At 40.2% G+C, this 51,698-nt stretch overlaps 2 protein-coding genes and 1 long non-coding RNA gene across 3 annotated transcripts; 2 read left to right on the top strand and 1 right to left on the bottom strand.

Moving 5' to 3' along the window:
• The first annotated feature begins 9,329 nt into the window (after positions 1-9,329).
• Positions 9,330-12,815, top strand: LOC311431875 (fatty acid-binding protein, adipocyte). The gene is made up of 4 exons (XM_084509838.1): positions 9,330-9,547; positions 10,829-11,001; positions 11,223-11,324; positions 12,586-12,815. The coding sequence occupies exons 1-4, from the start codon at positions 9,475-9,477 to the stop codon at positions 12,634-12,636; spliced, it is 399 nt and encodes a 132-aa protein (XP_084365964.1). The 5' UTR covers positions 9,330-9,474; the 3' UTR covers positions 12,637-12,815.
• A 4,245-nt stretch (positions 12,816-17,060) lies between these two features.
• LOC311431877 lies at positions 17,061-41,669 on the bottom strand. The gene is made up of 2 exons (XR_014689688.1): positions 41,522-41,669; positions 17,061-18,619 (listed from the first exon to the last, which is right to left on the bottom strand). It is a non-coding gene; the product is annotated as an uncharacterized lncRNA (long non-coding RNA).
• LOC311431876 (myelin P2 protein) lies at positions 19,117-23,368 on the top strand. Its single transcript, XM_084509839.1, has 4 exons — positions 19,117-19,265; positions 20,991-21,163; positions 21,426-21,527; positions 23,113-23,368. Exons 1-4 carry the CDS (start codon positions 19,193-19,195, stop codon positions 23,161-23,163), a joined length of 399 nt encoding a protein of 132 aa, XP_084365965.1. The 5' UTR covers positions 19,117-19,192; the 3' UTR covers positions 23,164-23,368.
• Positions 41,670-51,698: the final 10,029 nt, after the last annotated feature.

Below are 51,698 nucleotides of genomic sequence, written 5' to 3'. Positions count from 1 at the left end.
TTTCCTTGGCTGTAAATTCAGCAAATTAATTACATTTGATGTTTATAAATTTTCATAAGCAAAATAACTGGAAGTTTAATTACAAGAATGCTTGCAAGACACTTCTAAGACCTTTGCTGATGTTTTTTATAAAAATGTGATAGTATATCACAGGTATAATCAAACCAGTTCACATGAACTCCAGAAGGATCTTGATCTTCTTAACAATCACATGGCCCCTTGGGTTAGAGCTCTGTGGTAGTCTAGTGCTTTTGTAGTTTCTTAATTAAAAGAGGCAGTGAGCATTAAAAAAATTTTCTGCATTATGTATCATATTAATAGCACATGTTTAATTCATCAATATCAACATTCTACTACCATTTCAGGAAACAGGTATGGATTTAAAATACCTCTCACCACAGTGATACTCCTTTCCATGAGCTTCTTATTATTGCAGCATCTGCATCTGACCATCATAGGTGCTCACACCAGATCACTCACTGCTGCAGTGCATGGAATCTGCCAAGAAATGCAAGCAACTCATTCAAGCATGTTGGTCCATGAACACATCAAGTACTTCGTTGCTTGACAATGTCACTTACCCCATACATAGAGTACCTTACAGATGTCTTGCCTGATGCAGTCAGATTTTTATATTTTCCCATGACAATGTTTGAAAAGATCCTCATGACCTCTATACAACTCTTAAAATCCATCTAAAATGGAATTATGTGCATCAAGGTGATCACCTGAGCCCTTCCCTCTACTCATCCTACAAAAAGAAAGCCAAGAGAACAGTAAGTGGGGATGTGAACCAGGACTAATTCCTGCTCCTTCTTCTTGTAATGGCATTAATTACCATGGTAGTTAATGAAGGTGGGTTCAATGGTCTCTGACCGCCCATGATTTTCTATTTCACAAGCCCATCTTCCTGTACAGAGGAATATGAATGGAATGTTAGTTTTCCCTTGATGATCATCTGTCTAATATTCAAGCTGAAGTCTGGGAGTTAGAAATCTCAGTGCCAACGTAAATAGCAAACTCTCTTTATTCAATGTATGAAGGAGTGTAGGCCCTAAAGAGAAGGGTATCCACTACTTAGCGTGCTAGGAGAAATGCCCATGCCAGCCAAGAAGGAGAGAAAGAGCATCATTCTGAAGCCTTCTCTGTGGTGGGAACCGCTGTGAAGCTTTACCAGCCACAAACATGCTCTTGCTTCATGCCGACCTACACTACCAACTCACTACTAAAAAAAAAAGGTGAACAAAAAAGCTGAAAGAAACTTCCCTCTCTCACACTGTCTAAGTACCAGGAGACCTAGCTTCAGTAGCCTCTTCAGCCTGAGGCACTTCAAATCTGTGTACTCCACTTCCCACCAGCATGCCCAAATTGTCAGCTGATATGGGCAGGAGGTGCTACTCCTACCATAGAATATGGGCTGTGTACAGCCTGGTGTGCAAACTGAATATATAAATACTAGACTTATTCCAGGAAAAATAGAGATATTTTTGTTTTCTTTCCTAGCTTAACCAGTGGTCTGCTAAGCAACCAGGTCCTAGTTTTCCAACAATAAAACAACACATAAAGCACCAGTCATCTCTGTCAAAATTTTTCATATTTTGGCCTCAAAGTTATTAACAAATAATTTGATGCCATATTTTCTGAGTATCTTTATGCCTTGATATTAAAATCAAGTGCATTTCAGGCTCTTGAGAATATTTAAGGCCAAACAGTAGAAGTTATCCTTTCACCTGTTTGAAAAGCCTTAGCTGACTTAACATTATTTCTCAGAACAGGGAAAAAAAAAAAAAAAAAAAAGTAGTACTTCTGCAATAGGTTTGCAGAAGGCTGAGGTAAGGAGAAGTCAGATTTCAGGCTTATGTTCTTAAGGACAGGAAACTGAAGTGGGCTGGAAAGAGGCATAGGTTTTTCTGTGTATACAGCAAACACAACTCAGTCATCTCAGAGAGTGCAGCAACACCTTAGCATGCATTTAGTTACAATAAAATGTTTATAGGCTAAACACATCATAGTCTCTAATTGGAAACTATGAATCATAGAATCACAGAATGGTTTAGGCTGGAAGGGACCTTAAATATCATCTAATTCCAAACCCTCTGCCTCGGGCAGGTACACCTCCCACTAGACCAGGTTGTCTCATGATATGAACAGGTTGTATGTACAACAGTACAACACAAACCCTATGAAGTGTTTTCTTCTACCAAGACCAGTTCTGTACAACAAGACTGTGCTAGACGTTTGTGAAACAAACAGAATATCTGACTTAGACTTTGACCTCAAGGAGTCATTCTTAACAGTCAGAAGTGACATTTCTGCCTTTCCCATCTTCTGCTCTTGATGCTGATGATCATATTCAAGCCATCTTTATAAGCAGGGGAAGAACTGGAGGTGTTACAAATGCGGGGGCCTTTTTCACAGAAGAGAGTCATGCCTCAATGCTGGCAAGTGGTTTGAAGCAGCAATAAGCCAGGCACTAACTTGTAAATGAGAGAAGGGATTTTCAACTATTTTGATATAATTTCAGAAACTTAGTATTGGTTTACTAGCAGTTCACATTAAAAAAAAAAAAAAATAGCACAGAAGGTGCTATTAGAGCAGGGCTATGTACAACCAAAGCCATATCAGATCATAAAAGCAATTAAGTTATGTTCAGCTTGGATAATTTGGCAACAAGACTAAAACGATACAAGAGAATGAGGAAATCGTACCTGCAGGGGCTGAGGAAGAAACTGTCTGTTAAAAAAGAGCATGTGTTTAGCCTCATGCCATGCTTCTTTCAGTTCTCGTGTGCCACAGTCCTCTCAGGTACACTGCATTGGCAGTTCCACCAGGCACCAGCAGGTGCAGGTCCCTGGTTAAGGCAGCATGAGCTGCTGTACCATCATCATGGAGCAAATGCTCCACCAAGCATTTGCAAAAACCCTCACTAAGAGGAATTGTAGAACTTGGTGTAGTTTAAAGGAATATCAGAGCTCTGGAAAGAATGAAGGAGGCCAAGGTAGTGAACCCTTGCTATAGGGAAAACCAGGCAACAACACTTCTGCAATCGGCATCGTGTGCTTTGGGTCTTCAGTGAGCAGCTCACAGGGACACTACAGCTCTAACTACAAAAGGCTCTGAAAGCTGGCATCTACTATTACTAGATAATGGTAACAGGCAACCCCTGCACTGTGCTTCCATGAAGCAATGCCACACCACTGTTACAATACCTGGTAACAGAGGTACAAATAGATGATGGAGGACAAGGCTTCCAGGTCAGTTTTCTTCTTGATGACTTCCTAATAGCTCAGAAGCAATAGTAGTTACTATTTTAGTAGTAGTAGTAGTTTTAGTAGTTACAACCTGAAGCAGCACTTTGGTCTATAGCAGCTTGAGGAGTTTGGGAAGGTGCTGTACTAAGTAGGACTCTAATTCGCAGGGAAGGTAAATCAGTGAAACAGCTGCCAGAAGATGGCCATTTCTTCCTGAAAGGTCATGTTGTCTCCACTAGAAATCCCCAATTTCCATGTCTCTCAGCTGTGATGAGATCCTCTGTGGGGAAAAGACAGAGAGGATTTTAAAGTTATTTTTGGTTTGCAGGATTCATTCCAGGGATCAGCTAGGATCCCTGGTCACCAGCAGCTTTAGAGACACTGTTTATGCCCAAACTAAAGCTCAGCTCCAGTTAAGGAGGGCTAGGGACAAGAAGTACAGGAACGAACCCTGTCTACACCTGCTAAAGATGTGGTGGCACAGCTCCAGCTTCCCTGTGTGTGCTGCCCTGCACCTCCAGCACCTCTGTGAGCTGTGAGGAGCTGGTTCACTGCCTGAGATTAAGCAATTCATTTTATAGACATTCCCTAATACAGTGAGTTTTTACATATCAAAACTTAGCACTGTTGAGATCATAACTTACGTTATTGAGTAGGAGATCAAACTAGATGGTTGTGACAGTGAAATTCAGTGGCGATGCTGCAGGAAGAGTTCACCAGTCCAGGTCAGGCAGCAGTTGGTGGCTCCTGCAAACCATCTTTTTCTCCCTCCCTCCAGCTCCCATCACCCGGGGGCAGCAGTCAGCTGCAGAGAGATCCAGGGAGCAGGGAATAGCTGCCAGCTTTCACAGCCACCCTCCACCCCGCCTCGTGTAGAGGGCTGTCTTCAGTACGGCTTGGTCTCTGAAGTCGTGGCATCTGACTCTTTTCCTTTATGTGGAGTACTAAGTATTTGGAAGCACTCCAAATGTGTCTGTAGTAGTGGAGAGCTTTCTGATAAATACCGCAAGGGATTTCAGAAAGGTTTCAGAGCAAACTGTTAGGCTAAAACATTGCTAGCAAGAAAATGTGATATGCAGAGTGAAGAGATGCAGAAACAAGGACAGAAAAATAGGTACGTTTACTCAAACTGCAGGTCCAGCAAAAGTTAAATGTTTTGTAGAAGGTCCATTTAGTTTTGTTAAAGTATCATTTATTATACCTCACTCTTTCTTTAACTTTATTACAAGAAGCAAAATTCTGGGAAGCTTCTTCCTTTGGAAGAGGTCAGCCATTACAAAAGAAGGCCAGCCACTGAGAAGAGTATTTCAAACTTACAAGATATGAAAAGCCACCAAAATGCATTAGTCCTTCATCTTTATTTGAAGAGTCTTCCTCAGCTTGCTCAGACATACCAAGCAAGGAAAAAAAATTAAAAATAAAAATAAAAATAAAAATAAAAATAAAAATAAAAATAAAAATAAAAATAAAGCAGTGGAAGGATTCTAAATGGATGCATTCCACTTTATCATAGCATTGAAAGACATCCACAGTAGCTATATTCATTGTGAAGACTAGCCAGTAATCAGGGAAAGAGCAGTGTTCACTAGGGTTCATGTAAGCAGCAAGTGGAACACACGCTACCTACAGCAAGTAAAAGTGATTCAGGCTAACATGTAAATTTTAAGATTTTAATTCCATGCTATTAAAAATGAGCTTCTTAGCTAGCCAGTAAAGACTTTGGGTTTGGCACTGTCAAAATGCTTCTTCTCACTTACATTCTAACAACCATCTGTTAAAGGTTTTTTGTACTTTGTGTATTCGATGTTATTATTGACTTAAAGCACAAAGAGAGGCTCTAGTTATCCTGAAGAACTTCCTGAGATACTCTCAAACTTTAAAACAGCAGATACACTTTATTCTCTGTATGTCTTCTAGTGGGACTGTTAGCACTTGTGGAAAGAAAAATGGTCTGAGGGAATTCTCTTCCAGGAGCCAAAAAGCTCATGTTATTCTCTCAGTTCTCCATCAGCCTGTAGGAAAAGAATGGGTGCCTGCCTGATTTCCAGGAGGTGGGAGCCATTTAATAAGATGACAGCTGAAGTCACTTTAGTTTTACCTATCTATCTTGAGCCAGAACCTTTGCAGAGTTGAGATCTGATATGACTAACTGGGAGCTAAGTCCAGGGAAATGAAGTTCACAGACAAAACCAAAGTGGGAGTCAGAGAAAGGCTGACTTTCATCATAGACTCTCAAGAGGAAATACCTCATTGCCAGATGCAAAATTGCGACTGTATAAGAAAAAAAGTTAGACAGGTTTAAGCATAAGAAACTTTAGACACCTTTAAACTTGTCCTTCAGATAAAGACAGTTGGTAAGAAGTTAGAAACATGAAAAATCTGTATTGTCTACATAATAGCCAGCAAAACAAGATCTCATACAAACCTTCAGAAGCCATGGAGTTATGTTATCATTAGTCTGAGTATTAGTATCAGTATGTATTAGTATGAGAAGTCAGTATTTTCCTTAGGAACAGCAGTCTGAGAACTCGGTTAAGGCAAGGATCCATTCCCTCCAATGGTATCTGCTTTCTTCTTCTTTAAAACAAGTTCAGAAATGTAAGCATGTATATTTTAAAAGCAAGTTAATGGCCTTAACTACCAGATTTGTTTTGGGCTTGATCTTACTATGTCTTGGAATTACAAGATTTCATTTTTGCTTTTAGCATTACCACAAACTTAGTTCAGTGTTTCAGAAACACCTTTTAGATGTTTCAGTTTTTGCAGTCCTACCTTCAGATACTGGAAACCTTTTCAAACATGTTGAGTACCTACAGGTTGATGCAGGAAGAAATACAAGAACCCAGCATCATTAAAAGTAAAAATCTAGTCACCAGTCTGAGGTCTCCAAATCTCCTAGCCCAGCAATGTAACCAGGAAGATATGTGCTAGTAGATACTCAAGGAAATAATAGTGTTAATGTTGCTGCTGGTAGAATATGACTTCTTCAGCACAGTGACCATTTGCAATAGTGCCCAGGTCCTGAGTGATGTAGGAGGGAACAGCCATGTGTGCATGGGGAGCATCAGTTTGCTGCTGGGGACTGTTCTGCAGAGCAGAGGAGAAGGAAGCAGCTCATGTCTCCTGTTAGTACTGTGGTTTGTTACTTCATGTTTCCACATTGGAGAGTAAGCTGTATTTTTACTTTGTTAAACCCATGCATATTGGAAACACAAAGAAGGTTTTGTCACAGCCCTCTTTCAAAAGCTGCCCAAAGTGACTTCTACTGAAATAAGCACACTCTTTCCCACATGGAAAGTAACTTTGCTTCTCCTGTACTTCTGATAGAGACAGAAGGAGGTCACTATAGTGCTCATTTCTGAAAAAAAAAAAAAATCTTTATCTTGAACCTGATGTGGTTTCTCCAAAATTTCCTCCTATTTTGAAGGTTTCTACACTTTTAAAGATGACCTTGCTTTTGATGGTATTTGATCCCATCACTGCTGATGACCACAGAGTTGTTCAGCCAAGCTTCCCAGCTCTTGCTGGCAAGAGACTTCTACAAAAGACACAAATCCCAGGTTTTCCCAAGTTTCCAGGCTCAAAAGCTGCACTGATTTCTTCGTGACCATTAGGTGCTGCAGTCGTCACCAGCACAGTTGTATTACGTGAGGCCTTTGCCCCAGACAGCAGGCAGGATCTGTATTAGATGACATCAATGCCTCAAGCTTTTATCTCTTGTCGCTGAAGTCTCTCTCAAGAGAGAGGAGGACCGTGGGTAGGATAATTCCCAAGTGAGAGTCCATGAGCCTGCTCCAGATAGCTGCCTGCTTTGAAGTGAACAAGCAGGGCAACCCACAAGCTGTTTTTCTTCTGCTTGCATTTTTGAGTCATCATGTTTGCAAGATGTCTACAAATAGCTCAGATTCACTTTAAACAGGTGAAAGTAATTGACTGCCTAGGGAGGGTGAGCTTGTATGCTCTGAACTGATTTGCATGGAGCAGGTGCTTCACCTCTTTCCCAAAAAAAACCCTTTCCAGCAGCATAAGTTTTGCAGGCAGCTGTTAACACCAAAGCAATGCCAATCCCCGCTTTCAGGCTATAGTTTTGAATATAAAAGCCCTATTTCCCCTCCAAAGAAATGAATGCTAATTGCAGTAAGCCACACACAGAACAGTTCCCAAAAGGCAAGAAAAGTAAGTGCAGGAACTGAGTTCAGCAAGTTCACATCCTTTCTATAAGAGCCACTGAAGCATACCTCACCTAGCTCTTTCAAGTACTTGTATTTTTACTAGATTTGAGTTTTCAGGTTTCTACAGACTTCTCACAAATGGTGTAGCATTAACCCTAAGGGGAAAAAAAAAAAAAAAAAAAAAAAAAAGATAATGACACAATCTTCAGGGTCCTTCAGAATTTCCTCCTAAAGAGAACCTGAGCATGTGATACTCTGAGAAAACCAATCAGGAAAGGAATCAGTGACCTCAATAATTAGACTATTATTTTATTTGTTTTGGAGTTAACCCAAAGTCAGTAAATATGCAAATACTCAAAAAGAATGGGCCAAACCTAAGATTTAACTATTCTCAGAGAAAAAATAGGATTAAGAAGGAGTTAAAAATATATTTCTCCCACAAAGGGCCTGCAGACCTCTTGTCTTAAAGGGACAAGAGAACTACTAATTATACATGTACAAACACATTCAAATGGCTTTGGGGGTGCTTACAACAGCCTCCAACACCTGTGGAGTGTGGCCAAGGGGCTGGAGCCAGGCTCTTCACAGTGTTACGTGGTGGGGGAACAAGAGATGATGGGTAGGATTTGAAAGAAGAAAGGTTCAGACTGGAGGTGAGGAGACCCTTTCCACTGGGACTGGATAGGGTGCAAGTTTCCAGTGAGGCTGTGCAACACCATCCTTGGAGGCTTCCAGGCCCCCACAGGACACAGTTCTGAGCAGCCTGGTCTGAGCTCAAAGCTGGCTCTGCCTGAGCAGGAGGCTGCACCAGAGACCTTCCTTCCTGCCTGAATTTTCCTATGGTCATACAATCCTATGTAAATAATCTTTATATAAAACATTTACTTACAAAGTCAGCAAATACCAAAATATGTGGACCAACATATTTGTTGCCTAATCACCAGCAGAGTATTTCCACTGAGGAAATCCACGTAACGAGAAATGCTGGGGCTGGAATGTGTGGGTTTTTACAACTGAAATAGCATGTTACAGCCAGTAGGAAAGCCTAAGAAATTGCTTGACTGTTTTCTGATGCTTTTTTTTTTTTTTTTTTTTTTTTTTTTTTTTTTTGTGATCCAAGCTACAACAGGACTTAGAGGATCAGTCACGCTGGGACCTCATTATGCTGGTGCTGTACACACCTTACCTCAAACTGATTATTAACTGAACAGTACAAACAGAAAGCAAATTACATATCCAGAGACCTTCAGTAGGCTGATACCAGAGCCTAGATTTTTGCTTTAACTAGTCATGATGCTAGTCATTGGGATATAGGTCACCAGAAGGCACACAAGCAAATGGGAGAGAAATCACCTGTTCTGTTGCTTTGCTTTTCATAGACCTCTATGTCCCCTCTCCATCACAGGAAAGCTGAATACAGACCCGGCGGTCAATTGGTTAGCGTGGTGCAACCTTATGGAGATCTAAGTCGAGGAAGAAGCTTTATTGCTTTACCCTTCTACAGCCACCAGCACTCCCTCTTTCTGCCCCCACATCAACTTCTTCATGTAGTTCTGTGCCTCTTTGGAGAAAATCTCAGACTGTAGTTGTGCAAAAAGCAAATTTAATTATCTCAACAAGCACTTTAGATCTTGCAGTGTAGGAATTTTCATTTGATACGGAAGACTGAAATGTAAGAAAAGAATATCGGAGAGAACATACTCTCTGTGGGTTGAACCTAACTTTTTTCTTCTCATAGACAATGTGACTTAAATATTTGTCTTTAAGGTGGAGGGTTCTTGAATTATAAAAATAATTAAATAAAAACATGACAGTGATCTTTGTACCAGTAAGGGCATATGAATAATAGCACTATGACCTACTGGCAAAGGAGGGGCAGGGGAGGAAGGAAAACTCTGGGCACTGGGACTCCCTCTTCATTGGTCATCCTAGAGCATCATGTGGCCAAGGCTCCTTTTTAAAGATAACTCCTCATCTCCTGGAGCTCATACTATCTTCCCGTCTTGCATTTCTGCTTGATCCTGTGGAAGACTCCTGTCCAGCCTGACAAAATGTGTGACCACTTTGTGGGTACCTGGAAGCTTCTTTCTAGTGAAAACTTTGAGGACTATATGAAAGAGCTGGGTGAGAATTGTTATTTGGAGTTGTTATATCTGGGAAAGGGAAGGAATGCTGAATTTGAACTTTATTCTTTACTCTTTTTTTTTTTTTTTTTTTTTTTTTTTTTTTTTTTTCTGGCTATGCTGTTTATCAAGGGGTTTTTAGTCCAACTACTTTGATTAGACAGTGTTATACTGGAGAACTTTGCTGTTTGGATTAGTGTTGTCACATTCCTGTTATTTAAGAAAAACCTTAATTGCAAGGAATAGTTTCAGGTAAGCCAAGTCTATGCATGCCTACTTAGTAGTGCTATAAATGGAAGTAAAACCCCTTACTGCAGCGTTTTATGTGGATTTGCTTTTATCCTTTGGAGATACAAAGTGGTATAATGCTAGAATGCAGCAAGCTTCTCCATGTCTAAGAGCAACACACCTAAATTTCATTATATTGCTCTTGGACTAGGACACTGACTAATTGTCATGCCTGTTTAGAGTGAATGAAGCTCCGTGGCTGCCTCTGGTGAATATTAACAAATAAAATTGCATGGATTCATGCAGATACTTGCAAAAGATTTGAGGAATAACACTCGCCTCTAAAGGTGTAAACTTCACGGTTAGAATTAAAATAGGGTTTAAAAGGTGTCCATATTCTTGTAGAGTAGGAGATGTATGACGTAACTTGCACTGACTGGATCCATACATGCTAAAAATCTGGGGGTGTTATCTGGAGATTATGAGTAAAATACTCACTGAGACTTCTGCAGCACTCGGACAGCTTTCAGTGAGACTCTAGCACTCTTAATCTTTAGCCCAGATTTTAATCAGGACAACTGTTGCCAGCTATTTCTTAATCATTTCCTTTTATTCAGCACAGCCACTGACAAATATATCTGTGATTTAAGTGTTTTTTGTTTGGTTGGTTTTGTGGCTTAGAAACTCATATATTTCTGCTTATTTGTTTTTAGCTATAGTTAGCATACAAATTAGTGCATAAACCATTGTGGTAATATGGAGCAAGTACATATGTGAATATTTAGCATTAAATTTTTGTGTCAGTCTTCAAAATGTTGTTTTTGCTACTCTGTCAATGACAGAAGACAATTTCCTTATGTCATCCCACTTGGCTTGGTCTATAAACATTACAGCTAGTTGGATGTTACAAAAGAACTTCTGCAACATAGGATTAATAAATAATTCAGAAAATGAAAAGTAACACTGAAGTCTTTTTTTTTTTTTTTTTTTTTCCGTATAAGATAAGAACACTAACTAGAGATAAAACTTTCATGGTGTCCTTTCTTTTTTGTAGGTGTGGGATTTGCTACCAGGAAAATGGCTGGTGTGGCCAAGCCCAATGTAACCATCAGCATAAATGGTGATGTGATAACCATCAAATCAGAAAGCACCTTCAAAAATACAGAGATCTCTTTCAAGTTGGGTGAAGAGTTTGATGAGACCACAGCAGATGACAGAAAAACAAAGGTGAGTCTAAAAACAGCATTTTCCAACTACATCTCTCAAAGAGGATGTCAGAGCAGGAGGAGAGAGTCATGGTTTTGACATCCACAGTTGAAATGATGCCTTCAGAGGTAAGCATGCAAAGAATCCTTTTTACTTTACTACTGCTTGGACATGGAAACAGTCTTCTCTTCAGTCCATAGCACCCCGATAAAAAGGCCACACTTACCTTTTTTCTTCAACAGAATGTCATAACCTTAGAAAATGGCTCACTGAAGCAGGTGCAGAAGTGGGATGGCAAAGAGACTATCATAAAGAGGAAAGTGGTGGATGGGAACCTGGTGGTGGTGAGTTCTTTTTTGTTGTCTAATCACAGAATTCCTTGTGCAGAATTCTTGTCTGGTGGATGTATTACATTGGACTCAAATATGGGGAATGAAAACATCTGAATAGTCTGTACACTGAGTGAGAAGTCTCTCTGAATAAGTCTGGAGCATGTGGTGTTAAACTTATGGTATAGAGGTGCTTGCTTTCCATTCAGAGCAAGAGATGGTTAGGGAAGAGTAGGGCAAATAAATCATCCCCATTAGGGAAACTTTTATATATCTTAGTTTTAAAGTCCTGTACAGAATAGAGGATGCGTTAGCGAAGCTTATATTATGTGCACTTGCTCTATGCTGACACAAAATGCTCCTACTGTTCCACTCCAGAAGAGAGAGGAAGAGAGAGAGAGAAGGGAAGAAAGAAAAAGAAAGGAAGAAAGAAAGGAAGAAAGAAAGCTAGATCTCCTTTAGTTGGCATTGTCTGGGCAGATGTGCTTGGTGCCTGTGAGGCTCAGCTGCAGTTTGGGGTTTCCCAGAACTGCTCTCCACTTTTAGAAAAGATGCTTTGAAATATCTGGGAGGGGACTAAAAATGTGTTCATGAAAGGCAGCTATGATTCCTACATGTTACAAAACTATAAATGAACATGAAATTCCTGAAGAGTTCTCCCTCCTGTAAAGAAAAAGATGTGTCCACAAATTTAGTATTTAAATTTCTTTGGATAAAGAGCAAAGGAGAATAAATAGAAATAGTTGTTAATAATAACTTTAGGAAAGATTAGGAAAGATTGAAGAAAACAGTTTGATCTAGTGGAAAAAAAAAGATGAGGACAGAGCCTGACACGCAGAGGCTGACACAAGCAGCGGCAAGTCATGTAGGACTCTGTGTGTGTGTTGTGCACGTGTGTGAAGAACATAAGCCACAGCTACGAAAGGTGAGAGGAAAAGAGACTACTGCCCAAGTCCAGAGTCCACTCACCCTCCATGAAAGTCCCAAGAGCCTTCTTTGGGGGCCATAAAATGGGGGGATTAGAAATCTGGAGGAAGCTGAAACAGATAGTCTTTCAGTTCTATACTTCTAAGAAATATTTTAGATTTTTCTTTCTGAAGCACTCAAACTTGAGTTTCACTGTTTTGGCAATTGTTTTTGAAGGAGGAGAAATGCAAATTCATTTTTACACTGGCTTTCAGTGGATAAGCATTTCTCTGCCTTCTGACTAACAGATATGCAGTGAGACTTAAAAGCTGATTAAATTTACTATTATTATTATTTTATTTTTTTTCAGGAATGCACCATGAATAATGTTACCAGCAAAAGAGTTTATGAAAAGGCATGAAGAAGCCATCTTCAGACAGGACAAATGCTTAAAGCTGAGGAAAAACTTCACTGAAGGAGAAAAACTCCACAAATACATTTTGAAGAGAACTGCACTTTTTACAGATATATCCCGAAGCAATTATATGCAGCTAGTTTAATTTGTTATGGCTATTCAATAAAATGTTCTGCTTTCTACAACCTGGGCTTGTGCTGGAGTTTGTCAGAAAGGGCCTTTGGGGGGGATGAACCATGGGGACAGAGCTGTACAGGCAGTATTGTATGAAATCCCATGCCACACTTGGTAACTGTGACCCATCTCACCATAGAATGGGGGTCAGAGATGATCCAGTGAGTGGTATTTGTTGTGTAATGGAGACAGACGTAGACCTAGATACAAACCATCATCTGATGAATGCTGTGTATGGGCTACTGACTGCAAGGAGCTTGTGGCTGACGTGCCCACAAACCCAGCATCGGCTTTGAATGTGAACAGGCAACCTGGCACCTCACACAGGGCTATGGTTTTGGAGACCATACAAATGCTGAAAATTTAAAACCTGGGGGTGATCTGAAGTGGTTTAATCTTGTCCAGATCCACCTGAAGTGAAATCAAAGCTCTCAGCTTTGTTTATATTGCTAATCTGCCTTACCTTCATATCTCTCTTGTCCTGGAGTAGACAAAAACCATTAACTAAAAAATCTTAACTTAGAAAGTGCTCTCAGGCCTAATAAAATGCCTAAAGGTTTTATAGTGATGCAACCTACTTTATTTCCCATATTCGTTTTCTACTAGGTCATTAGGTTAAACCAGTCTTTGTGTTTTACACCTGTTAGAGAAAACTTCCATGGGAACACAAACCCCTCTAGATGCAAAGCCGCTTAGACACCAGATTTTTCAACTCCTTTTATTCTTGAATTACCCTTTTCTTTTGCCACCAATTTCAAAACTTCATGTCCACAGAAGCCCTGGATTCTTAACTCAAACAGAAGACAAAAAAATTAGGAAGTCTAGGTTTCCCTAGACCTGAACAAGGAGAATCTGAAAAGGTGTGCAGTAATCACAACATGGGCAAAATAGTGTATCTCAAGCTGTATGATTAAGTTAACCTCTTGTGAACCAAATTCCATATATTCCTGACATTACTGAGGTCGGTTGTCAGAGGCGACAGTGCTGGGACCTTACTGCCAGCAGCACAGACCTCATACACTTGGACTTCCTTCTGTATGAGTCAGACTGTTCCCAAGTTTCTGCTCTATTAATACTGCTGGAGAAAGGAAAAGAAAAGGAAGAGTTTCTGCCCTCCAGATGAACTAAAGAGTCATTTAAAAGAAGTTCTAAAAGACCATCCGCAAATTCTGCAAAAAATTAAAAATGTTAAAAGAGTCATGTACAGTCCCCTGATTTTAATATGGTTTCACTGGTTTTGAAATGTCATCTGCTTTAAGAACAGCTGTTGCGTAGGAGAAGGAATTATGCTTTAGGAATTATGCCCCATATATATAGTACTCAATCTACCTAGCACAAAATTACTTTTGAAAAATGGGATAAAAATACAGTGTAGTAGCAGAAAACCTGCCACTGGGAGATGATAAATAAACTAAATAAATCTTGAGTATCAGCCCATGCTCTCTACAACTACCTGAAGGGAAGTGGTGGGGAGCTGGGGGTCAGCCTCTTCTCACAGGTGATAGGTGATAATGATAGGACTAGAGAGAATGGCCTCAAGTTGTGCTAGGGAAGGTTTAGGTTGGAAATGAGGAGATATTTCTTCTCAGAAAGAGCAGTCAGGCATTGGAATGGGTTGCCCTGGGAAGTGGTGCAGTCACCATCCCTGGGGGTGTTTAAGGAGAGGTTGGACATGGTGCTTAGGGACATGGTTTAGTGGGTGATATTGGAGGTAGGGGTATGGTTGGACCAGATGATCTTGCAGGTCTTTTCCAACCCTAGTGGTTCTATGATTCTATGATCTCTCATTGCCCACAGTTACAGAACCTTTTTATTTCAGAGGTCAAATTGCCAATATTAATACAGCAACCTTTACTTCCCCAAAATCTTCCACTTTAAATAAAGCCTGCAGTTGCAATTGTATCATACAATTTTTCAAAGAGGAAGCTAATCTTTTCTGAAATCATCATCATTTATTTTATTATCCAAATTCAGACTTGGTGAATGAATCAAAGACCAGACTTGTTAATTAAAAAAACAACATTTAAAACTTGAGGTGCTAGGACTTTCAATGAAGTGATGTTATGACATAAACTTTTTTGGGGCTAGCACCATAATGAAGGATTAGTGATGCTTTTTTTAGACTGTGCACATGTCTGCAATTCGCTCTCTAAACAAGTCCAAAACTTACTCTCTAAAAAAGACAGCAGCCCAATAATATCTTGAGTAAACAGAGATTTTTTTTTTCTCTGTCAAACAAATATGTGCTCTCTCATTTGTGGATGGAGGTGACAATATGGCTTTCAAGGAGAAAAGGCAGATCAGTGTCTTGCCTCACCTGCAGAGCAGCACAGGTTCCCATCTCCTTTCTGAAGTGCTGAACTGTTCTCCAAAAATCAGAAACCATTCCACAGCATTCCTTTCTTAAAAAAAAAGGATCTCACAGAACCCATAGGCTTCAATCAGCACCCCTGAATGCTAAGAGGAGATTTTTACCCGTTAGTGTATTGGCTGATTCCTTCTTTACAGGAGTGGTCTTGGATGACCAGAGGGGAAGAGGACTCATGCCTACGGATTTTCAGCAGCATAAGAGAAGGATTAAGCAAGGCTTATTCTGTTCTTTGACCTTTCTGTTACTTCTCTGTTTTTCTTTTCATTCTTGGTTTCAACTGGAAGGAACTCAGCATACTTCTGCACGAGGCTCTGCCAAGCCCAGTGCAAACCCAGATCTGCTACCCATCCCCTTGGCCTGAGCAGTCTTGGTCTGGTCTCCTGGGGTGGCCCAGCTAAGGAGACGAAAGGCTGCTCACACCGCCAAATGCAGCCATTGGGAAGGGCAGACCGCTGGCCTCATGTTCATAGTTGGTCCCTCAGCTCCCTCGCGTCAGTGTCCAAACATCCCTAGTGTCCTTTAGGCAAGGCAGGCATTTGGCCTCCACTCTCTGCTTTTAATTCTGTTTTGTTGATTACTCCCCATAGAATTTAATTAAGACTTTGTTGGGGTGAAATGTGCCCCTATCATATTTCATTTAATGAAGTTAACATAAATTTACTTTTTGTAAATTATTTTTTATGTTTCTTTTAAAATTCTCCTTATGTTCTTATCTCTCTATTTTTATCAGTTTTTACCCTTATCTCTAGTTCTGCTTCACAATCTCCAAGTGTATTGATTTCAAATCCTGTTTTATTCGAACCACAAGAAAAAAAAGGGAGATTCAAAGCTCTGTCTCATCACATGTACACACAATCCTTGCCACTTTTTTTCTTTACACTTGAAAAGATTGCTTTCCATAGTTATTATTTCTACTGAAGAACTAATTCCCTGCTCTTCTTCTTTCTAGACTGTAAGTCCTTTAAATGAAAGTGATGATTTTTCTTAGTGACAAAGAGATAGATGGTAGCAATGTCAACATTGTTTGAGACTGCTTAAGACTGGGGTTTTTGTCTGTATAAATAATTCTCTGTCACTTTTGTTCTTAAGGCTACTGGTACTGCAGTATAGCTGTTCTATTCTGACTGATTTGCTCTTCTTGAATTTCTTTGAGCCTGATTTTACAATGTCCCAATCATCTTTTATTTCCCAAAGGCACCAGTCTTGTCTTGCTAAAGTGCCTTTATGTGGAAAAGACAATTAAATGAAAGAACAAAGAATGCCTGAGGAGCAACGGTTGAATATTTTCCTATTATTCCTTGAGAAATAATGGATAGTTTCATTTAGAAGGAGTTTTCTCATTTCCAGAGATTGGATAAAAGACCTAGCTATTCTTTACACTAAATATAATATAATGCATCTCTGCTTTAGAAGAACATTGTTTGGACAACACCTTCACAAATTGACATTTATTTGCATTTTAGAGACACAGCATCTGCTTCCTACTGTGCAGGAGAAAATAGTAATTCTTTTATTTCTTTTTTATTTTCATTTTTAATCACTCTGGACTTTACACCCTTACACTGAACTGTAATTAGATCTGAGCAGTAATAGGAAGTTCTGGTCGACTTACCCTTGTTCATCTTATGACTGACGGAATAAAAACATTTTGCATATACAAACAACATTTATAATTTAAGACTTTTCCACACAGCCACAGAATAATCCAGAGATTATATTATTTTCCCTACTCAATTTGTACCATTTTCCTATTGAAGTGTGTTCTCCTTCCTACATATGACAGCTTTTGATACAAGATCCAAACCTTACCTATCTTGTCCCAGCATCAGCTCCATTTCACTCTTTCACTCCTTTCTCCGCAATAAAGATCTGAGAAATGCCCATATGTGGCCACAGCTCAGAAAGTTTATTCATGACAAAAAGACATTTTTTATTGAACTGTTAGTGAACTATTGTTCATACAAATAGGAAAGAAGCTATTTAATCCTTTCACTTTCATAATCCTATCACAGCAAGTAATAGTGAAGGTGGTTTAGACAGGGGGACAGTATTACACTTGATGTGGTCTTACAATAATTTCATATACTTTGAGGTGTCTTGAATTACAATGCTTACAATTCTTGCCTGTCAATTGTACACATGGTTTATGGATTTGTCCTTTGTGACTGTTTTTCACTAACTACAAGACAACAGTTCTAAATGTACGTTGAAAAAACAAAACAAAACAAAACAAAACAAAACAAAACAAAACAGGCAAACAAAGAAAACCTTTTCAACTCAGTGTTTCAGAAAAAGCTTCAGGGTTCCTTGTGGAGTTGAACATGAGCCAGGAGCATCCTTTCTGCTAAGAGTGCTAATGGTATTCTGGGCTGCATTAAGAGGCATATCGCCAGCAAGTTGAGGGAGGTGATCCTTTCCCTCTGGTCAGCATTAGTGAAGCCACATCTGGAGTGCTGGATCCAGTGCTGGTCTCCTCAGTACTAGGGCTTCACTTTCCCGTTTTTCTCTCCCATCCCAGAGAGGGAGGGGGGAGGGTGAGCGAATGGCTGTGTGGTCGGGTTAAACCACAACACAGAGAGACTCCAATGAAGGATTATTAAGGTGATGAAGGGTCTGGAGCACCTCTCCTATGACGATAGGGTACGAGAGCTAGGATCATTCAGTCTGAAGAAGGGAAGGCTCTGGGGGCTCTTATCATTGGATATAGGTACCTGAAGGGAGGGTGCAAAGAAGACAGAGCCAAGTTCTTTTCAGTGGTGCCCAGGGAAAGTACAAGAAGCAATGGGCAAAAACTGAAACTTTCCCTCTGAACATCTGGAAGCACTTCTTTACTGTCACAGGTTTCCCAGACCTGTGATTCTGTGGAAGTTTAGATAATAAATGTAATAACAGAGGCACACAGACCCATTCTAATCCATGCAATAACACCACTGGAAGAAGACATTTAGGAGGCAGATTTTTTGTCTCCTCATCTGAAGGCAGAAGGTGTTTGGCCTGAGCATCCTTCTCTGCTTCACATGGCACAGAAGTCACCATCACCCTTCATGACAGCAAGGAAACCTGAAGAAATCTCATGACAGTAAGAAACATTTGAATACAAGGCCAAGACTGCACTGGCTTAAATCTTCATTTAACTCTACAAAAACTAACTATGCAAGTGCAGAGAGGCAAAAAGAGAACAGTATATGCCTTCTTCCCAAGCCAGTAAGACTGCTCACCTCTCACCAATTGGCTTTGAGCTAAGGATAAACCCTATAGAGCTGAGCTCCATGAATGCACCGATCTTCTGAACTTGCCTTTATTTGTGGAAGAAGGGAGACAGTGAAGCTTGGCTGCTTCTTCTCTTTGTGGTGCCTTCTAGGGTATACTCAGGGAACAACCAACAGTTTGGGATCTTTGCTCTGATGCAAAGGCAGAAAACAGGACAGATGCATCCCATTCTGTCTGTAAAGGATAAAACACACAAATCCTTTCCGTGATGAGTCATAAAATGAGAAAAAAAATGTATATAGCAGGTTCTCAACAACTCTTACCCTAAATCCATGTGGTTGTGATTTACCTGTCATAGAGGTGATGGCAGTAGTAATGGTGATAGCAGCAGAATGGTATTGGGAGGACAGTCAGAGTTGGATTTCATGGGGATACAGTACTCTTGTGCTTGGCATCTCCACATGGCTCCAGCCCCCCTGCAGTCCCCAGACTACTCCATGGCTGCAGTGATAGCCTCACATCCCCTTCCGCATGTGCACCTCACTGTCCTGATCTATTCAGTGGAGGAAGCCGAAGCAGGCGTCACCCGGAGCCTTGGTACTGACACGACTGCCTTGGACAAGGTGCACATTGTCTTCCCTGGCCCTGCCTCTCCTATTGGCCCATCCTGACCATTACAGGGACCGGGCATCTTTAAAAGGAGGCAAATGAGGTCTGAGCCGGGCACACAATCTCTCTGACTCCCACCAAGAGCTTCTGTGGCCGCCGCCTTTCTCTCCAGGACCACTGCCTCACGAAGCCAACACGATGTGTAACCGATTTGTGGGAACCTGGAAACTTGTCTCCAGTGAAAATTTTGATGACTATATGAAAGAACTAGGTGAGAGATGTTGCATTCTACTTTTTATTTTTATTTTTTTTTTAATTTAATAAATTTCATTTGGGAATGTCTGTTCTTCGTCTTATGCTTTTCTCATGCATGCTGTCTTCTTCCTGGCTGCATAGGCACTTTAATTATTTTTCTAGCATACTTTCATTTATTTACTTTAGCATTTACTAAAATGGGAAAAAAAAAAGAAAGGCAGGTGCTGAATTACCATTATAAATTCATCTCTGCCTAACTGAACTGACCTAATCTATTCTGTTTGTCTGTAATGTGAAGGATCTAAGGAGATGCAGCATTGTTTTATGTTTCTCTTCATTGCACTGTTAAACTCATGACTTGAGATAATTTACAATATATAATGGAGCTGATGTCTCATGACACTTTGGTTTCAGAGGTCTAAATCCTATGAATGAATCTATCTGTTACTGAGGAATGCCAGAAATGTAACAAATTAGGCATTGTGTTTTATTCTAATGCTGGCTTTATTCCTGTATAGCAAGTGCACAGACAGTCAGTTAGAGCATTTCTTTTGCTGTATAAATGATCCACTGAGACACTAATTCCCCTTATTTGAAATGTTAAACTGAGTAACAAAAGAACTTCAGTTAATTAATTAACCAGAGTAAAAGTGGGATGCAAGTCCAGCTACAGACATTCTTCTGAAGACCTGAACAGAAATGTTTCAGCATTGAATAATTACTGCAGATAGTATTATAATTTACCGATAACATTATCTCCTTTTATATGATTGTTTTAATTTGAGCATAGCACAACATTAACAAGTGAACTAACTGTAGCTATCTCCTTTCCATTTTTATAAAACAGCAATAAATCATTACTTAAATGTTTACTTGTCCTTTTCACTGAGGTTTAAATGTTAAGATCCTTAAGGGGTCTTAGTAGCAACCTAGGAATTGTCCAGTGTATTTGATGCTTTCATAAATAAAGCATATTGGCAGTTCAGAATTCAGTTTCTTCCATGCATCTGGTTAAGAAAAGTTCAGGTTCTCATATTATTCAATAATTTTTATTTTAAAAGGAATTCATCAAGATTTTATGAGAAACGGTCCCTTTTTCTTTCTTCTACCTATTCTATCTCTATAAAAGCACATGCACATTAGTAAACTCCTATGTTTCTTCTTAGCTAAATGTACACTAGTTTCTGAGATACACTAATGTATATCTTTATTTCTTACTGGAGGTGCACACTACCAACTGGGGCTGCCTCTGAACACAGCGCTTCCTCATATGAAAAATCAGTGTGCCATCCAAAGCAGGCATTATAGTATCCAGGAAGAAAGTGTTCCTCATTTTTCCACTGAAGTTTTATGAAATGATAGTGGGTTTCTAGCTTTCTATAATGTAGAATCATAGAATCATAGAATGGCTTAGGTTGGAAGGGACCTCTAAGGTCATCTAACTTCAACCCTCCTGCAATAGACAGGGATGTCATCCACTGTATCAGGTTGGCCAAGGCCCCTTGAATACCAGCAGGGATGGGGCATTCACAGTTTCTCTGGACAACCTGTATCAGTGCCTCACTAACCTTACAGTGAAGAATTTACTTGTAATGTCTAGTCTAAGTCTATTCTCTTTTAGTTTAAGACCATTCCCCCTTGTTCTATTATTATCTACCTGAGTAAAGAGTCCTTCTCCATCTTTTTTTATAAGACCTCTTTAAGTATTGAAAGTAATGGCAATTATGTTTCTGATTTCTAGGAGTGGGCTTAGCTACACGAAAACTAGGTGGCTTGGCAAAGCCTGATGTGATCATCAGTATGAAAGGGGACATAGTAAACATCAGAACTGAAAGCACCTTCAAAAATACAGAGATCTCCTTCAAACTGGGCCAGCAGTTTGATGAAACGACAGCAGATGACCGGAAAGTTAAGGTAAGGGGGGCTGATGATCTCTGAGTGATTCTGATATCCTGGAAGAGAGCCAGGAGGAGTTTTTCCTACCCTATTAGTGCACTAAGAAACTTACAAGCTATTCAAGAAAAGCAATGAAAGAAGAAATAGTATGGTGCTGACACCAACGGTAAGAAGTTTATTGTTAGCAGAGAACATGGATCTTGCTGAACATAAAGTGAGTTGCTACCCTTACCTGCAAAGCTTGGACTACAGTTTGAAACTTTTCTCTTGGCCTTTATAGAGTGTTGTAACCTTGGAGAAAGGGTCATTGGTGCAAGTGCAGAAGTGGAACGGCAAAGAAACTACAATAAAGAGAAGACTGGTTGATGGGAAAATGGTGGTGGTAAGTACCAGGCTCTTGCTTCTTGTACAGTGCTGGATGGCAGAAGAATGGAGTCTTCAGTTTGCTTCTGTTTAAGCATACTATCAATTTTGGCTTATGAGAGAAATAAGGATGGAGAAAAAAGGGAAACAAGCTGGAAGGAAATAAATAGTGTCCCATAACAGCAAATTGTCATTAAAGTGATTATACTGGAAGTGCTGCCATGAGTTGAGATCATATTTACTGATCTCAAGATTATTCTTAAAACAAATGTGGCTGGCTTTCAAAGAGCAGAAACCTGTAAAATGTAAAAAATAATTTTGCAAGCTGGATACTTCTGTCCCTGTACTGTCTCTTTTTCTTCCGTCTTCAGAATGAAGCCTGTCTGCCTTAGAAAAGTGATTTCACACCTTTTCATACATTTACTTTCACCAGTGCCAGTCGGTTCACACTTCTGTTTGCTTTTTTGGTGTGAGTACACCCAGCTCACTCAGTAGGTGCTGGAGGTTTAATTTCATGAAAGTCAGACCTCTATGCCTAATCCTGCCGGTGATGTTGATGTGCAGTGGGGCCAGCAGGTCCTAATGACTTCTCTGAAGGGCCTTCAGCATTGAGAGGGCCAGGTCCTTCATGGAGGCTGTGCAGCAGTGACTTTCTTTACTCTCCATTTAACCTACCTTTCTGTAGCAGCCACATAAAAGCCACAGGGGAGCCAAGCCAGTGTCATAATACATTTTAGGGAATTAAGATTTTACTTCTGAATGAAAAGAATTGCTTTGTTCATTTAAGTTTTTAAAGAGTGGACCTAAACTAGATTGGGCAATTTATTCACTAACAGCAGCACTATGCCTTTACATGCTAGCTTGTTCAGACTGCATTTTATTTTAAGCTTTCTTACACTGGGAAGAGTTATTTGCCTTCACATCTTATTGAGGCTGCATTTCTGTGTCCATTTTTCCAAGTATGTAAACATCTTGAAAGTATTGAGCAGAGGTTGGGTCCATTTACTACCAGTGCCCTGAGCCCTGCCTCTGGTCTAAGCTAGGGCTGTGGAGGAGGCCTCGTTTTCTGCAGGCCAATGATGTCTGTCTCACGTCCTGTCACCTCTGTCGCACTTGCCTGGTGGCTGTGAGTAACAGGGAACCGCTGAGAGCCACCGGGGTGAGAAGGTCAGGAGAAACATCTTGTGACTCAAGAGTGCAAAGTTTTGTAGGCCAGAAGCCTGACCTCTGAACTACAGAGGCTGCTTCTACTTCCACAAAAAATATGTTTGTAAAATTGAAAGTGTTCATGAGCCATGGAATGATACACTAGGCAGTGCTGACGTTTCTCTCAAACCAGTAATAATAAGGAAGGTAAATTTGTTTCTGGAAGCTGAGCCTAATTTTGCAATGTATTTGTCATTATATGATGCTTAATTAAGTATGATGTTGTTAAAACAGAAACCACTCTTATTGCAACGTAACTATATCTTTGCTGTTGGCCCTAAAAATAATACAGAGATTTAAAATATGACATCTGGATTTTCACTGACCACAGAAATACTGCAACAAACACACCGTCTGCCAGCGAGAGCCTTATGTTAATTTTCTCTTTTGTGCCTTAGGAGTGTGCCATGAAAGGGGTTGTCTGCACTAGAGTCTACCAAAGAGTGTGAAGAAACTCCCTCCTTGCACCGGACTGGGACTGGCTCTTTAAACTCACCTTAGTTCAGTGACCAAAGCCTCATGCACTGTGCTTCTTTATTTTCTTATTTACTTTTATTGGGAAAATGACTGCATTATAATTTGATATTCCAGAGCCATAGTGTGACTAATCCAAAGTATTGTCGTGAGTCAATAAAAGCTTCTCAACACAAGAAATTGAGTGTTTGTCTGCGCATGAATGATTTAAGTTTTCTTTCTTGGATGATGCCCATCTTTTCTGTTGTTCCTGTCTGCGTAAGTGGTCAGAGCATTCATGCGCAAAATACTAAAATACAACCAATCTGCCTCTGGGTGAGGGCTAACACTGCTTCCTCGGTATGTGTAAAATTTCTCATCTTATAGCTACAGTACTACTTTCCTGTAAATGATTTTATTGCTGAATAGTTCCTACAGGGAAAATCATCTTTACCACAACAATATTTGACTTGCAGGATGATTTATTGATTCAGCCTAATTGTATTACTGCACCTTTGTTTTATTCTCATCCCAAAATGCTTATACTCCTTTTGGTATCGCTTTTTTGTATCCTGGCATTACTTGGAAGAAAACAGCTATTTCAGGGAAAAAAAGTATCAGGATAAAAAAAAAATTATCAAGATAATGTTTCTCTGCTAAACAGCTCATGAGCTGTGAAACAAAGTGTGGAGCAGGTATGAATGAACTCCAGAAATCTAAATGCTAGAGGGCTTCATTTCGTAAAGCACTGAGCAATCCACCCTGCTTCTAGCACAGTTTTATGCATGGGTTTAATGTTAAGCACACAAAGGAGATTTCAAGCGTAGAATTTGCTGCTAAGCTCAGTTGAGTAGCTAAGCTGTTCATTCCTCTCATTGTACTTACTCTGTGCTTTTAACTAAGGAAAAACTAGACAATCTACTTAATAAAAAGCCATTGTAGTAGCTTATTATTTTTTGCTTCCATTGGGTGGTATTCAGTAATACCACAGCACCCAACTACATAACAGGAGTATTTCATTCCTTGTCACTGCCTCCATGCCATCGTGTGGGACTCTCCCTGCCTTCTCTTAGGGGTTAAATAACTGTGATAGACTCATATGTTTATTTTGGCTTGCTAGGAGCTGCAGTGCTAATGTGAACTTTCTCCTACTGGTTTTACAGTCAAGAACATGAATTCTCAATGCTAAGTGAGATCCTGAATGTCAGAATCTGAATTGGTGTGGCTAAGCAGAAAATTAAGAGGAGAATGACATAAGTAAATGCAAAATGTAAAGGTCACCTTTCTTCTCTACACATCGTTGGAAAAACTACAGACTGGATCCAGCTTGGGATATACTTTTATATAGGAGCAGACCAACTGGTGGCAGCTGACAGAAAGCAAACAGGATGGATCCTAGAAAATATGAGCTATGAGAGAAGGCCGGGGATATATGGACAAATTTATGATGGTCTCTAACCTAAATGGGGGGTGAGAGGGGAACAAATTCCCTGTCTTCAGTCTTAATATTAAAATTCACATTTGCGAGTGTCAGAGTTTCTGTCACTCTAAGTCCCTGGTGTCTGTAACAAGGACTGTAAGCAAAGTGCTCCCCTTGTATTATCATTTGCAAGCAGATTGTAATCACAGATTTTAACTCAAGACAATGTGCCAGGCTTTCATAAAACCAGCCCTACAACATGAACTGCTGCTGCACATGAATGTCTTGTTTTTTTTTTTTTCTCCTAGACTCTTAACAGAGATCTGAAAAATGCATTTCTTACAGCTCAGAATCTGCAGTGTATGTGATGGCCTGATTTTTTTGCACTACACTTTTATGAATCTGCGTTTTTGCACATTAGCTACCTCATACCCTCCCTTTGCAGTGTAGCACAGTCCCAGCAAGACTGCCAGAGCTGCCCACCCTGGCCCAGCTCTTCTCCAGCCCTGAGATACAGGCAAAGGCGTAGTGACTGCTGCAAACAAGCTCGTTATTCCCTTTTATTTTCCTGCAGCAACCTGTAAATGCTTCTCTGAGGTTAAATGGAATATTTTCCTCTCCAACAAAATATCTGTTTTCAGCTTTTTATTTCCTCAAGAAAAGGAAATAAACATTCACTTTAGTACATTTTTTTTTTTCCAGCACTGAAAAACAAAGAAAAAGACAGTTCACCTAGTCCTCATTCATTTCTTTATCATCTTCTCCTTTTCTGTTACACAGTCTCTCTCTCTCCTCTTCTCTGTATGGACTTTTTTATTGCATTTAATTTTCCAGAGTTTTGGGATTAAAATAATAGTAGCTTTAAAATTCCTAATGAAATGCAGATCTGCTATTAGGATCCTAGTATTTGGCACTTTCACGCTATACAAAGGTCACTTCAAAATGTCATGTGAGCTGGGGACTTTCCAAAACAGGAAAAGTGCAACAGAACTGATAGTGTTGAAGACAAAAACAATAAGGCAGGTGGTAGAAATCAGCTCAGAAGTGGTGTGCTTTGGGATACTGGAGTCTGTAGAGCAGTCTTAAGAGTCTCCAGAAGAAATTAGGGTGAATATGAACGGTGTAGTCTGAAAGTCTATTTTGTGTCTTACATCTAATCAGTTTTTCTTCTTTCCTAAACGTTTTACATGGGCCAGATACTCATAGAAGTAATGTCTGAACTGTGGTACGATGCCTATATCTTGAACGGTGCTTTCACAATGGTAAATGAGTCCATTGGCCATTTCCCTGCTGCTTAATCTAGAAATATGAGTAGCTTGATGCTGGCACATGAACAGCATCATTTAAACCAATCAGCTCGATCTAGTGTAATGACCCCATGTAATGCAAATCCTGGCTGATTTCAGAGGGCCACAGACACTCCCTTCTCCAGTCTGTCAGTCCTTCTATGAGTGCTGTAAGGCACTGCCGCACCTTGCTTCCCCTACGTCCCCCCACATCCCAGTGGGAAACACCTGCATGGCTCATTCATCCTCTCCTTGCTACAGAGACCGCTGGGACTACTGAAACGAAATAAAGCGGTATCTGCCGTATGGGTACAGCAGCCATTGCCTTAGACTGGGAAGAATTTGACTATTTGTGATAGCAAGCATCTCTGGGTGAAACAAAGCTAAACGTGACACTGTAACGCACACCCTAGTCTTTCCTATGCAGAGAGGAGCAGGGAGGAGAGGAAAAGCCACTGATTCTCAGGCATGGGAATCTTTGTCCCTGTTGATATCCCAGGTAGTAACCATAAACTTTTCTTGACTGTTTTTGGTGAGCATATGGCCTGTGGTGCTATTTCAGACACACAGAAACATGGTCACCTACTGGGACAATTTCACTAGGCAGAAAACATGCAGCTGAGCAGTTCTAGAAATGGCAAAGATTTGGGGAGGGGACTTAGGCTGAGTCATTAAAGCCATTGAGCTTCATAGCAAGTCCTCACTACATTTTTTTTTCATAGAGAAAAAAATTGTTAGGCTGATAAGCGCTTTGCTGTATAGAAAGTGCTCAATTCTGTCTTTTAACATGTTGTTACCTTCCCATTAAGGATGTTCTGTTGATGTCTGTGGAAAAAGGAGTGAAAGGTTAGCAGTGCTGAAGGGGTAATCAGTCAGAAACAAATAGGCTGATGCCATGAAAAATTGCCTTCAGAAATCCTGGAATTTAGATGTAATCAAGGTCTTTGTTAGGGAGGTAATTAGAGCATATCCTTGCCATTTTGGTGCGGAACATTGTGATTGGCTATTGGCCATTGTGCTGCAGATAGGAAACACAATAAAATGATGTTATTTGGACTAAAGGGCACAAGAACATTAGGAGTAACTCATTCCCTGAGACACTAAAAAGAGAAAGCTGTGTAAAGTAGACACTGTTCATATAGGATTTTCAAAGAAGATTATACTTTTCTTACCGTTTGGGAAACATATCAATATGTAAATATTATTTCTCAAATGCTATGAATATTTAAGAACTAAAACTTGGAGGAATGCCATGATTCAGGCATTAGGAAAGGTGTAGTGGTAGGATTACAGCTCGATCCATTTTCAGGTACTCAGTGAAATAGTAATAAAAACTAGTCAGATTATTTGATATTATTTGATATAATATGATCATCAAAATTGATCATACAATGTGTGAGATGTGTAAGGGAGGGAAAAAGTGTTTACAATTTACTTCCAAGTGAACACATCTACTTCCCGAGACACTTCCTTGTGGACAAGACTTCCTCATTAGCATCTCTGTGAGCAACAGGGTCAAAAACACTGTGCAAATTATTGATCCTGTGCTTTGAGCTTATACATATGCTCACTGTCAGAGCTAAAGCTACAGAAGGAGATGTCTGTAGTGGAGCTGTGTGACAAGCCAGCTAAAGCACAGCCTGTATCATGTCTGACTGAGTTTTAGGCTTCTTTAGGAAATCTGTAGACATAATTACTGGGTAGAAAAGATATTTACTGTATCTAGCTACCGTGCAATACTTACACTAATGAACATGCCAACAATAATATCATTTATCTCTCAGCTCTTCGGATGAATTTGCAGAATTAGAACTAAAATATACGTGCATGTATTACCTGGAAGCTCTCCAGCATGGATATGAAAATCTGAGGCAGTGAAGGTGGAGCACTCAGTCACCTTGTGTTCAGAAACTCCTAGCAGAGGGGCACAGCTTTGTATAGCTTTGTGCCACCTTCTCATACCTTGTACCATTTAGTGTTCAGAGTTTTGTAGCCCGTAAACTTGTGCAGAGAAAATCATTTAAAAGGAATATTAATTCTCTCACAAACCTTCCCTCTCTACTAACAGTGGAACTACAAAGTAATTTGAAACTTCAAGACATAACACCGAAGGCCCCTAATTACCTGGTTAACACATGTTTTCATTTAAGTTAACAAGAGATCGAGCAATCAGATTGTAGAAGGGCAGTGCATAAATGTCTCCACTTTCCAGATAGATAGAATCTGAGCCTCTGGCCAGGAGTGCAGGAATAAACACTAAGGCTTTCCCTGTTGCTTCCTCTTTCTGGGGCAATTGGTGCAATCAAGAAGCATCATCACAGTTTATACCAGTGCTGTCTCCGGTTGGTCAGAAAGCATGTTGTGAAATAAAGTAATCATTAGAGACTAAGATAATGGCTTTGGAAGACTTGAGTCAAGGAAGAGGAATAATTTTAAGATTTTATTTCCCCTCCTTTTGAGAATCCCTTTGCAAAGCCTGTGCATTGTGGTTAGCTAATATCCACATGTAAATTTTTGTTAAATTGCATCTGACTTGGAAAAAACAATCCGAAAAAAAAAAACAAGCCAGTTGCTAACATCAAAGTTCTGAATGAGATGATTGCCCAGATATGGTTACAAGCAGAAACACTGCTCCTGTAACTCCTGCTGAAGAGGAAGCAGAGCTCCAACATATTGCTTCAGTTCTTTACTAGGATACAAGAGCCAAGAGTTTACAGGGCAACCAGTTTAACATCAGTCCTCAGAAAAATTCCCAAGTAAATCATCATGCAAACTACTTATGAGGGCCAAAAGAGCAAAAGAATGGAAGCCAATCTGAACAAATAATTTCAAACCAGTGCCATTTTCTTCTCCCCAGAGTGACAGAAAAGTCTTGTGGATGGAAGAAGAGCAGAAATCCTCATCTCTGGTGACTTCATACAGGCTTTGACAGCAATCCGTTAAACGTTTTCATAAAAATTATAAAAATTTAGGCTGGATTAATTTGCTGCTACGGAGAAGGGATGCAAAAAACATGTTTGGATGGTCAGTGCTTCACTGTCAGAGTGGTAAGATGTGTCAAGTGGACTTCTGGCCCAGACTTATTCAATCTCCTCAGAAACAGCACAGATGATATTTATAGACTACACAGAGAAGAGAGGAAATGCAAGCACACCGGAAAGCAGGGTTCAAATTCAAATATTTCAACAAACTCAGGAAATAGTTTGAAACAGTCAGGGGGACATTTAAGAGGGAAAAATGCACTAGGCAATAGCAGCAGCAGCACAAACACCAGATGGGGAACCAGCATCAATCAGTGTAAACACTGGGAGTTTGTAGTGGACCACAGACTAAATAAGAGTGACAAAATTGACATTACTGAAAAAAAGGCAAGCCTTATGCTGGGATGCATAGTCAGGAGGACAGCCAGTGGGCTGGGGTCATCTGCATATGGTGCCTGTCCCCAGTAAAACCTCCACAATGCATGGTATTGTGTCTGGTTCTGCGTAATGCAGTGCAAAATGGATGTGTCGATGGGTAGAGTTCAGAGAGAAGCAATGAGACCTAAAAACCGTGCATTAAATGGAAGGGACTCAGAGATGGGAGACTGGTCGAGGGTATAGGAAACTGGTGACATGATGAAATTCCCCATATAGGTAAAAAGTGTAATATATTTATATCTATATACACATGCATGCACAGAATTATCAATTAATACATTCAGCTTTAGTCAGAGCCAGTGACACAGGAACAAGCTGATACCCCTGTTCTCAGCCACCAAAAATGTCCACAAAGTGATGTAGCTGAGACTAACCTCACCTCTGCAGCACCTGCTGTGAGAGTCACAGCCCAGTGGATGTCTCCTCAGCTTCCAGAGTACATATTATAATGGGGCAAAAGATCAGCACATAAAGAAAGAAGGCAAGTTTAACATGAACGAAATCAAAAGAATAGATTACCCAGAGCATGAACAGTACTTCTACTACACATATTTTCTAAATGCTCTGTCCTATGAAATAGGAGATGCAAACTGCTTGGGCCAGAAATATATTGGTGCAAGATACACCTTTGCTCAGGTATGGATATTAAACAGTTTGAGACAAAAATATGTAATGAAATGAAATATAAAATAAAATAATAAAATAAAATAAAATAAAATAAAATAAAATAAAATAAAATAAAATAAAATAAAATAAAATAAAATAAAATAAAATAAAATAAAATAAAATAAAATAAAGAGAAAAAGAAAATATGAAATTAGTATATACAGCTTAGTAATCTGAACGCAGCATGATGTGATGAATGCAGCCAGCCTGTGAATGTGGTAGGATTTTACATCTGTCATTGTTTCAGAAAAGCTGAAGTGCTTGTAAGGCAGAAGACACTATCTCCTCAGAAAGTTACTGTTGTCACCCTGTCACTGCTATGGTGGGAATGATCAGGCAATTAGGTGTCATCTTCCCAAAGGTTTTCTTTTATGAGGGAAGAACTGATGTATTGCTTTTTGATACAAGTTTCAGATTATTCACAGGGGGCTGTGAAAATGGCTAAAGGATGCACTTTTTCACTGAATTTTGACTAGACTCAAGCCATATTTCTTCTCTGAAATTGATATAATAGCACTGGGGCTGGACTTCCAAAGCAAGGTTTGCCTGTATGATACCTGTGAGCTCTTTGAGGACTGGTGCTTATAGGCTGAAGACAGATGTTAGATATTCTCAAAATACCTAAAGATATTCTCAAACTCTGCATCAGCAACAGCTCTGCCATCCAAAACCAACTTGGGAACCTGCTGATTGCTCCTGTTGGTCAGCAGAGAGGTGTCAATATGGTTTATGCTTTTGGTGTCTGGCTGTGCTATCAGAATGAACAGCTTCAGACTTCAAAAAATAGTGAAGGTGAGAAGTTCATATGAATTGTTGTCTGTCTCTCCTCATTTTCTCTGGCTGTTTAACTGTCCAGTTTAGCTTGATTTCCCGCTAATGCACCTGCATCCTGACCAGCAGGAGGGAAACAGGACAAGGCCTGCCTGTGCTGGCGTGAGTGCTGAGTGTGTCAGTCTGTGCTGACCTGTCCGGCTGCCCATGTGTACAGTGTGTGTGTGTCTGTGTGTGCATGCACATGTGCTTTTTGGGAAGACAAGCTCAGGCTCACTGTGACATGCAGCTGCAGCAACCTCACCCTATGGAGCTCATGCGGTCAGCTCACCCACCATCAGCCATCTGAGTTACCCTGCCTGTATAGGCCACAGAAAATAATAAGCACCTTTAGGAAAGAGTTTAACTGACCTGTTTTAAATGTTGATTTAAAGATGAATAACACCTTAGAAGTGTGTGCTTTTCATCCCCGACTGATAAGTGATATTTGTTATTGTCTGATGTTTGGTGTAACAGCTCACTGAGCTGATGTTTGGTGTAGCAGCTCTCACCACTGTCCAGGCTGAGCTTTCTTTGGTGGTATAGCTTCAAGGAGCACAGCTGGAGAGCAGTGGCAAGCTGATGGTGCAATGAAAACCCTCCTGCATCTCTCACTATATGCCACAAGATCAACTTTGCTAGCATGAATGAAGATCATCTATATAAAAGAGCAGCGAAGGTGACCTGCTTCCTCCCACTCAGAAGCGAAAGCACGGTCCTGATCCCATACTGGCACGTGTCATAAGCATGGTGGTGCCAGCTGGTTTCTCCCTGAATGAATGCTGCTGCCTTGCTTCCTGCTCTTTCTATGGATTTGACAGCCTGCTCCCTGCTTGGGCTGAACAGCTGGGCAGCACTGATGGCTGCTTTCCAGTTGGTTTCATACCCTACCTCAGCAGTAGCTTCATGCCTCTGGTAACTCATACACATTTGTTGTGCTAGGAAAATGTGTGGGAACCTGGGGGGCTAAAAGGTTCCTCTCGGCTAAATGAAACAATGAGCTGCCGTATTGGTGTAACCCAGTCTGGGCTCCCTGGAGACTCTCACAAATCTAACAAACACTTAAAATGCTGGAAGCAAAACTAACTTCAAATCCTTGTTCCTCATTTGTTTCTAAAAATACTGAAGTTTTTCTACTCACAAAATAGTAACAACAAATAGCAACAACAAATAGCAACAAAAAATAGCAACAGGATTCTCAAGCTTAATTTATTAAATCAGGAAATTACTCAGTACTCTCCTGAGCAGTCTTCGTTTTTTCTTCCCCTTTTCTTGGTAAGACTGCTGAGAGTACTTTCAGCAGATGGGGAAAGGGTGAAGCACAGAAGGGATGTTAGAGTTCAACAGCAGCGTGTTGCTTATGTCCCAGAGAAAAGGGGGGACATCACCTCGGGGACTTGAGCTGAGCATCCACATTATGATAACACATTACATGGTGGAACATTCAGATCCCAAGCCAGGAGATGGGAATGCGACCAGAGTCACTCCCAGGTGTGGTGCGAGGATGTACGGCAGCCAAGAGGAAGGGAATGCTTTTTTCAGAAGCAGAAAATTCTCCAAGCACCATCTGGATTTGAATAGAAGATACTGTTTAAAGGAAATAACGTGTAAACGATGGTATTACCCTTTGTATTTTACATGCCTTTCCACACACATCCTTTTTATAACACACAAACACACACACACACACTGGTTGATGTACTTCTACCACTTACAAACCCATTCATAGGCTGTGACTTTTTTAAATCTTGTAAAGTTGTGAGAAGTCTCTCAAGCTGTGAGGAAGAGAGAATATGACTAAATGACAGAAAAACTGGGGGATCCCCATAGACATCTAAATGTGAGCTGGGAAAGGAGTATAAGTTTGCTTTCCTTAGTCAGCCTAAGCAATCCATTAGCTTACAATGCAATAATTAGCATGATTGACTCCTGTGCAATGGTTTATGGGGAGGAGGTGAATCTAAAAGCATAAAAAGAGTACAGCACTACACATTTTTAGCCTTTCCTTCTGGTGCTTCTGTAGGACTTTTGTGTAGCCTTTGGTCTTAAAAAAGCTCAGCCTCAGTGCACCAGGGGGAATGTACCTGTACCTCACTCCATTTCAGTAAGTCCAGTCCTGATGCATATATGTGTGTGTGTGTAGGCATGAGACCTGCCATGACAAAGACTATCAAAATAGCTATGGAGAGAAAGGCAGGTATCTAAGAAAACGGTTTTGCCCTAGCTTATGCCAATGTCACTGCAGCGATGGCCCTAGACTCTATTTCCTGCTGTCTGGCAGCTAAATAGTGGCAGAGAAAAACAAAGAAGCAAAACCAAGTTGCTCTTTTTGTATTCGCTGGTTGTAGCTGAGAAAGATTTGAAGCAAATAGAAGCAATTTCCACAGGCTGGAGAAATTTCATGCTTGTACAGAGGTCAGGTTGCACACTGCTCTTTGCAAAATTGATTCCATGAATGTCATCAGACGTACATGCACATCGGGTTTTGTGTCTGTTCCACCACCAGCATTACCAAACTACTATATCTATGTTGGTGAATATCCAAAGTGTAACAATGAGTGGTAGCCGCTAATCATGGCACTTAAGAAGTGGTACTCATTTTGAAAAGAGCAGACTGTAGATCTGAAAGACACATCCTCTCCCCACCATCAGCACAGCAACAAGGCACGCCAGCATTTGCTGTACAGTGATCTGCTTGAGCAGATCTAGTTTTGTGCATTCATGGTAAGGCAAACTGCATTTTACTTTGCTGTTTTCACAAGCAAAGACTCACCCAGAAAAATCTACTCGAGTTCATACAGGTGGAAACCAGAATAGGACAATTCAGTTACTGCAAGTGAGTGGTAGCTGTGGCAGATAGGTGACAGGAGCCTTGTTTCAAGATGTAGAACGAAAAATCTATCTGTCATTTTGTAAAGAACCTGTGGCCAAACTACCTTGTACAGACTTGTGTGTAGTTTAAGCATGCAGAAAGCTCACTGATTTTCTTTTTCACATCTGTCAGCATGACAGACCCTCTCACGAGACATTCACTTAAGAAATTTGCTCTTAATCACATTAAAAATTGACATTGATCTCAAAGTGGAGAAGGAAAAGGCTTTCCCCGAACAGAAGAGTATTTTATGTTTTTTCCACTATTAATCTAAGTAGAAGGGTGTGTGGGTCTGTAAGTACAGGGTCAAAACCACCTCAGACAGCACTGGTCTTCAGCATGATCAATAAGCGTACACAGTCACATGTAAGGAATGATAGCAGGAAATCCAACCCCCAGGCAATGGAAAGCCTATATATGAAATCCAACACGTGTATTATTTATTTCTGTATTAAACGTGATAATCAAGGTGAATGAATGGTGGAACAGTAACTTTGTGTCATGTTTATAGCCAGGAAATAAAAGCTATTATTTAACAACACACTTATTTATTCTATATGGCAATGCAAACACCTATTTATGACCAAAATTAAACATTACTGTATAAAAAATGGTGAAATACATCACAGTCTTTTTGTTCCATGTATGTCCTTCAATTGGAAAAGGCAATACTCTCGGGTATCTTAAAAAATACAATCCCACTGCTGGGATGGCAGTGGGGCTTTGTATATATAGATTTACCTTTCTCTTTGTGCAGGGCTTTATGACTCTATATGATAACACTTCAGGGAAAGCCTGAGCCTTGGAAAGGGGCAGAGAGGAGATAAAGAGAGGGAGATTTTATTATAATGATCAAAAAGATACGCTGCTGATGTATCTCTGGATGTTGCAACCTCAGCATGGGAGAAAGAGGAATACCTTATACAAAATTATCAATAGATAGAGACCATCAAAATGTATTTTGGAGATGGCGATGGCTAAAATTTAATCATTGTATCAAAAGTTAACTATCCATGACTTTTCTGGCAAACATTTACACTCATTTGTTGAAGAAATGATAACAAGACACGTGACACATCAGCTGGTTAATAGAGGAAGTTGCCACTTGCTATTAACTAATAGCAGGCAATGCTAGTGGTAACCTGCAGATCTACCTTACTCAACTAAAGAATATTTTCCTCCTCTTTGCACTAAAAAAGCAAATGCATAGACAGTCTTCAGTCATAAACTTTTTTTTTTTCCTAAAAGCTTGATTTCCTAGTTTGTTTTTGATTATTTTCTTTAGGTTATCACCTTATTGTTTTGCTATGTCTGCTGGAATTTTTATAAACTATTTTAAAAGACTTCTGAGACGACATGTTGTTGGAGGAAACTAGAATATTGTTCTTTGCCCGGATGTTTTAACACAGCTAGCTCCCTTTTATGTAGTACAGATCTTGAGACAGAACAGGTTAACTGCAGAAATGATGCCACCACAGAGGAAGGGAGATTTCCTATAGTGTGTCTCTAACACATGTATGTCACTACACAGGAACCCTGGCTCTAGGAAACGTCTAACCAGGTCTTGCCATTTCAGTGCTTCCCAAAGATTTGTGCTTTTGTTGCCATCAGCCTTGCACAGGAACCCTGGTATTATCCTAAAAAGCCCTACTTGGGACTACCATGTATCCATTATTTTAGACTTGGTTCTCTAGGAAAGCTTTCAGCAAGTTTGCACTCTGCAGTTGAATGTATGCTTGAAGATTAGCTTGGGTGAGATCATAAAAAAACATTTTGGCGGAAAATGAATCCCATGTTATACAATCAATATCCTATCTCGTAGAGCACAGTGTCCCAGAGGACTGGGCAAAGAAGCTGTGTGTGTAAATTGTTTTACATCCATACATGAGAGAGAAAAATAGTAAATCGGTGATCTTACAAAGCCATGTTCTTTTCTTGGTATTTTAATTATGTATTAAATGATCATGTGAAGGCTTCTTTGCTCAAGATTAAGGTTTATGTTAAAAAGTCACATGCATCCTAAGTCAGGGACCCCTGCTGATCATAATTTTTCTTTTATTTTAAAGCTGTTTTGAGGAAGATGCAGTTAACTGAACATGACTCACACAAACTTTGAAGTCAATAAACTGTATTACAATAGGGTTGTTGGTTTTTTTGTTGTTGTTGTTGTTTTTTTAATTTGTTTTGGTGGCTGATTAGTGAAACATATTCATTAAGAGTTAATGCTTTCCAGCACTACTTACATGACTCATTACCATGCAGAAATCCCAGCTTAGTTCTGAGGAATGGGAGAATTTTGTAACAATATTTGCTGTCTTGCCATATACTGTCAATTTTGCACCTTGCCAGTTGCAATAGGGGCATACAGAAATCTGTCACAGGAAACAGATAGACAGTTGCAGGAGGAAAGAGTAGAATTTTATTTTTATATCCTTAAATGTTTGGAACTACTTGAGTGGCTTAAAATCCATGGTAATATATAGCTTTATTTTCTTCTTCCATGTGTTGTTTTTTTTTTTAATCAGTGAATGGATGTCAAGGGCAGGAGGCCACTGAAACTGCATCTAAAAAAAGAACTGTGTGGTTGATGAGCTTAACAAAATTTGTCATCAACATGGTTAAGGTGGCAAATAATTTGAAGAAAAAAAGCCAAAAGGCCAAATTTTAATGTAATCTTCATTATACATCTCTAACCTTCAATGACAACCTGGAAGGTTGTTTTCAGCTTACAAACTGCTTTCTGAGTCATCACTCTCACTGAAGGTGTGACACTACTATTCTGAGTCATCTGCGTGACAGCCTGACTTACTCAGGGTGGATATAGTGCAGCAGAGTGGGACAAATTTCCCCATGTATTTTTCTCCAAGAATGTCATCCTTGGCCTATTATTACGATGTCTATGCCTAATGAGCCATTTAATTCCTACAGCCGTCCCTTAAAGACGTAGAAAGCAATGCAAAGCCTGGCACTGGAATAAGTGACAAAGGGAGCAGAAAATCACCCTCAGCTCACTGCTTCTGCACAGACCTGCCAATAGCACCTGATGCAAACACAATCTGGGCTGGATCCCAGCTTGCAAACTAGAGGTGCTAAACCTACAGCTTGTTTTCTTTAGCTTGAATCATCTAAGTTTTATGAAGAGAAGCATATTTAGGTTATACGAACTGTATTCTAAAATGCAAAAAGAACGGTTTTGTCTGCAGTCAAGCCCTCAGAATTTAAGAAGTGCTCTTGCAGAAAGAGTTCCTCCACTTTCTACATACAGACTATGGTGACTAGTCTATGGTACAACTCTTGGTGACCATATTGTTGCCTTTTTTTCTGAATGGGTTGCCTGCACAGTCTTTAATCAGTATCTACAAGAGCAATGGCACAGACATCTCATTGTCCTCAGTGTGCACCTGGCAGCAGATAGGTCATTACCTTTAGTGTGAATCTGAAGGGAGGGCACAATACAGACGCTGATTTTCACAAATTGCAAGAAGAAAGTAACGTGGGACAATGAGATCTTCCAACCGTGAGAACATGCTGTGATCTGCTGGTTAAAACTGCAACCACGGGAGGAGAGCTACATGCACAGGCTCAGCCCAGCCACTGCAGGTATTTCTGTGGCTGAAGCTGGGACAGGTGCCCTGTAGCCAGGTCTCTCCAGACTGACCTTGAAAAGCTATTTTCTTGGCCTGCCTGTGTCAGGCCATGAGACCATGGTCAGAGGAAACTGCAGTGAGCTTCCCAGAAACAGTGACACAGAACTACACGGCAGTGTGAGATGGGCAGTTAGAGCATCTGCTTTCCTGACCTACAGGTAGGAGATACCTTTAACACTTCATCCCTATGATCTCAGCCATTAATTTTCAGCTTTGTTTAAACCTGAGTTAATAATTTTTTTTATGGACAGCAATTCATCTCTATCTTGGATACAAGTTTATGTTCTTCCACAAAGACTGTAACCAGAATAATTAAAAATGACTCTCCCTGTCTGACACTGACAGCACTGTGCTTGCACAGCCTGGTGTTGTCGCTTTGGAGTCACACAGCAAGAACTACGGTTATCATCAAAGCTGCCATGTCGTTGTTAACTCACATAATTACATTTGTCTGCTTAAGTCCAAGTGATAATTCAGTTTGAAACGTGTGCTTCTCATCTCCCAGCCTGTCCTCCGCTGGAGTGCTGTGGAATAATTTCTCCCTGTGGCAAGCAGGGAGCCCCTGGTTTCTGCACTGCTCTGTGAGCCACCTGGGAGTGCTCCATGTGGACGTGCCTCACCTTGCACCACTACCTCTGTCCCACACCGGCCCTGTGTTATTCCTGTTAGACCCTGTGGTAGGCTGTGGGGGCACCCCTGGGGACCAGCACCATCCATGGTGCCTTCCCCAGCCCCACAGTGACAATTGCTACAGAACACCACCACTGGGGAAAAGCAACAAAGCCTGAAACAAGGACACCAGGGTTTTAACAAACCCACTTTCCTTTTCCAAACTGTATTTTGTACAGGGTGGGGCACAAGCAACAGGTCTGGAAAGTGAAGGAAGCCAGTGGACCTGCCACCAGCTCTCTCAGGACTGTTCTCCAGGTTGGACGTTGTGGCTGGACATCTGCAGAGAAACCCTCAGTAAGCGAGGCCAGAACCAAAAGCCATTTCCTGAGCAGTGTGCCTTGCAGGGCAGGACCCTGTTCCTTCCGCCCACTCCTTCTGTAGGGACCAGAGCCTGGCCCTATGGAGAAGCTGCCGCCAGCATCAAGCACAGGCTTCCTGCCCCCAGCCCCTCCTGGGCCTCTTCTGCTTGGTGCTCTCCATCATGCTGCTGCGTGGTTAACAAGAGTTAACTCTCTGGTCAGAGAGTGTAAAAATGCAACAGATCACGACAGAAACGGCCTATAAATAGATGAGAGCAAACAGCCTGGTTGGGAGCCCATTGAAGTCAGTGGGAAGACTCCTGCTGTCCTCAGTGGGCTTTGGATCAGGCCCAAAGACTGACTGTCTTTAGATAAGGAGTGGTTTGTGTCAGAATTGTTATACCTAACCTGAGCAGCAGCCAGGATTGATTACACATTTATTTATTTATTTTTACTGAATTAGCCCAAATTATCTTTCTAGATACCTAGGATAGAATATCATGTCTTACAGTCAAGCCCTGAAATAGTGAAACCCGGAACATGCAATTAACATCCTGGACTTTGTGCCCTTGTTGCCTTGTTTGCTGGAGTACAGGAAGGATTTAAAATGCTCTTGCCTCTATGAAAACAAAGGCTTTCACTGATATGATGTTAATTAAAACACATAGCTTATCACTGTCATATAAACTCATGATATTTTCCCATTCAGTTACACTGTACTCATAATGGTTTCACTACCTGAAAGATGACGTGACTAAATTGTATTTGAGGACAAAAATGGATGCAGAGGAAGGAAGGAGGAAGAAAACATTAAATAAGAAGACATTTGAACCAGTGTCTGCCATTTCATTAACAGTCAGTAAAAATGTTATAAAATTTCCTATTAAGAATGTTTTTATGCTCTTGCATCAGTTTGGTCTATTTGTAAGGACACCTCAATTTTTACTGATTCTGGTGATACTGGGAATGGAGCAGAGCACCTGAAACAGGGTACAAACTAGGAAGCTCTCTAACTAACAAAGGAGGGAACCAATTTTCTGGGCTACCAATACCCACTGAGCTAGGAATGCAGTCGGTGGTGTAATATTTTTGGGCAGCTTCCAAACAATGCTGTGTTGTGGGAAGGAAGTTATAATGCAGTTGTGTCTCTGTCTTACACTGGCTGCTAGGTCAAACAAAGCCCAGAGTGATTTGGAATTCACTTGCTGTGCCACTGCCTACTGCAGCTAGTTTGTGAAGCAGGCTATTGTGGGTGAAAAGGGGAAACAAAAAGCATTTGATCTTTGCAGCTCTCATGAGACAGCTTTGAATTTGTTGTGTTTTTATTTATTTTTTATTATTATTTCCAGGCAGCAAAGAAACCAATTAGTATCTGATTATGGATCAACACTTTCATAAATGCTGAATAGCAAATGCTCCCTGGCATCACTTGTTAGGGATGCAAAAAGAAATTATTCAAATCATTTAGAAATTGCTTGACAGTGCTTTTGAAATAAAGATGCATTAAGATAAATCTGTGTCTAAGCATTGCTTAGCTGTGGAATCTATCTAGCAATAGGAACATGAGGACTGCTGTACTAGATCATATTGAAAGTGTTTTAGGACCTGGTCTCCAGAAGTGGCCACGTATGGAAATGCCACAAGTGCAAGCAGGGAGTGTGCCAAGTGGTCCTTTCCTTCATACATCCTCCCAGCCTCCAGATACCCACAGCTGAAGCACTGCTGCAGCTGGAGCTTGCTTGTACATCCTCAATTCAAGGAATCTGGATATGCACCTCCCCAGACTCATCTAACTGCTTTTTGAACAGATTTATACCAGTGGCCTCCCCAGCATTCTGGGATTTGTATCTACCATGCAACATATTTTAGTGACTATAAGAAAATTGTGGCCTTTTGTTGCATTTTCAGTCATTGCCTGTCAGCTTCCTGATGGTCATAAATTAAAAAAAAAAAAAAAAAAAGTGATGGGACAAAAACAACCGTTCTCCATTCATCTTCTTCAGACTCCAAGACCAGGCTGGATGGGGCTTTGAGCAACCTTGTATAGTGGGAGGTGTCCCTGCCCATGGCAAGGGGGTGGAACTAGATGGGCTTTAAAGTTCCTTCCAACCAAAACCTTTCTGTGATTCTGATTCTACGGTTCTATGATTCTATGATTACAGATGACTTTATAAGTCTGTATCATATCTGATTTTAGTTGTTAGTTTGTTTAGTTGGATTGTTTTGTTTTGTGAGCTAAAGATGGACAGTATCTTGAAAGACCAAACGATTACTCGATTATTATGCCTCATTTTACCCATGTGTAAAACAGGAGTTCTGATGTTAGGCTTGTTCTTGACATTTTATCCTCCCCTCCACCCTAATGCCTGGGAAAGCTCACCTAACAGCGCAGCTCTTCCTGATATTTTAGTAAACTTCCTGATATTGCAAAGTTAATGGAGACTACAGGATTTTCAGTTGCACAGAACACAGCAGTGCTGTACAGCAAGTGCTACTGTTAACTCTGTTTTCATACAACAAGCTTAATAAATATGGTTAGGAAGAAATAAAAAACTGTCCTGAACAAAGAACTCACCTTTTGTTGTTCACTAAAATAGTGGGAAGAACTGTGTGTTGATCGCTCTTTTACTTTTTTCAACTTATACAGGCAAAGCAGAGAGCACACCAGGACAGAAGTGCCCATGGTAGATGTAAACACACCAGCCACGTGCAGAGAAGGAATTCGAACAGCCCCTGCTGAGCTAAGCGATCTAATCACTGAGAATGTGGCCTTGTCTTCTTGGATCGCAGACAAAATCCTTGTTACATTCCCAGGATGGTATGTGAGTCTTAATGGGAAAACCATCTCTACAAAAGGGAGGGGGGCAGCTTTTTGAACGTCACATCTCAAATTCCCTGTGGACCAGAGCAAAACCTTTTGCATTTCTGAAATTCTGCTTCCATTCAAGCACCTCCTCTAGCATGCTCCTGCACTGCTGAGCCAGGCTAGCTAAAAGAAGCTTCCTCCCCTCCTCTCCCTCTCCAGAACAAGATGATGTGAAATAAAATCAGGAAAAATTGCATTTTCTTTTTAATGAATAAGGCACAAACATCTTAGGAAAAGATTTGAAAAGGTATCTTGCTGTCATCTTTCAGTGAATTTCTATCTAATATAACTTGTTTGTTTTGTCACTTTAAACTCACATAAATGCACTGAACAGCCCTGCTCATTAACTTCAGTGAAATACGAGCTAGCTCTAATTATTTGAAAATGACATGATTACCTTTACAGGGCTGAAGCACATCCAGCAACAAAGGAAATCCCTGCCCAAAGCAGTAGGGAGGTACATGAATGCGGCAAGTAGTAGACTTCTGCCAAGTGAATACGGGGTCATCCAGACTGCTCATGTCTTCCTCTGCCATGACAGCAGTGGGCATGCTCAGATCTGAAACCAGCCATTATAGTGTTTCTGCTTTAATTTCTTCTCAGTTTGATATTTTTGGCATGCCTCTTGAATTGCTTTGTTTAGGTTTTAAATGCAAGTGCCCGTGCTCTTGCTTTCTAAAAAAAAAATTGCATGACAGCAAAAAAAAACAATTGTTTTGCAGAAGTTACATTTCCCACCAGACATATTGCTGTGCCCTTAGCATCTCCCAAAGAAGCACCTGCAGTGTAGAGTTCATAGACTCATAAAACTCAGAAGACCCTTTGGGAGCATGCAGACCCTCCCAACTACTCTGGAACCACATATGAGAAAAGGTTGTCTACTGGTCTAACAAAACAGGGCAATGTCTTTACTCCTAGCACATAAATCAAACCAGCCTGACATATATTATGGTCATTAAAAACAATATTTTTATTTACCCATCATAGCAGTTTAATGCTTAATTGCTTAGCTGGCTTTTTAAACAGTCATGACTGTTAGTGGTCTGGACGTAATTTCTTTTGCAATAAAAGCTGATCTAGATATCAGTCCACTAATTGCTCATTTACGTATGCACCCCTATTTCCCCAAACTAGGAGACTGCCTGCAATCTGCTCCTGGCCCATGCTACCTCCGTGAACTATTACGTGAAAAGTGCCTGGGACACCACCATGACTGCTGGACAACAGAGGCTATACAAGAGGACTCGGTCTGCTGCTGGTTCATTTACAAGCACAGATATTAACTATTACATAAATGCAGATTGTCAAGAAGGTGGGATTCTAGCCCACACCACTTCTGTAGAAAACATAGGCCCTTTTTTTTCTCTCTCTCTTTTTTTTTTTTTTTTTTTTTTTTTTTTTTTTTTTTCATTGTCAGCAAAAAGAAACATCTGTGCATTGGGTGTTGCAAGCAGCACCACACTGCTGCACACCTCTGTCCTGCTTGCTTGCAGCCACAGGCACTCCCAAAAGTAACACCTGCCAGGAGCAGGCAAAGCCTGCAGGATTATCAGCTGGTCAGCTGGAGTGAAACATTTGCTGAGGTGCACACACCGTGCTCCCTGGCACACCGGGGCACTGCGGACCTGCTCCTCCTTCAGCAGCTCTGCTTTGAAGTTTCCTCCTGGCCACAGCACTTGGGAATTTAACTCTGAAGGAGATAGGGATTATAATCACCTGGATGTGAATCCCTGATTGCTTCGAAGGATTCAATTAAATATGCCGCACAATAAAAATTCATGCATAAGAGGTTATAAGAGGTTTGGCACCATGCATGGGACTAGAGTCCAATTACGTCTTTATTGCTAACAACGTCTGATTATAACGCTGTCTTCATTTCACGATGGCTATTTCACAAGCTTTCTTTGTATTAGCTAACACAGGGGTGTCTACACCACAAAATGGAGTTTGATGCAGAAATCTTCAAAGCACTGCTGACCAAAAACTGAATTTGTGCAAAGGTGTTCAAAAGGCAGATTCTGATTCAAAGGACACTGATGTGCAGACAGAGCTGAGGTGTGTTTTTTTTTTATTGTTGTTGCTGATGTGTTTTTTAAAGCCCACTGATGTTAACAGGCATCAGTTAACACTGATGTTAACAGTCCAATAATCAAAGAAACTTCTGGGTCAGGATGAAGGCCGTGACACTGTGCCTAAGGAGAGTAGTGTGCTCCAGTCTTGGAGTCAGATGAACACATTGATTTCTGAACTTTCACAGGGAATAACAACATTTGGATCCTAGGTCACCTGGTGTTGACTGAGTTCTGGATGAGTATGACTTAAAATCATTTAAAAGATTTTAAAAATGATGCAGAAGAACACATACTCTCCAAACATTAGCACAGGGTCAGGTAGACATGAAAAAAAATGGAATACTCTTTCAAGGCAAGTCTTTTCTGCACAGTCACTTCAGATAAATTTAATATTCCAGTATCGTGGAAATCAATTTATAGGTTCCATTCACACATAATAAAATATTCTTGAAGGTTTTTGTTTGTTTGTTTGTTTGTTTGTTTTTGGTCTCATTACAAGTAATCTAACTGTATAGAAAGCAATAAGTATGGCAGTGCATGCTTGGCAGTCAAATCCCACGGGGCACAGATTTGCTTCATACCTGGGCTTTTGGCTTCTCACCACTAACGGGATGACTGCTAGCATTTACCAAATAAGCCTTGAACTTAAAATGCTATTTAAATTGAGTAAGAATATAGCATACAGTTAGAGGTAGATGTCTTGTGATCCATAAAAAGGTAGCAGACATCTGTGTTCATTTCTTTATTATTGAAAAAATATTTAATACCGAAAGAGTGAAGACTCTTTTCAAGATGGTATTGCAGCAAAAGGATGATAAGTTAGGAACTCTTCTGAAGTGTGTCACCTGTGAATTTGCGTTACTGCTGTTTTTATTGCTTTTCAGCTGGCATCTGCTAGATGACATTGTAATACCTGCCATTTGGCCAATATATTTTAAGATCTAAAAAATATAATTTAATCTTTCATTTCAAAATGATTCATCTTTTGATAACAGCTTTTGTTTCAAGACACAAAATGTCTGTCACTTCTTGATGCAAGCAAGAAATGGTCAAGCTTTCCAGACAGTGCCAATCAACTTAATTACACTGAATTCATTTAATTAAGCCCCCGGTAATTACTGGAGCTTTCATATCATCTACAGGAAGTCAGGCTGCATTGATACTGCAAGAAAGGACTAAGTGTTTGTTTGAGGGAATCCATTATTTGGAAACAGTAACTTTCTGGGAATGTTTTTCCAATTTTTGTATAACTACATATGTTGAACTTTTTAATTGTGCACAAGCTAGACTCTGATATTTTTTCTGATATTTTTCCACTGCAGATGCAATACAGAAGCTGAAGGGGGGTAAGGCCATATAATGAGAATATTTGGAAAATATTTCAAACATTTCTATTAGTGCTTTATTTGTGATTCATATATTAAAAGAGCATAGCCTTACACAAATATTGTGAATGCTCCCCAGAGACCACTTTATTCCTGGATTCTTTTAATCTATTGTATTCTTAATCTTCAAGCAGTGTAAAGATCATGAGGAATGTACTTTACTTTCATGTGCTTATAATTTGCTCCATGTGAATACAAACATTGTAGTTACATGGGTATTTCACAGTGCAAAATGTTCTTTGTAGAGCAGTGAATAAGAGCCAGAAGGCTGACAATGAAAATTATAGTTAACTGAACCTACATATTATAAATGGACATGCTACAGAAAGTCTTGGCCAAGTTGCAAGTTTTACATGTGCCTTCAGAACGGAGAAGTTTGTCATAAGCATTTAAATTAGTGGGACTGAGAAAAGCAGAAAGCATTAACTTTTTTATTTATAATGGCCAGCTCCATTTTGCAATACCATGCTCAGTGCAACAAGAGAAAACTCATGAAGAAAAAAAAAAAAAGTCTCTGAAAATTAGAGTTGTGCACTCAAATTCTTAACTTTCTAAAGCAACGCGTCATGAAAGACTAGTTTTAACTGCACTAAAATTGCTGTTAGTGGGAGCTGGGCACATAAATTGCTTTGGGTAACAAGTTGCAGGAGCCTACGTTTTGTGACTTAAGAGTTGACCAGCATATGCTGTATGGGAGATATTTACTCACAAACCTCACCCAGGAGATAAATTTATGTGTGCAACAGATACAGAAATGTGTATTTGTTTTGGGAAAAGCCAGGTCAAAGTCTGCACTGTTCTACAATTATAAGTTGGATCTTTGCAATTGTCCTTTGGTCCAAAGGGAGTCCATTGCAGTTTGGAAACTGAGTATGAAAATGATTCTCCATGTCTAAACCGACATAGTATTGAAGTTGTGTCTCAATGGTAAATGATAAGTTGTATTTATTTGTCTTAATTTTATTTAGGAGCTTTTTTTTTAAAAAAAAAAAAAAAAAAAAGTATTTATTGAATTTACCGACTATCTTGTTGGCTTTGAAATTAGCCAGATCCACGGTTTTCAAAATGTTAAGGAATTTCTTTTTAAATCAGAAAGCTTAAGTTTTACTGCATTAATTTTAAAACACACCTTTCTGTTTTTATTCTGCTTGGTGGTGTTCCAATTCAGCCCTTCTGCAAATGCAGTTTGTTACTACAGAGTTACTGAGCTCTTGCTAGCAAGTTCCTTCCTGATCAGTGTTGCTGCAGAGTTTACTTTCACTGAGGAAACTTATAACATGATCACACCAAATTGTTAATCACAAGAAACACAGATTTTGCATTTAGAAGTCCTCTTCAGAGTTTAGCTGTGTAGCTGTTGATCCAGTATAACATCACTGACCTCTGTTCTTTTGAGTACTGGAAAGACTGCTTCAGAATCTGCAAAAGAGTGAGCAAAGATTTCCTTATATATTACATATTTTTGCATGGGCTGAATAGAAACTTACCTCAGGAGCACCTTTAAAAGCACTACAAAGCATCAAGAACACCAGATGTGAACTAGGGCAGAGACACAACTCACCATTGGCAGCTAGATGAGCAGGCAGGCTCTTTTAACCTAGCTCTCATTCGTTTTAAATCCATCTTCTAATTGGTGACATCTGTGTCTGCTACAACATGGCTGCAGCAAAATCAAGCAAAGCAAGAGGAGGCGAATATGAGGAGTATAGGGAAAAGGAAATCAGAGATTGTATCTGTTGATTTTTCTCTAAATATGGCAATTCTTATACAATAGACCATCAAATGTAATTTCCTATGTCTTAGAGGACAAGCTGTACATTTTTTAAAATAGTTCAAAAGGTTTACAGATTTGAGCTCAGAGTGTGGAACTGGTAGGAGGGGGCCAGAGGTGCTGCAGATGAGAAGAATGGAGTCCCGGATAACCCCCTCCCTACCTGCAACAAAAATCCCTCAGTCCAAGAGATTTCTGCCTGTTAGTATGAGATGGGCTGTTAACTTGGCAGGACTGGGCCCATTGCAGATTGATGACGAAGACGTCTTTATATAGCAAAAGCAAAGGAGATCTGCAATTTTGTACAGCGACAGTAGAGAGATCACTTGCCAACTCCACGTATGGGAGACAGCCTTTGACATCAGAGCTGCGGCACTCTCCTCGTGATATTCAGCATCATGTGCTGCGCATAGGAGGAGCCAACAATATCACAATAGTGCTCTGCCCTTTGTTGTTCTTTTTCTTCTCTGCTTGAAACTCCAGATGTGCTTTGGTCTGCCCCTCAGTAACCTTGCCTGGGTCTCACAGAGCAGTGCGCGAAGCTCACCTTCAAACTGAGGACCCTTTATTGACCAGGAGTGAATATAGCTGGTGATGGCTTGTTTCTTTCGTTGTCTTGCTTCCAAACACTTTTACTGAGTGAATTCAGAAAGCACCAAGAAACAATCCATTCAGCGCTTGATATTCTGCCAGAGTCTGCCTCCTGGTTGCAAAACCTTTAAGAAACCACTGGGCAGTTTTTGGACTCTGCTAGGTCAAAGAAGAAACACAAAGGATTTCCAAAGTATTAAAACAACCTTTCTCCCAGTACTTGAAAGGTTGTTCTTTTTTCCTCATCTGGTAATACTTGCAGAGTATGTAGTAATAGGCTTGAACTGGCTATTCTTGCCTAATGTCGCTAGGACATTACAGTACTGAGAAAATCAGTGCAATTTAATAGAAAATAGTGTCAGCTAATTAGCAAAGAGCTGTCAGTGACAGGCATACTGATTCCTTCAAAAAAACAGTCTTGAGTGACTTCACTGTTACATACATCCTCAGGCTCAGCTTTGGAAATGTGTTTGTCTCAAACAACTTTTCTGGGTGAACCATCCATCCATCAATGAGGGACAATCTAAAAGGTAGGGCTTTTTTTTTTTTTTTTTTTTCTTTTTTTTTTTCTCTCTTATGGAGACATACTCACGGTCCTTGCCAGCACATGAGTGATTGAAACTGACAATTTGAAATATACACGTCAGTGATATTTTCCTCCCAAACGTCAGGCTCAAACAGTAAAAGGGATGTCTAAGGGATTCTGAGCCTGAAATGTTGCTCAAGTTTTCTGGCAGTATCAGCTAGTTTAATAAAGACATAATAAATCTTTTCCTGCAAACTCCACTTCCTTACATCCATATAGCATGATAGCTATGGAAACACTTCTCCCATCCAGCAGATCTCTCCTTCTGAAATAACAGAAAGTTTTAGACAAGGACCAGTATGGAGAGAAAACTTTCCATATTTATTGTGGTAGCTAAATAAATAGCTTGTAAGTTTTAGACAAATTACAAGCTGTCTGGAAAGGCAGGAAGCTGGGAAACAGAAGATGATCGGGTATTCTTTTAAGTTTTAATAAGCTATTTTTCTCTGCTTAAAGGAAGGTAGGATTGAGGAAATGACCAAGAAGATAAATAAACCACAAGTTCTGAGAGTCCTTTGGATATTTGTCTGTATTTCCAGATGCCCTCAGGACAAGAAGTCACCTGGATTTGAACAGGCAATTTCTCTGTCCTCAACAACCTTGTGCTGATTTGCACAAGGTGAAAAGTTGGCTTCCTACTACCTGATGTAAAGGGAAAGGAAACAAAGAGTGAGCTTTCCCTACCAGCAGGCTCCTCTGACTTACTGTGACTTCAAAGTTGCAGCAAGCACTTTGAAGGTGGCTGGGAAGGTTTCTCAGGCAGGAGGAAGTTATGAGTAACACCGATGCACAGCTAGATTAGTATATTTGAATTCAACAGCAACGGTGCCACATACCAGCAGGTAAGGAGAAATGTGTATCAAAGCACAAACACTGGCATGCAGAGAAGGTTCAATTTACTCACAAGGTCTTCCACCACAGACACATACACCACCTGGAGTTTTTCTGGAGTGGCTTCATAGCACTCACCAGTCTAAATGAAGGAACAAAGCAAAGCAAAAGTTGTACTGTACATTTTATGCAAGAGATAATCTTTAGTCAGAGTGATGGTGGTGTCACCATTTATTCTGGGAATGGCCTACTCTTTTGAGATTTACAGAAATAACGTTCACTATCAGCTTGCACAGTGATATTATAGACAAGTGGGTAATGAGCACTTGCTTAAACCTGTCCTGTTTGACCTTCTATGATCTGTCCTTAAAAATCTGTAAGGAGAAGGCATCCACGCCTCTAAGTCACTATCTTGGTGAGAATAATCAGGATCATGCAATTTTATAGCTGGAAGAGAAAATATTTAGCATGAGAAATGATTTAGCAGAAACATTCCAGAACTATAATCTCATGCTGAAATGTGGAACAAGAGAAATTTATTGTTGGAGACAGCTCAGTTACATTTGATGGATGATAGGCCTTGGTAAAAAGTCATGAAAAAGAAGAGAAAGATAGTGAAGCAAATTGACCTGAAAAAGGATGCGCTCTTAAAAGAGAAAAAAAAAAAAAAAAAAAAAAAAAAAGATATTTTTTCGCAATGCAGTCTTTCAAATTATTTTAAAATAAATAATTTTGAGATACTGATTAGAAACAACTGACAGTATCAACAGATGAACATGTCATCAATGCACTACAATTCAATTCTGTGATTCTATTAGTGATAGGACAAGTGGTAATGGTCTTATACTAAAAGAGACTAGGTTTAGATTAAATAGAAGAAGGAAATTCTTTACTCTGAGGGTAGTGAGGTACTGGCATAGGTTGCCCAGAGAAGCTGTGGATGCTGCATCCCTGGAGGTATTCGAGGCCAGGCTGGATGGGGCTTTGAGCAATGTGGTCTGGCGGAAGGTATCCCTGCCCGTGGCTGGGGGTTGGAACTAGGTGGGCTTTAAGTTCCCTTCCAACCCAAACCATTCTATCATTCTGAGACAGTTACATTTCATGGACACTGAGTGATTCCTGGAAGAAGTTAAAATGTTATTGTAAGAGAATTTCTGAAGCTCAGATGCTGGACTTTATTGAATTCCAGTTCACAGAAAAAAATGATTAGCCATTACAGGACAAATATATATCTGGGCTGTAAAGCAGCAGTATGGATAGGAACAGAGACCACAAGCAGACCTAGGGGATGGAGGGTAGGACCCTCTTTTAAGAAAGAAACTAAATAAAAGCCCAAAAGACATAGGACAGAGATACAGAAAAGTCCTATACCAAGCTTTAACAAAGGGTAGTCATGGGGCCTGTGCAGAGCCCATCTCCTCTGTGAGAAACTATGAACCAGAAGATTAAGGAAGAAAATTTCAGACCTGGTAAAAGTGTCCCAGAGATAGGACAATGTAGAAAACAGCCCTGAGAGACAGAGAGGAGCCTTGTGGAGCTCATTTTATCTGCTTACTTCAGGTTCTCCATACCCACAGCTGAACCAACAGTCATGTTCTCCAAAAGGGCATGAAAGAAGGAGAAAACTTGTGGCTGGAGCATGAGTAGTAAACCAGGACAAGAGGCCAGGAGTAGAAGAACCAGTGAATAGCCGAGGTAAGCTCGATGGACAGTTGCCTGTGGCATACTTTTATCTTGATAACAGTGGGAGAACTGAGTGTAACATGCCTGAAGCACTGACTCACAGGCGTCACCACTGAAAAGTAAGAGCAACGGTCAGCAGGAATATCACAAAAGATACAGCCTGCTATGCTATGCCCATCAGGAAGCATGCAGACAGATTCTTCTAGCTGAGAGCACTTGCAGAAGCATCTGAAAAAATCCCTGGCTGTGGAAAATATCAGGGTCCTCACTTACTATTGAAATCTTCCATGAACCTTTTCTGTGTGAGAAAAAAGAATAAAATCTGTACATTAAATATAGAAGTCAAAAGATGTTTTCTGATGGATTGTGCAAGATCATCAGAACCTAAAAGTCAGCTTATCTGTCTTTACCTGTGAAATTAATAGTTTCATATTTTAATTTATTATTAAGACAAAGAGTGATATATAAAGAGAGAGAGATTCTGGCCACCATGGTATATTATATAACTCTGAACAAAGTTTCATCTCCCTTGTTTGAGTCCAAAACCTGTAATGCTTTCAGCATTGTGTTGCTAAAAGCCCCCAAAAATATTTAATTCAATTACACTTTTGCAGGTAAATTAGGATATTTCCTTCTTAGTGATTCATTGATATAAGCCTTCTCACATGCCCTGCAAACACAAAAATTAAATCTCCTTTCCTCAATGAACAGATCAGATGGCAACAAGGCAAACAGCTCCTTAAAAAAAGATTTAATAGGTACTGGCAAGAGAGGAAATCATCAGGAAATGGATAGTTCCTCATGCTCATGAATGTGTCCAAACAAAAATGCATCAATTATATCCACTATTCTTCCATGAGAGCATTTTTAGAATGTTTATTCTGAGCAGATCAACAGTATTTAGAAAAAAATGCATTGTATTTGTTCATTTTTCTCCCAGGCTTTCACTTAACAATGGGCGACATGAAGGTTTTCCTGAGTTCAACATTTGCTTTCCAGATTTGTGAGGTTCAGATAGCTCGGAGCCATGATGTAATCTTAACTATTTCCCCCTATTCTCCATTAGGCCATTCTGTAGCTGGAGGCATATTGTGTTATATTGATAATCCCCTTGAGAAGACATCAGTGAAAGCCCAGGGGGTGTGGTGGTCCGAAATGTGGAGACACAGAGATCCTCAGCATGAGGACACCACCTCACACTCCTGACATTTGGCGAGAGAGCAGTAGGAAGCTTGGCACGTGTTCTGGCCCAGGGGCCACGACTGCATGGGCATGACAGGGAAATGTCTCTTGGTCTCTGAAGACCACTGCAGGTACATGAAGCCTGTTATCTCTACCAAGAAAAACAAAAATAACAAGTTAGGTCCTCCCTTTATCAGACAGATTAAGAGTGCATGAATAAGCTACCTTTCTTTGGGGTAGCCAAGAGTGGGCCAACTCTGAACTACACCTGCTTCAAGTTTTTGGCTTCTCCTCAGTTCTGCTTTTATTTTGATTCAGTTCAGTTTTAAACTACTTTTCATCAGTCGGGCATTCTGGCAGGCCATTTTAGCAGTGTTGCTCAATACTCCATACAGAGATGGCACACAATTATATCTCAGTTTGCTTTTATTCTTAGACATACCTCGTGGAATTAATTTGCCTTATTATCTTGA

The sequence above is a fragment of the Aythya ferina genome (genome assembly GCF_964211825.1).
Source record: "Aythya ferina genome assembly, chromosome: 2".
Classification (NCBI taxonomy): Eukaryota; Metazoa; Chordata; class Aves; order Anseriformes; family Anatidae; genus Aythya; species Aythya ferina.
Note: the sequence above shows the minus strand (reverse complement) of the source record. Positions and strands in the feature narration are given on the sequence as shown.

Bases quoted from the DNA above. Each gene is read 5' to 3' on its own strand.
- LOC311431875 (XM_084509838.1), top strand. From the start codon at position 9,475: ATGTGTGACCACTTTGTGGGTACCTGGAAGCTTCTTTCTAGTGAAAAC. The intron at 11,002-11,222 runs GTGAGTCTAAAA...TTTCTTCAACAG, and splicing joins CAGATGACAGAAAAACAAAG to AATGTCATAACCTTAGAAAA. The intron at 11,325-12,585 runs GTGAGTTCTTTT...ATTTTTTTTCAG, and splicing joins TGGATGGGAACCTGGTGGTG to GAATGCACCATGAATAATGT.
- LOC311431876 (XM_084509839.1), top strand. From the start codon at position 19,193: ATGTGTAACCGATTTGTGGGAACCTGGAAACTTGTCTCCAGTGAAAAT. The intron at 19,266-20,990 runs GTGAGAGATGTT...TCTGATTTCTAG, and splicing joins TGACTATATGAAAGAACTAG to GAGTGGGCTTAGCTACACGA. The intron at 21,528-23,112 runs GTAAGTACCAGG...TTTGTGCCTTAG, and splicing joins TTGATGGGAAAATGGTGGTG to GAGTGTGCCATGAAAGGGGT.